The sequence below is a fragment of the Mixophyes fleayi genome, unplaced genomic scaffold, assembly GCF_038048845.1.
Source record: "Mixophyes fleayi isolate aMixFle1 unplaced genomic scaffold, aMixFle1.hap1 Scaffold_29, whole genome shotgun sequence".
NCBI classification, from domain to species: Eukaryota; Metazoa; Chordata; class Amphibia; order Anura; family Limnodynastidae; genus Mixophyes; species Mixophyes fleayi.
Genome location: NW_027446953.1, coordinates 795,501 through 867,589, shown reverse-complemented (window position 1 = coordinate 867,589; position 72,089 = coordinate 795,501).

Here is a 72,089-nt window from a genome sequence, read left to right as displayed (position 1 = left end):
TATAATAGTGGTTTTACTGCATCCTTCAATTCAACACTTTTCCCATTTATAAGTCAATTATGTCACTCTTTATTTGAAGTTCTACCTGGAAAAATACATTCGAAAAGAAATTTGGAAGAATTAGCTATACTGTCAAACTTCATTTTTACACCAGAAATTGAAACATTTGTTATGGAAAGAGAATGTATGATTATTACAGACATTTACCCTTGATAAGTAGGCTTATTTTTTCAATATTATAGGAAATCTTTAAAAACCCGGTAAAAAAGATTAGAAATGACAGAGAAATCGAAACAATCAAATATGTTGAGACATTGTACTCCAGAGATCATTTCAATTCTATCAGTGAGAAGGCATGGGGAATTAGCTCAAATGGTAGAGCGCTCGCTTTGCATGTAAGAAGTAGCGAGATCGATACTCACATTTTCCAAACAATCTTTTGTCTGTCCATTCAAGAACTTTTCTTTGATATTAAGACTGGTGACATTTACAATCAGGTTTATTGATTATACCAAAGGCCTTTAAAATCTCAGCTGGTAGGCAGATGACCACCGCAGCAAAATAACCAAGCCTAGGTTGAGGATTTGATATAGCTTTGAACATATCATTTATTTACTTTGAAAGTAGGGGAGAAAATCTCGATTAACATTGAACACTTTTCAGAGGTTTGATTTGTATGATATAATAGTGGTTTTACTGCATCCTTCAATTCAACACTTTTCCCATTTATAAGTCAATTATGTCACTCTTTATTTGAAGTTCTACCTGGAAAAATACATTCGAAAAGAAATTTGGAAGAATCAGCTATACTGTCAAACTTCATTTTTTCACCAGAAATTTAAACATTTGTTATGGAAAGAGAATGTATGATTATTACAGACATTTACCCTTGATAAGTAGGCTTATTTTTTCAATATTATAGAAAATCTTTAAAAACCCGGGAAAAAAGATTAGAAATGACAGAGAAATCGAAACAATCAAATATGTTGAGATATTGTACTCCAGAGATCATTTCAATTCTATCAGTGAGAAGGCATGGGGAATTAGCTCAAATGGTAGAGCGCTCGCTTTGCATGTGAGAGGTAGCGAGATCGATGCTTGCATTCTCCAAACAATCTTTTGTCTGTCCATTCAAGAACTTTTCTTTGATATTAAGACTGGTGACATTTACAATCAGGTTTATTGATTATACCAAAGGCCTTTAAAATCTCAGCTGGTAGGCAGATGACCACCGCAGCAAAATAACCAAGCCTAGGTTGAGGATTTGATATAGCTTTGAACATATCATTTATTTACTTTGAAAGTAAGGGAGAAAATCTCGATTAACATTGAACACTTTTCAGAGGTTTGATTTGTATGATATAATAGTGGTTTTACTGCATCCTTCAATTCAACACTTTTCCCATTTATAAGTCAATTATGTCACTCTTTATTTGAAGTTCTACCTGGAAAAATACATTCGAAAAGAAATTTGGAAGAATCAGCTATACTGTCAAACTTCATTTTTTCACCAGAAATTTAAACATTTGTTATGGAAAGAGAATGTATGATTATTACAGACATTTACCCTTGATAAGTAGGCTTATTTTTTCAATATTATAGAAAATCTTTAAAAACCCGGGAAAAAAGATTAGAAATGACAGAGAAATCGAAACAATCAAATATGTTGAGATATTGTACTCCAGAGATCATTTCAATTCTATCAGTGAGAAGGCATGGGGAATTAGCTCAAATGGTAGAGCGCTCGCTTTGCATGTGAGAGGTAGCGAGATCGATGCTTGCATTCTCCAAACAATCTTTTGTCTGTCCATTCAAGAACTTTCTTTGATATTAAGACTGGTGACATTTACAATCAGGTTTATTGATTATACCAAAGGCCTTTAAAATCTCAGCTGGTAGGCAGATGACCACCGCAGCAAAATAACCAAGCCTAGGTTGAGGATTTGATATAGCTTTGAACATATCATTTATTTACTTTGAAAGTAAGGGAGAAAATCTCGATTAACATTGAACACTTTTCAGAGGTTTGATTTGTATGATATAATAGTGGTTTTACTGCATCCTTCAATTCAACACTTTTCCCATTTATAAGTCAATTATGTCACTCTTTATTTGAAGTTCTACCTGGAAAAATACATTCGAAAAGAAATTTGGAAGAATCAGCTATACTGTCAAACTTCATTTTTTCACCAGAAATTGAAACATTTGTTATGGAAAGAGAATGTATGATTATTACAGACATTTACCCTTGATAAGTAGGCTTATTTTTTCAATATTATAGAAAATCTTTAAAAACCCGGGAAAAAAGATTAGAAATGACAGAGAAATCGAAACAATCAAATATGTTGAGATATTGTACTCCAGAGATCATTTCAATTCTATCAGTGAGAAGGCATGGGGAATTAGCTCAAATGGTAGAGCGCTCGCTTTGCATGTGAGAGGTAGCGAGATCGATGCTTGCATTCTCCAAACAATCTTTTGTCTGTCCATTCAAGAACTTTTCTTTGATATTAAGACTGGTGACATTTACAATCAGGTTTATTGATTATACCAAAGGCCTTTAAAATCTCAGCTGGTAGGCAGATGACCACCGCAGCAAAATAACCAAGCCTAGGTTGAGGATTTGATATAGCTTTGAACATATCATTTATTTACTTTGAAAGTAAGGGAGAAAATCTCGATTAACATTGAACACTTTTCAGAGGTTTGATTTGTATGATATAATAGTGGTTTTACTGCATCCTTCAATTCAACACTTTTCCCATTTATAAGTCAATTATGTCACTCTTTATTTGAAGTTCTACCTGGAAAAATACATTCGAAAAGAAATTTGGAAGAATCAGCTATACTGTCAAACTTCATTTTTTCACCAGAAATTGAAACATTTGTTATGGAAAGAGAATGTATGATTATTACAGACATTTACCCTTGATAAGTAGGCTTATTTTTTCAATATTATAGAAAATCTTTAAAAACCCGGGAAAAAAGATTAGAAATGACAGAGAAATCGAAACAATCAAATATGTTGAGATATTGTACTCCAGAGATCATTTCAATTCTATCAGTGAGAAGGCATGGGGAATTAGCTCAAATGGTAGAGCGCTCGCTTTGCATGTGAGAGGTAGCGAGATCGATGCTTGCATTCTCCAAACAATCTTTTGTCTGTCCATTCAAGAACTTTTCTTTGATATTAAGACTGGTGACATTTACAATCAGGTTTATTGATTATACCAAAGGCCTTTAAAATCTCAGCTGGTAGGCAGATGACCACCGCAGCAAAATAACCAAGCCTAGGTTGAGGATTTGATATAGCTTTGAACATATCATTTATTTACTTTGAAAGTAAGGGAGAAAATCTCGATTAACATTGAACACTTTTCAGAGGTTTGATTTGTATGATATAATAGTGGTTTTACTGCATCCTTCAATTCAACACTTTTCCCATTTATAAGTCAATTATGTCACTCTTTATTTGAAGTTCTACCTGGAAAAATACATTCGAAAAGAAATTTGGAAGAATTAGCTATACTGTCAAACTTCATTTTTACACCAGAAATTGAAACATTTGTTATGGAAAGAGAATGTATGATTATTACAGACATTTACCCTTGATAAGTAGGCTTATTTTTTCAATATTATAGGAAATCTTTAAAAACCCGGTAAAAAAGATTAGAAATGACAGAGAAATCGAAACAATCAAATATGTTGAGACATTGTACTCCAGAGATCATTTCAATTCTATTAGTGAGAAGGCATGGGGAATTAGCTCAAATGGTAGAGCGCTCGCTTTGCATGTAAGAAGTAGCGAGATCGATACTCACATTTTCCAAACAATCTTTTGTCTGTCCATTCAAGAACTTTTCTTTGATATTAAGACTGGTGACATTTACAATCAGGTTTATTGATTATACCAAAGGCCTTTAAAATCTCAGCTGGTAGGCAGATGACCACCGCAGCAAAATAACCAAGCCTAGGTTGAGGATTTGATATAGCTTTGAACATATCATTTATTTACTTTGAAAGTAGGGGAGAAAATCTCGATTAACATTGAACACTTTTCAGAGGTTTGATTTGTATGATATAATAGTGGTTTTACTGCATCCTTCAATTCAACACTTTTCCCATTTATAAGTCAATTATGTCACTCTTTATTTGAAGTTCTACCTGGAAAAATACATTCGAAAAGAAATTTGGAAGAATCAGCTATACTGTCAAACTTCATTTTTTCACCAGAAATTGAAACATTTGTTATGGAAAGAGAATGTATGATTATTACAGACATTTACCCTTGATAAGTAGGCTTATTTTTTCAATATTATAGAAAATCTTTAAAAACCCGGGAAAAAAGATTAGAAATGACAGAGAAATCGAAACAATCAAATATGTTGAGATATTGTACTCCAGAGATCATTTCAATTCTATCAGTGAGAAGGCATGGGGAATTAGCTCAAATGGTAGAGCGCTCGCTTTGCATGTGAGAGGTAGCGAGATCGATGCTTGCATTCTCCAAACAATCTTTTGTCTGTCCATTCAAGAACTTTTCTTTGATATTAAGACTGGTGACATTTACAATCAGGTTTATTGATTATACCAAAGGCCTTTAAAATCTCAGCTGGTAGGCAGATGACCACCGCAGCAAAATAACCAAGCCTAGGTTGAGGATTTGATATAGCTTTGAACATATCATTTATTTACTTTGAAAGTAAGGGAGAAAATCTCGATTAACATTGAACACTTTTCAGAGGTTTGATTTGTATGATATAATAGTGGTTTTACTGCATCCTTCAATTCAACACTTTTCCCATTTATAAGTCAATTATGTCACTCTTTATTTGAAGTTCTACCTGGAAAAATACATTCGAAAAGAAATTTGGAAGAATCAGCTATACTGTCAAACTTCATTTTTTCACCAGAAATTTAAACATTTGTTATGGAAAGAGAATGTATGATTATTACAGACATTTACCCTTGATAAGTAGGCTTATTTTTTCAATATTATAGAAAATCTTTAAAAACCCGGGAAAAAAGATTAGAAATGACAGAGAAATCGAAACAATCAAATATGTTGAGATATTGTACTCCAGAGATCATTTCAATTCTATCAGTGAGAAGGCATGGGGAATTAGCTCAAATGGTAGAGCGCTCGCTTTGCATGTGAGAGGTAGCGAGATCGATGCTTGCATTCTCCAAACAATCTTTTGTCTGTCCATTCAAGAACTTTTCTTTGATATTAAGACTGGTGACATTTACAATCAGGTTTATTGATTATACCAAAGGCCTTTAAAATCTCAGCTGGTAGGCAGATGACCACCGCAGCAAAATAACCAAGCCTAGGTTGAGGATTTGATATAGCTTTGAACATATCATTTATTTACTTTGAAAGTAAGGGAGAAAATCTCGATTAACATTGAACACTTTTCAGAGGTTTGATTTGTATGATATAATAGTGGTTTTACTGCATCCTTCAATTCAACACTTTTCCCATTTATAAGTCAATTATGTCACTCTTTATTTGAAGTTCTACCTGGAAAAATACATTCGAAAAGAAATTTGGAAGAATCAGCTATACTGTCAAACTTCATTTTTTCACCAGAAATTGAAACATTTGTTATGGAAAGAGAATGTATGATTATTACAGACATTTACCCTTGATAAGTAGGCTTATTTTTTCAATATTATAGAAAATCTTTAAAAACCCGGGAAAAAAGATTAGAAATGACAGAGAAATCGAAACAATCAAATATGTTGAGATATTGTACTCCAGAGATCATTTCAATTCTATCAGTGAGAAGGCATGGGGAATTAGCTCAAATGGTAGAGCGCTCGCTTTGCATGTGAGAGGTAGCGAGATCGATGCTTGCATTCTCCAAACAATCTTTTGTCTGTCCATTCAAGAACTTTTCTTTGATATTAAGACTGGTGACATTTACAATCAGGTTTATTGATTATACCAAAGGCCTTTAAAATCTCAGCTGGTAGGCAGATGACCACCGCAGCAAAATAACCAAGCCTAGGTTGAGGATTTGATATAGCTTTGAACATATCATTTATTTACTTTGAAAGTAAGGGAGAAAATCTCGATTAACATTGAACACTTTTCAGAGGTTTGATTTGTATGATATAATAGTGGTTTTACTGCATCCTTCAATTCAACACTTTTCCCATTTATAAGTCAATTATGTCACTCTTTATTTGAAGTTCTACCTGGAAAAATACATTCGAAAAGAAATTTGGAAGAATCAGCTATACTGTCAAACTTCATTTTTTCACCAGAAATTTAAACATTTGTTATGGAAAGAGAATGTATGATTATTACAGACATTTACCCTTGATAAGTAGGCTTATTTTTTCAATATTATAGAAAATCTTTAAAAACCCGGGAAAAAAGATTAGAAATGACAGAGAAATCGAAACAATCAAATATGTTGAGATATTGTACTCCAGAGATCATTTCAATTCTATCAGTGAGAAGGCATGGGGAATTAGCTCAAATGGTAGAGCGCTCACTTTGCATGTGAGAGGTAGCGAGATCGATGCTTGCATTCTCCAAACAATCTTTTGTCTGTCCATTCAAGAACTTTTCTTTGATATTAAGACTGGTGACATTTACAATCAGGTTTATTGATTATACCAAAGGCCTTTAAAATCTCAGCTGGTAGGCAGATGACCACCGCAGCAAAATAACCAAGCCTAGGTTGAGGATTTGATATAGCTTTGAACATATCATTTATTTACTTTGAAAGTAAGGGAGAAAATCTCGATTAACATTGAACACTTTTCAGAGGTTTGATTTGTATGATATAATAGTGGTTTTACTGCATCCTTCAATTCAACACTTTTCCCATTTATAAGTCAATTATGTCACTCTTTATTTGAAGTTCTACCTGGAAAAATACATTCGAAAAGAAATTTGGAAGAATCAGCTATACTGTCAAACTTCATTTTTTCACCAGAAATTTAAACATTTGTTATGGAAAGAGAATGTATGATTATTACAGACATTTACCCTTGATAAGTAGGCTTATTTTTTCAATATTATAGAAAATCTTGAAAAACCCGGGAAAAAAGATTAGAAATGACAGAGAAATCGAAACAATCAAATATGTTGAGATATTGTACTCCAGAGATCATTTCAATTCTATCAGTGAGAAGGCATGGGGAATTAGCTCAAATGGTAGAGCGCTCGCTTTGCATGTGAGAGGTAGCGAGATCGATGCTTGCATTCTCCAAACAATCTTTTGTCTGTCCATTCAAGAACTTTTCTTTGATATTAAGACTGGTGACATTTACAATCAGGTTTATTGATTATACCAAAGGCCTTTAAAATCTCAGCTGGTAGGCAGATGACCACCGCAGCAAAATAACCAAGCCTAGGTTGAGGATTTGATATAGCTTTGAACATATCATTTATTTACTTTGAAAGTAAGGGAGAAAATCTCGATTAACACTGAACACTTTTCAGAGGTTTGATTTGTATGATATAATAGTGGTTTTACTGCATCCTTCAATTCAACACTTTTCCCATTTATAAGTCAATTATGTCACTCTTTATTTGAAGTTCTACCTGGAAAAATACATTCGAAAAGAAATTTGGAAGAATCAGCTATACTGTCAAACTTCATTTTTTCACCAGAAATTTAAACATTTGTTATGGAAAGAGAATGTATGATTATTACAGACATTTACCCTTGATAAGTAGGCTTATTTTTTCAATATTATAGAAAATCTTTAAAAACCCGGGAAAAAAGATTAGAAATGACAGAGAAATCGAAACAATCAAATATGTTGAGATATTGTACTCCAGAGATCATTTCAATTCTATCAGTGAGAAGGCATGGGGAATTAGCTCAAATGGTAGAGCGCTCGCTTAGCATGTGAGAGGTAGTGAGATCGATGCTCGCATTCTCCAATCATTTTTGTCTTTCCATTCAAGAACTTTTCTTTGATATTAAGACTGGTGACATTTACAATCAGGTTTATTGATTATACCAAAGGCCTTTAAAATCTCAGCTGGTAGGCAGATGACCACCGCAGCAAAATAACCAAGCCTAGGTTGAGGATTTGATATAGCTTTGAACATATCATTTATTTACTTTGAAAGTAAGGGAGAAAATCTCGATTAACATTGAACACTTTTCAGAGGTTTGATTTGTATGATATAATAGTGGTTTTACTGCATCCTTCAATTCAACACTTTTCCCATTTATAAGTCAATTATGTCACTCTTTATTTGAAGTTCTACCTGGAAAAATACATTCGAAAAGAAATTTGGAAGAATTAGCTATACTGTCAAACTTCATTTTTACACCAGAAATTGAAACATTTGTTATGGAAAGAGAATGTATGATTATTACAGACATTTACCCTTGATAAGTAGGCTTATTTTTTCAATATTATAGGAAATCTTTAAAAACCCGGTAAAAAAGATTAGAAATGACAGAGAAATCGAAACAATCAAATATGTTGAGACATTGTACTCCAGAGATCATTTCAATTCTATTAGTGAGAAGGCATGGGGAATTAGCTCAAATGGTAGAGCGCTCGCTTTGCATGTAAGAAGTAGCGAGATCGATACTCACATTTTCCCAACAATCTTTTGTCTGTCCATTCAAGAACTTTTCTTTGATATTAAGACTGGTGACATTTACAATCAGGTTTATTGATTATACCAAAGGCCTTTAAAATCTCAGCTGGTAGGCAGATGACCACCGCAGCAAAATAACCAAGCCTAGGTTGAGGATTTGATATAGCTTTGAACATATCATTTATTTACTTTGAAAGTAGGGGAGAAAATCTCGATTAACATTGAACACTTTTCAGAGGTTTGATTTGTATGATATAATAGTGGTTTTACTGCATCCTTCAATTCAACACTTTTCCCATTTATAAGTCAATTATGTCACTCTTTATTTGAAGTTCTACCTGGAAAAATACATTCGAAAAGAAATTTGGAAGAATCAGCTATACTGTCAAACTTCATTTTTTCACCAGAAATTTAAACATTTGTTATGGAAAGAGAATGTATGATTATTACAGACATTTACCCTTGATAAGTAGGCTTATTTTTTCAATATTATAGGAAATCTTTAAAAACCCGGTAAAAAAGATTTGAAATGACAGAAAAATCGAAACAATCAAATATGTTGAGACATTGTACTCCAGAGATCATTTCAATTCTATTAGTGAGAAGGCATGGGGAATTAGCTCAAATGGTAGAGCGCTCACTTTGCATGTAAGAAGTAGCGAGATCGATACTCACATTTTCCAAACAATCTTTTGTCTGTCCATTCAAGAACTTTTCTTTGATATTAAGACTGGTGACATTTACAATCAGGTTTATTGATTATACCAAAGGCCTTTAAAATCTCAGCTGGTAGGCAGATGACCACCGCAGCAAAATAACCAAGCCTAGGTTGAGGATTTGATATAGCTTTGAACATATCATTTATTTACTTTGAAAGTAGGGGAGAAAATCTCGATTAACATTGAACACTTTTCAGAGGTTTGATTTGTATGATATAATAGTGGTTTTACTGCATCCTTCAATTCAACACTTTTCCCATTTATAAGTCAATTATGTCACTCTTTATTTGAAGTTCTACCTGGAAAAATACATTCGAAAAGAAATTTGGAAGAATCAGCTATACTGTCAAACTTCATTTTTTCACCAGAAATTTAAACATTTGTTATGGAAAGAGAATGTATGATTATTACAGACATTTACCCTTGATAAGTAGGCTTATTTTTTCAATATTATAGAAAATCTTTAAAAACCCGGGAAAAAAGATTAGAAATGACAGAGAAATCGAAACAATCAAATATGTTGAGATATTGTACTCCAGAGATCATTTCAATTCTATCAGTGAGAAGGCATGGGGAATTAGCTCAAATGGTAGAGCGCTCGCTTTGCATGTGAGAGGTAGCGAGATCGATGCTTGCATTCTCCAAACAATCTTTTGTCTGTCCATTCAAGAACTTTTCTTTGATATTAAGACTGGTGACATTTACAATCAGGTTTATTGATTATACCAAAGGCCTTTAAAATCTCAGCTGGTAGGCAGATGACCACCGCAGCAAAATAACCAAGCCTAGGTTGAGGATTTGATATAGCTTTGAACATATCATTTATTTACTTTGAAAGTAAGGGAGAAAATCTCGATTAACATTGAACACTTTTCAGAGGTTTGATTTGTATGATATAATAGTGGTTTTACTGCATCCTTCAATTCAACACTTTTCCCATTTATAAGTCAATTATGTCACTCTTTATTTGAAGTTCTACCTGGAAAAATACATTCGAAAAGAAATTTGGAAGAATCAGCTATACTGTCAAACTTCATTTTTTCACCAGAAATTTAAACATTTCTTATGGAAAGAGAATGTATGATTATTACAGACATTTACCCTTGATAAGTAGGCTTATTTTTTCAATATTATAGAAAATCTTTAAAAACCCGGGAAAAAAGATTAGAAATGACAGAGAAATCGAAACAATCAAATATGTTGAGATATTGTACTCCAGAGATCATTTCAATTCTATCAGTGAGAAGGCATGGGGAATTAGCTCAAATGGTAGAGCGCTCGCTTTGCATGTGAGAGGTAGCGAGATCGATGCTTGCATTCTCCAAACAATCTTTTGTCTGTCCATTCAAGAACTTTTCTTTGATATTAAGACTGGTGACATTTACAATCAGGTTTATTGATTATACCAAAGGCCTTTAAAATCTCAGCTGGTAGGCAGATGACCACCGCAGCAAAATAACCAAGCCTAGGTTGAGGATTTGATATAGCTTTGAACATATCATTTATTTACTTTGAAAGTAAGGGAGAAAATCTCGATTAACATTGAACACTTTTCAGAGGTTTGATTTGTATGATATAATAGTGGTTTTACTGCATCCTTCAATTCAACACTTTTCCCATTTATAAGTCAATTATGTCACTCTTTATTTGAAGTTCTACCTGGAAAAATACATTCGAAAAGAAATTTGGAAGAATCAGCTATACTGTCAAACTTCATTTTTTCACCAGAAATTTAAACATTTGTTATGGAAAGAGAATGTATGATTATTACAGACATTTACCCTTGATAAGTAGGCTTATTTTTTCAATATTATAGAAAATCTTTAAAAACCCGGGAAAAAAGATTAGAAATGACAGAGAAATCGAAACAATCAAATATGTTGAGATATTGTACTCCAGAGATCATTTCAATTCTATCAGTGAGAAGGCATGGGGAATTAGCTCAAATGGTAGAGTGCTCGCTTTGCATGTGAGAGGTAGCGAGATCGATGCTTGCATTCTCCAAACAATCTTTTGTCTGTCCATTCAAGAACTTTTCTTTGATATTAAGACTGGTGACATTTACAATCAGGTTTATTGATTATACCAAAGGCCTTTAAAATCTCAGCTGGTAGGCAGATGACCACCGCAGCAAAATAACCAAGCCTAGGTTGAGGATTTGATATAGCTTTGAACATATCATTTATTTACTTTGAAAGTAAGGGAGAAAATCTCGATTAACATTGAACACTTTTCAGAGGTTTGATTTGTATGATATAATAGTGGTTTTACTGCATCCTTCAATTCAACACTTTTCCCATTTATAAGTCAATTATGTCACTCTTTATTTGAAGTTCTACCTGGAAAAATACATTCGAAAAGAAATTTGGAAGAATCAGCTATACTGTCAAACTTCATTTTTTCACCAGAAATTTAAACATTTGTTATGGAAAGAGAATGTATGATTATTACAGACATTTACCCTTGATAAGTAGGCTTATTTTTTCAATATTATAGAAAATCTTTAAAAACCCGGGAAAAAAGATTAGAAATGACAGAGAAATCGAAACAATCAAATATGTTGAGATATTGTACTCCAGAGATCATTTCAATTCTATCAGTGAGAAGGCATGGGGAATTAGCTCAAATGGTAGAGCGCTCGCTTTCCATGTGAGAGGTAGCGAGATCGATGCTTGCATTCTCCAAACAATCTTTTGTCTGTCCATTCAAGAACTTTTCTTTGATATTAAGACTGGTGACATTTACAATCAGGTTTATTGATTATACCAAAGGCCTTTAAAATCTCAGCTGGTAGGCAGATGACCACCGCAGCAAAATAACCAAGCCTAGGTTGAGGATTTGATATAGCTTTGAACATATCATTTATTTACTTTGAAAGTAAGGGAGAAAATCTCGATTAACATTGAACACTTTTCAGAGGTTTGATTTGTATGATATAATAGTGGTTTTACTGCATCCTTCAATTCAACACTTTTCCCATTTATAAGTCAATTATGTCACTCTTTATTTGAAGTTCTACCTGGAAAAATACATTCGAAAAGAAATTTGGAAGAATCAGCTATACTGTCAAACTTCATTTTTTCACCAGAAATTTAAACATTTGTTATGGAAAGAGAATGTATGATTATTACAGACATTTACCCTTGATAAGTAGGCTTATTTTTTCAATATTATAGAAAATCTTTAAAAACCCGGGAAAAAAGATTAGAAATGACAGAGAAATCGAAACAATCAAATATGTTGAGATATTGTACTCCAGAGATCATTTCAATTCTATCAGTGAGAAGGCATGGGGAATTAGCTGAAATGGTAGAGCGCTCGCTTTGCATGTGAGAGGTAGCAAGATCGATGCTTGCATTCTCCAAACAATCTTTTGTCTGTCCATTCAAGAACTTTTCTTTGATATTAAGACTGGTGACATTTACAATCAGGTTTATTGATTATACCAAAGGCCTTTAAAATCTCAGCTGGTAGGCAGATGACCACCGCAGCAAAATAACCAAGCCTAGGTTGAGGATTTGATATAGCTTTGAACATATCATTTATTTACTTTGAAAGTAAGGGAGAAAATCTCGATTAACATTGAACACTTTTCAGAGGTTTGATTTGTATGATATAATAGTGGTTTTACTGCATCCTTCAATTCAACACTTTTCCCATTTATAAGTCAATTATGTCACTCTTTATTTGAAGTTCTACCTGGAAAAATACATTCGAAAAGAAATTTGGAAGAATCAGCTATACTGTCAAACTTCATTTTTTCACCAGAAATTTAAACATTTGTTATGGAAAGAGAATGTATGATTATTACAGACATTTACCCTTGATAAGTAGGCTTATTTTTTCAATATTATAGAAAATCTTTAAAAACCCGGGAAAAAAGATTAGAAATGACAGAGAAATCGAAACAATCAAATATGTTGAGATATTGTACTCCAGAGATCATTTCAATTCTATCAGTGAGAAGGCATGGGGAATTAGCTCAAATGGTAGAGCGCTCGCTTTGCATGTGAGAGGTAGCTAGATCGATGCTTGCATTCTCCAAACAATCTTTTGTCTGTCCATTCAAGAACTTTTCTTTGATATTAAGACTGGTGACATTTACAATCAGGTTTATTGATTATACCAAAGGCCTTTAAAATCTCAGCTGGTAGGCAGATGACCACCGCAGCAAAATAACCAAGCCTAGGTTGAGGATTTGATATAGCTTTGAACATATCATTTATTTACTTTGAAAGTAAGGGAGAAAATCTCGATTAACATTGAACACTTTTCAGAGGTTTGATTTGTATGATATAATAGTGGTTTTACTGCATCCTTCAATTCAACACTTTTCCCATTTATAAGTCAATTATGTCACTCTTTATTTGAAGTTCTACCTGGAAAAATACATTCGAAAAGAAATTTGGAAGAATCAGCTATACTGTCAAACTTCATTTTTTCACCAGAAATTGAAACATTTGTTATGGAAAGAGAATGTATGATTATTACAGACATTTACCCTTGATAAGTAGGCTTATTTTTTCAATATTATAGAAAATCTTTAAAAACCCGGGAAAAAAGATTAGAAATGACAGAGAAATCGAAACAATCAAATATGTTGAGATATTGTACTCCAGAGATCATTTCAATTCTATTAGTGAGAAGGCATGGGGAATTAGCTCAAATGGTAGAGCGCTCGCTTTGCATGTGAGAGGTAGCGAGATCGATGCTTGCATTCTCCAAACAATCTTTTGTCTGTCCATTCAAGAACTTTTCTTTGATATTAAGACTGGTGACATTTACAATCAGGTTTATTGATTATACCAAAGGCCTTTAAAATCTCAGCTGGTAGGCAGATGACCACCGCAGCAAAATAACCAAGCCTAGGTTGAGGATTTGATATAGCTTTGAACATATCATTTATTTACTTTGAAAGTAAGGGAGAAAATCTCGATTAACATTGAACACTTTTCAGAGGTTTGATTTGTATGATATAATAGTGGTTTTACTGCATCCTTCAATTCAACACTTTTCCCATTTATAAGTCAATTATGTCACTCTTTATTTGAAGTTCTACCTGGAAAAATACATTCGAAAAGAAATTTGGAAGAATCAGCTATACTGTCAAACTTCATTTTTTCACCAGAAATTTAAACATTTCTTATGGAAAGAGAATGTATGATTATTACAGACATTTACCCTTGATAAGTAGGCTTATTTTTTCAATATTATAGAAAATCTTTAAAAACCCGGGAAAAAAGATTAGAAATGACAGAGAAATCGAAACAATCAAATATGTTGAGATATTGTACTCCAGAGATCATTTCAATTCTATCAGTGAGAAGGCATGGGGAATTAGCTCAAATGGTAGAGCGCTCGCTTTGCATGTGAGAGGTAGCGAGATCGATGCTTGCATTCTCCAAACAATCTTTTGTCTGTCCATTCAAGAACTTTTCTTTGATATTAAGACTGGTGACATTTACAATCAGGTTTATTGATTATACCAAAGGCCTTTAAAATCTCAGCTGGTAGGCAGATGACCACCGCAGCAAAATAACCAAGCCTAGGTTGAGGATTTGATATAGCTTTGAACATATCATTTATTTACTTTGAAAGTAAGGGAGAAAATCTCGATTAACATTGAACACTTTTCAGAGGTTTGATTTGTATGATATAATAGTGGTTTTACTGCATCCTTCAATTCAACACTTTTCCCATTTATAAGTCAATTATGTCACTCTTTATTTGAAGTTCTACCTGGAAAAATACATTCGAAAAGAAATTTGGAAGAATCAGCTATACTGTCAAACTTCATTTTTTCACCAGAAATTGAAACATTTGTTATGGAAAGAGAATGTATGATTATTACAGACATTTACCCTTGATAAGTAGGCTTATTTTTTCAATATTATAGAAAATCTTTAAAAACCCGGGAAAAAAGATTAGAAATGACAGAGAAATCGAAACAATCAAATATGTTGAGATATTGTACTCCAGAGATCATTTCAATTCTATCAGTGAGAAGGCATGGGGAATTAGCTCAAATGGTAGAGCGCTCGCTTTGCATGTGAGAGGTAGCGAGATCGATGCTTGCATTCTCCAAACAATCTTTTGTCTGTCCATTCAAGAACTTTTCTTTGATATTAAGACTGGTGACATTTACAATCAGGTTTATTGATTATACCAAAGGCCTTTAAAATCTCAGCTGGTAGGCAGATGACCACCGCAGCAAAATAACCAAGCCTAGGTTGAGGATTTGATATAGCTTTGAACATATCATTTATTTACTTTGAAAGTAAGGGAGAAAATCTCGATTAACATTGAACACTTTTCAGAGGTTTGATTTGTATGATATAATAGTGGTTTTACTGCATCCTTCAATTCAACACTTTTCCCATTTATAAGTCAATTATGTCACTCTTTATTTGAAGTTCTACCTGGAAAAATACATTCGAAAAGAAATTTGGAAGAATCAGCTATACTGTCAAACTTCATTTTTTCACCAGAAATTTAAACATTTGTTATGGAAAGAGAATGTATGATTATTACAGACATTTACCCTTGATAAGTAGGCTTATTTTTTCAATATTATAGAAAATCTTTAAAAACCCGGGAAAAAAGATTAGAAATGACAGAGAAATCGAAACAATCAAATATGTTGAGATATTGTACTCCAGAGATCATTTCAATTCTATCAGTGAGAAGGCATGGGGAATTAGCTCAAATGGTAGAGCGCTCGCTTTGCATGTGAGAGGTAGCGAGATCGATGCTTGCATTCTCCAAACAATCTTTTGTCTGTCCATTCAAGAACTTTTCTTTGATATTAAGACTGGTGACATTTACAATCAGGTTTATTGATTATACCAAAGGCCTTTAAAATCTCAGCTGGTAGGCAGATGACCACCGCAGCAAAATAACCAAGCCTAGGTTGAGGATTTGATATAGCTTTGAACATATCATTTATTTACTTTGAAAGTAAGGGAGAAAATCTCGATTAACATTGAACACTTTTCAGAGGTTTGATTTGTATGATATAATAGTGGTTTTACTGCATCCTTCAATTCAACACTTTTCCCATTTATAAGTCAATTATGTCACTCTTTATTTGAAGTTCTACCTGGAAAAATACATTCGAAAAGAAATTTGGAAGAATCAGCTATACTGTCAAACTTCATTTTTTCACCAGAAATTTAAACATTTGTTATGGAAAGAGAATGTATGATTATTACAGACATTTACCCTTGATAAGTAGGCTTATTTTTTCAATATTATAGAAAATCTTTAAAAACCCAGGAAAAAAGATTAGAAATGACAGAGAAATCGAAACAATCAAATATGTTGAGATATTGTACTCCAGAGATCATTTCAATTCTATCAGTGAGAAGGCATGGGGAATTAGCTGAAATGGTAGAGCGCTCGCTTTGCATGTGAGAGGTAGCAAGATCGATGCTTGCATTCTCCAAACAATCTTTTGTCTGTCCATTCAAGAACTTTTCTTTGATATTAAGACTGGTGACATTTACAATCAGGTTTATTGATTATACCAAAGGCCTTTAAAATCTCAGCTGGTAGGCAGATGACCACCGCAGCAAAATAACCAAGCCTAGGTTGAGGATTTGATATAGCTTTGAACATATCATTTATTTACTTTGAAAGTAAGGAAGAAAATCTCGATTAACATTGAACACTTTTCAGAGGTTTGATTTGTATGATATAATAGTGGTTTTACTGCATCCTTCAATTCAACACTTTTCCCATTTATAAGTCAATTATGTCACTCTTTATTTGAAGTTCTACCTGGAAAAATACATTCGAAAAGAAATTTGGAAGAATCAGCTATACTGTCAAACTTCATTTTTTCACCAGAAATTTAAACATTTGTTATGGAAAGAGAATGTATGATTATTACAGACATTTACCCTTGATAAGTAGGCTTATTTTTTCAATATTATAGAAAATCTTTAAAAACCCGGGAAAAAAGATTAGAAATGACAGAGAAATCGAAACAATCAAATATGTTGAGATATTGTACTCCAGAGATCATTTCAATTCTATCAGTGAGAAGGCATGGGGAATTAGCTCAAATGGTAGAGCGCTCGCTTTGCATGTGAGAGGTAGCGAGATCGATGCTTGCATTCTCCAAACAATCTTTTGTCTGTCCATTCAAGAACTTTTCTTTGATATTAAGACTGGTGACATTTACAATCAGGTTTATTGATTATACCAAAGGCCTTTAAAATCTCAGCTGGTAGGCAGATGACCACCGCAGCAAAATAACCAAGCCTAGGTTGAGGATTTGATATAGCTTTGAACATATCATTTATTTACTTTGAAAGTAAGGGAGAAAATCTCGATTAACATTGAACACTTTTCAGAGGTTTGATTTGTATGATATAATAGTGGTTTTACTGCATCCTTCAATTCAACACTTTTCCCATTTATAAGTCAATTATGTCACTCTTTATTTGAAGTTCTACCTGGAAAAATACATTCGAAAAGAAATTTGGAAGAATCAGCTATACTGTCAAACTTCATTTTTTCACCAGAAATTGAAACATTTGTTATGGAAAGAGAATGTATGATTATTACAGACATTTACCCTTGATAAGTAGGCTTATTTTTTCAATATTATAGAAAATCTTTAAAAACCCGGGAAAAAAGATTAGAAATGACAGAGAAATCGAAACAATCAAATATGTTGAGATATTGTACTCCAGAGATCATTTCAATTCTATCAGTGAGAAGGCATGGGGAATTAGCTCAAATGGTAGAGCGCTCGCTTTGCATGTGAGAGGTAGCTAGATCGATGCTTGCATTCTCCAAACAATCTTTTGTCTGTCCATTCAAGAACTTTTCTTTGATATTAAGACTGGTGACATTTACAATCAGGTTTATTGATTATACCAAAGGCCTTTAAAATCTCAGCTGGTAGGCAGATGACCACCGCAGCAAAATAACCAAGCCTAGGTTGAGGATTTGATATAGCTTTGAACATATCATTTATTTACTTTGAAAGTAAGGGAGAAAATCTCGATTAACATTGAACACTTTTCAGAGGTTTGATTTGTATGATATAATAGTGGTTTTACTGCATCCTTCAATTCAACACTTTTCCCATTTATAAGTCAATTATGTCACTCTTTATTTGAAGTTCTACCTGGAAAAATACATTCGAAAAGAAATTTGGAAGAATCAGCTATACTGTCAAACTTCATTTTTTCACCAGAAATTTAAACATTTGTTATGGAAAGAGAATGTATGATTATTACAGACATTTACCCTTGATAAGTAGGCTTATTTTTTCAATATTATAGAAAATCTTTAAAAACCCGGGAAAAAAGATTAGAAATGACAGAGAAATCGAAACAATCAAATATGTTGAGATATTGTACTCCAGAGATCATTTCAATTCTATCAGTGAGAAGGCATGGGGAATTAGCTCAAATGGTAGAGCGCTCGCTTTGCATGTGAGAGGTAGCGAGATCGATGCTTGCATTCTCCAAACAATCTTTTGTCTGTCCATTCAAGAACTTTTCTTTGATATTAAGACTGGTGACATTTACAATCAGGTTTATTGATTATACCAAAGGCCTTTAAAATCTCAGCTGGTAGGCAGATGACCACCGCAGCAAAATAACCAAGCCTAGGTTGAGGATTTGATATAGCTTTGAACATATCATTTATTTACTTTGAAAGTAAGGGAGAAAATCTCGATTAACATTGAACACTTTTCAGAGGTTTGATTTGTATGATATAATAGTGGTTTTACTGCATCCTTCAATTCAACACTTTTCCCATTTATAAGTCAATTATGTCACTCTTTATTTGAAGTTCTACCTGGAAAAATACATTCGAAAAGAAATTTGGAAGAATCAGCTATACTGTCAAACTTCATTTTTTCACCAGAAATTTAAACATTTGTTATGGAAAGAGAATGTATGATTATTACAGACATTTACCCTTGATAAGTAGGCTTATTTTTTCAATATTATAGAAAATCTTTAAAAACCCGGGAAAAAAGATTAGAAATGACAGAGAAATCGAAACAATCAAATATGTTGAGATATTGTACTCCAGAGATCATTTCAATTCTATCAGTGAGAAGGCATGGGGAATTAGCTCAAATGGTAGAGCGCTCGCTTTGCATGTGAGAGGTAGCAAGATCGATGCTTGCATTCTCCAAACAATCTTTTGTCTGTCCATTCAAGAACTTTTCTTTGATATTAAGACTGGTGACATTTACAATCAGGTTTATTGATTATACCAAAGGCCTTTAAAATCTCAGCTGGTAGGCAGATGACCACCGCAGCAAAATAACCAAGCCTAGGTTGAGGATTTGATATAGCTTTGAACATATCATTTATTTACTTTGAAAGTAAGGGAGAAAATCTCGATTAACATTGAACACTTTTCAGAGGTTTGATTTGTATGATATAATAGTGGTTTTACTGCATCCTTCAATTCAACACTTTTCCCATTTATAAGTCAATTATGTCACTCTTTATTTGAAGTTCTACCTGGAAAAATACATTCGAAAAGAAATTTGGAAGAATCAGCTATACTGTCAAACTTCATTTTTTCACCAGAAATTTAAACATTTGTTATGGAAAGAGAATGTATGATTATTACAGACATTTACCCTTGATAAGTAGGCTTATTTTTTCAATATTATAGAAAATCTTTAAAAACCCGGGAAAAAAGATTAGAAATGACAGAGAAATCGAAACAATCAAATATGTTGAGATATTGTACTCCAGAGATCATTTCAATTCTATCAGTGAGAAGGCATGGGGAATTAGCTCAAATGGTAGAGCGCTCGCTTTGCATGTGAGAGGTAGCGAGATCGATGCTTGCATTCTCCAAACAATCTTTTGTCTGTCCATTCAAGAACTTTTCTTTGATATTAAGACTGGTGACATTTACAATCAGGTTTATTGATTATACCAAAGGCCTTTAAAATCTCAGCTGGTAGGCAGATGACCACCGCAGCAAAATAACCAAGCCTAGGTTGAGGATTTGATATAGCTTTGAACATATCATTTATTTACTTTGAAAGTAAGGGAGAAAATCTCGATTAACATTGAACACTTTTCAGAGGTTTGATTTGTATGATATAATAGTGGTTTTACTGCATCCTTCAATTCAACACTTTTCCCATTTATAAGTCAATTATGTCACTCTTTATTTGAAGTTCTACCTGGAAAAATACATTCGAAAAGAAATTTGGAAGAATCAGCTATACTGTCAAACTTCATTTTTTCACCAGAAATTTAAACATTTGTTATGGAAAGAGAATGTATGATTATTACAGACATTTACCCTTGATAAGTAGGCTTATTTTTTCAATATTATAGAAAATCTTTAAAAACCCGGGAAAAAAGATTAGAAATGACAGAGAAATCGAAACAATCAAATATGTTGAGATATTGTACTCCAGAGATCATTTCAATTCTATCAGTGAGAAGGCATGGGGAATTAGCTCAAATGGTAGAGCGCTCGCTTAGCCTGTGAGAGGTAGTGAGATCGATGCTCGCATTCTCCAATCATTTTTGTCTTTCCATTCAAGAACTTTTCTTTGATATTAAGACTGGTGACATTTACAATCAGGTTTATTGATTATACCAAAGGCCTTTAAAATCTCAGCTGGTAGGCAGATGACCACCGCAGCAAAATAACCAAGCCTAGGTTGAGGATTTGATATAGCTTTGAACATATCATTTATTTACTTTGAAAGTAAGGGAGAAAATCTCGATTAACATTGAACACTTTTCAGAGGTTTGATTTGTATGATATAATAGTGGTTTTACTGCATCCTTCAATTCAACACTTTTCCCATTTATAAGTCAATTATGTCACTCTTTATTTGAAGTTCTACCTGGAAAAATACATTCGAAAAGAAATTTGGAAGAATTAGCTATACTGTCAAACTTCATTTTTACACCAGAAATTTAAACATTTGTTATGGAAAGAGAATGTATGATTATTACAGACATTTACCCTTGATAAGTAGGCTTATTTTTTCAATATTATAGAAAATCTTTAAAAACCCGGGAAAAAAGATTAGAAATGACAGAGAAATCGAAACAATCAAATATGTTGAGATATTGTACTCCAGAGATCATTTCAATTCTATCAGTGAGAAGGCATGGGGAATTAGCTCAAATGGTAGAGCGCTCGCTTTGCATGTGAGAGGTAGCGAGATCGATGCTTGCATTCTCCAAACAATCTTTTGTCTGTCCATTCAAGAACTTTTCTTTGATATTAAGACTGGTGACATTTACAATCAGGTTTATTGATTATACCAAAGGCCTTTAAAATCTCAGCTGGTAGGCAGATGACCACCGCAGCAAAATAACCAAGCCTAGGTTGAGGATTTGATATAGCTTTGAACATATCATTTATTTACTTTGAAAGTAAGGGAGAAAATCTCGATTAACATTGAACACTTTTCAGAGGTTTGATTTGTATGATATAATAGTGGTTTTACTGCATCCTTCAATTCAACACTTTTCCCATTTATAAGTCAATTATGTCACTCTTTATTTGAAGTTCTACCTGGAAAAATACATTCGAAAAGAAATTTGGAAGAATCAGCTATACTGTCAAACTTCATTTTTTCACCAGAAATTTAAACATTTGTTATGGAAAGAGAATGTATGATTATTACAGACATTTACCCTTGATAAGTAGGCTTATTTTTTCAATATTATAGAAAATCTTTAAAAACCCGGGAAAAAAGATTAGAAATGACAGAGAAATCGAAACAATCAAATATGTTGAGATATTGTACTCCAGAGATCATTTCAATTCTATCAGTGAGAAGGCATGGGGAATTAGCTCAAATGGTAGAGCGCTCGCTTAGCCTGTGAGAGGTAGTGAGATCGATGCTCGCATTCTCCAATCATTTTTGTCTTTCCATTCAAGAACTTTTCTTTGATATTAAGACTGGTGACATTTACAATCAGGTTTATTGATTATACCAAAGGCCTTTAAAATCTCAGCTGGTAGGCAGATGACCACCGCAGCAAAATAACCAAGCCTAGGTTGAGGATTTGATATAGCTTTGAACATATCATTTATTTACTTTGAAAGTAAGGGAGAAAATCTCGATTAACATTGAACACTTTTCAGAGGTTTGATTTGTATGATATAATAGTGGTTTTACTGCATCCTTCAATTCAACACTTTTCCCATTTATAAGTCAATTATGTCACTCTTTATTTGAAGTTCTACCTGGAAAAATACATTCGAAAAGAAATTTGGAAGAATCAGCTATACTGTCAAACTTCATTTTTTCACCAGAAATTTAAACATTTGTTATGGAAAGAGAATGTATGATTATTACAGACATTTACCCTTGATAAGTAGGCTTATTTTTTCAATATTATAGAAAATCTTTAAAAACCCGGGAAAAAAGATTAGAAATGACAGAGAAATCGAAACAATCAAATATGTTGAGATATTGTACTCCAGAGATCATTTCAATTCTATCAGTGAGAAGGCATGGGGAATTAGCTCAAATGGTAGAGCGCTCGCTTAGCCTGTGAGAGGTAGTGAGATCGATGCTCGCATTCTCCAATCATTTTTGTCTTTCCATTCAAGAACTTTTCTTTGATATTAAGACTGGTGACATTTACAATCAGGTTTATTGATTATACCAAAGGCCTTTAAAATCTCAGCTGGTAGGCAGATGACCACCGCAGCAAAATAACCAAGCCTAGGTTGAGGATTTGATATAGCTTTGAACATATCATTTATTTACTTTGAAAGTAAGGGAGAAAATCTCGATTAACATTGAACACTTTTCAGAGGTTTGATTTGTATGATATAATAGTGGTTTTACTGCATCCTTCAATTCAACACTTTTCCCATTTATAAGTCAATTATGTCACTCTTTATTTGAAGTTCTACCTGGAAAAATACATTCGAAAAGAAATTTGGAAGAATTAGCTATACTGTCAAACTTCATTTTTACACCAGAAATTTAAACATTTGTTATGGAAAGAGAATGTATGATTATTACAGACATTTACCCTTGATAAGTAGGCTTATTTTTTCAATATTATAGAAAATCTTTAAAAACCCGGGAAAAAAGATTAGAAATGACAGAGAAATCGAAACAATCAAATATGTTGAGATATTGTACTCCAGAGATCATTTCAATTCTATCAGTGAGAAGGCATGGGGAATTAGCTCAAATGGTAGAGCGCTCGCTTTGCATGTGAGAGGTAGCGAGATCGATGCTTGCATTCTCCAAACAATCTTTTGTCTGTCCATTCAAGAACTTTTCTTTGATATTAAGACTGGTGACATTTACAATCAGGTTTATTGATTATACCAAAGGCCTTTAAAATCTCAGCTGGTAGGCAGATGACCACCGCAGCAAAATAACCAAGCCTAGGTTGAGGATTTGATATAGCTTTGAACATATCATTTATTTACTTTGAAAGTAAGGGAGAAAATCTCGATTAACATTGAACACTTTTCAGAGGTTTGATTTGTATGATATAATAGTGGTTTTACTGCATCCTTCAATTCAACACTTTTCCCATTTATAAGTCAATTATGTCACTCTTTATTTGAAGTTCTACCTGGAAAAATACATTCGAAAAGAAATTTGGAAGAATCAGCTATACTGTCAAACTTCATTTTTTCACCAGAAATTTAAACATTTGTTATGGAAAGAGAATGTATGATTATTACAGACATTTACCCTTGATAAGTAGGCTTATTTTTTCAATATTATAGAAAATCTTTAAAAACCCGGGAAAAAAGATTAGAAATGACAGAGAAATCGAAACAATCAAATATGTTGAGATATTGTACTCCAGAGATCATTTCAATTCTATCAGTGAGAAGGCATGGGGAATTAGCTCAAATGGTAGAGCGCTCGCTTTGCATGTGAGAGGTAGCGAGATCGATGCTTGCATTCTCCAAACAATCTTTTGTCTGTCCATTCAAGAACTTTTCTTTGATATTAAGACTGGTGACATTTACAATCAGGTTTATTGATTATACCAAAGGCCTTTAAAATCTCAGCTGGTAGGCAGATGACCACCGCAGCAAAATAACCAAGCCTAGGTTGAGGATTTGATATAGCTTTGAACATATCATTTATTTACTTTGAAAGTAAGGGAGAAAATCTCGATTAACATTGAACACTTTTCAGAGGTTTGATTTGTATGATATAATAGTGGTTTTACTGCATCCTTCAATTCAACACTTTTCCCATTTATAAGTCAATTATGTCACTCTTTATTTGAAGTTCTACCTGGAAAAATACATTCGAAAAGAAATTTGGAAGAATCAGCTATACTGTCAAACTTCATTTTTTCACCAGAAATTTAAACATTTGTTATGGAAAGAGAATGTATGATTATTACAGACATTTACCCTTGATAAGTAGGCTTATTTTTTCAATATTATAGAAAATCTTTAAAAACCCGGGAAAAAAGATTAGAAATGACAGAGAAATCGAAACAATCAAATATGTTGAGATATTGTACTCCAGAGATCATTTCAATTCTATTAGTGAGAAGGCATGGGGAATTAGCTCAAATGGTAGAGCGCTCGCTTAGCCTGTGAGAGGTAGTGAGATCGATGCTCGCATTCTCCAATCATTTTTGTCTTTCCATTCAAGAACTTTTCTTTGATATTAAGACTGGTGACATTTACAATCAGGTTTATTGATTATACCAAAGGCCTTTAAAATCTCAGCTGGTAGGCAGATGACCACCGCAGCAAAATAACCAAGCCTAGGTTGAGGATTTGATATAGCTTTGAACATATCATTTATTTACTTTGAAAGTAAGGGAGAAAATCTCGATTAACATTGAACACTTTTCAGAGGTTTGATTTGTATGATATAATAGTGGTTTTACTGCATCCTTCAATTCAACACTTTTCCCATTTATAAGTCAATTATGTCACTCTTTATTTGAAGTTCTACCTGGAAAAATACATTCGAAAAGAAATTTGGAAGAATTAGCTATACTGTCAAACTTCATTTTTACACCAGAAATTGAAACATTTGTTATGGAAAGAGAATGTATGATTATTGCAGACATTTACCCTTGATAAGTAGGCTTATTTTTTCAATATTATAGGAAATCTTTAAAAACCCGGTAAAAAAGATTAGAAATGACAGAGAAATCGAAACAATCAAATATGTTGAGACATTGTACTCCAGAGATCATTTCAATTCTATTAGTGAGAAGGCATGGGGAATTAGCTCAAATGGTAGAGCGCTCGCTTTGCATGTAAGAAGTAGCGAGATCGATACTCACATTTTCCAAACAATCTTTTGTCTGTCCATTCAAGAACTTTTCTTTGATATTAAGACTGGTGACATTTACAATCAGGTTTATTGATTATACCAAAGGCCTTTAAAATCTCAGCTGGTAGGCAGATGACCACCGCAGCAAAATAACCAAGCCTAGGTTGAGGATTTGATATAGCTTTGAACATATCATTTATTTACTTTGAAAGTAGGGGAGAAAATCTCGATTAACATTGAACACTTTTCAGAGGTTTGATTTGTATGATATAATAGTGGTTTTACTGCATCCTTCAATTCAACACTTTTCCCATTTATAAGTCAATTATGTCACTCTTTATTTGAAGTTCTACCTGGAAAAATACATTCGAAAAGAAATTTGGAAGAATCAGCTATACTGTCAAACTTCATTTTTTCACCAGAAATTGAAACATTTGTTATGGAAAGAGAATGTATGATTATTACAGACATTTACCCTTGATAAGTAGGCTTATTTTTTCAATATTATAGAAAATCTTTAAAAACCCGGGAAAAAAGATTAGAAATGACAGAGAAATCGAAACAATCAAATATGTTGAGATATTGTACTCCAGAGATCATTTCAATTCTATCAGTGAGAAGGCATGGGGAATTAGCTCAAATGGTAGAGCGCTCGCTTAGCCTGTGAGAGGTAGTGAGATCGATGCTCGCATTCTCCAATCATTTTTGTCTTTCCATTCAAGAACTTTTCTTTGATATTAAGACTGGTGACATTTACAATCAGGTTTATTGATTATACCAAAGGCCTTTAAAATCTCAGCTGGTAGGCAGATGACCACCGCAGCAAAATAACCAAGCCTAGGTTGAGGATTTGATATAGCTTTGAACATATCATTTATTTACTTTGAAAGTAAGGGAGAAAATCTCGATTAACATTGAACACTTTTCAGAGGTTTGATTTGTATGATATAATAGTGGTTTTACTGCATCCTTCAATTCAACACTTTTCCCATTTATAAGTCAATTATGTCACTCTTTATTTGAAGTTCTACCTGGAAAAATACATTCGAAAAGAAATTTGGAAGAATCAGCTATACTGTCAAACTTCATTTTTTCACCAGAAATTTAAACATTTGTTATGGAAAGAGAATGTATGATTATTACAGACATTTACCCTTGATAAGTAGGCTTATTTTTTCAATATTATAGAAAATCTTTAAAAACCCGGGAAAAAAGATTAGAAATGACAGAGAAATCGAAACAATCAAATATGTTGAGATATTGTACTCCAGAGATCATTTCAATTCTATCAGTGAGAAGGCATGGGGAATTAGCTCAAATGGTAGAGCGCTCGCTTTGCATGTGAGAGGTAGCGAGATCGATGCTTGCATTCTCCAAACAATCTTTTGTCTGTCCATTCAAGAACTTTTCTTTGATATTAAGACTGGTGACATTTACAATCAGGTTTATTGATTATACCAAAGGCCTTTAAAATCTCAGCTGGTAGGCAGATGACCACCGCAGCAAAATAACCAAGCCTAGGTTGAGGATTTGATATAGCTTTGAACATATCATTTATTTACTTTGAAAGTAAGGGAGAAAATCTCGATTAACATTGAACACTTTTCAGAGGTTTGATTTGTATGATATAATAGTGGTTTTACTGCATCCTTCAATTCAACACTTTTCCCATTTATAAGTCAATTATGTCACTCTTTATTTGAAGTTCTACCTGGAAAAATACATTCGAAAAGAAATTTGGAAGAATCAGCTATACTGTCAAACTTCATTTTTTCACCAGAAATTTAAACATTTGTTATGGAAAGAGAATGTATGATTATTACAGACATTTACCCTTGATAAGTAGGCTTATTTTTTCAATATTATAGAAAATCTTTAAAAACCCGGGAAAAAAGATTAGAAATGACAGAGAAATCGAAACAATCAAATATGTTGAGATATTGTACTCCAGAGATCATTTCAATTCTATCAGTGAGAAGGCATGGGGAATTAGCTCAAATGGTAGAGCGCTCGCTTTGCATGTGAGAAGTAGCGAGATCAATGCTTGCATTCTCCAAACAATCTTTTGTCTGTCCATTCAAGAACTTTTCTTTGATATTAAGACTGGTGACATTTACAATCAGGTTTATTGATTATACCAAAGGCCTTTAAAATCTCAGCTGGTAGGCAGATGACCACCGCAGCAAAATAACCAAGCCTAGGTTGAGGATTTGATATAGCTTTGAACATATCATTTATTTACTTTGAAAGTAAGGGAGAAAATCTCAATTAACATTGAACACTTTTCAGAGGTTTGATTTGTATGATATAATAGTGGTTTTACTGCATCCTTCAATTCAACACTTTTCCCATTTATAAGTCAATTATGTCACTCTTTATTTGAAGTTCTACCTGGAAAAATACATTCGAAAAGAAATTTGGAAGAATCAGCTATACTGTCAAACTTCATTTTTTCACCAGAAATTTAAACATTTGTTATGGAAAGAGAATGTATGATTATTACAGACATTTACCCTTGATAAGTAGGCTTATTTTTTCAATATTATAGAAAATCTTTAAAAACCCGGGAAAAAAGATTAGAAATGACAGAGAAATCGAAACAATCAAATATGTTGAGATATTGTACTCCAGAGATCATTTCAATTCTATCAGTGAGAAGGCATGGGGAATTAGCTCAAATGGTAGAGCGCTCGCTTTGCATGTGAGAGGTAGCGAGATCGATGCTTGCATTCTCCAAACAATCTTTTGTCTGTCCATTCAAGAACTTTTCTTTGATATTAAGACTGGTGACATTTACAATCAGGTTTATTGATTATACCAAAGGCCTTTAAAATCTCAGCTGGTAGGCAGATGACCACCGCAGCAAAATAACCAAGCCTAGGTTGAGGATTTGATATAGCTTTGAACATATCATTTATTTACTTTGAAAGTAAGGGAGAAAATCTCGATTAACATTGAACACTTTTCAGAGGTTTGATTTGTATGATATAATAGTGGTTTTACTGCATCCTTCAATTCAACACTTTTCCCATTTATAAGTCAATTATGTCACTCTTTATTTGAAGTTCTACCTGGAAAAATACATTCGAAAAGAAATTTGGAAGAATCAGCTATACTGTCAAACTTCATTTTTTCACCAGAAATTTAAACATTTGTTATGGAAAGAGAATGTATGATTATTACAGACATTTACCCTTGATAAGTAGGCTTATTTTTTCAATATTATAGAAAATCTTTAAAAACCCGGGAAAAAAGATTAGAAATGACAGAGAAATCGAAACAATCAAATATGTTGAGATATTGTACTCCAGAGATCATTTCAATTCTATCAGTGAGAAGGCATGGGGAATTAGCTCAAATGGTAGAGCGCTCACTTTGCATGTGAGAGGTAGCGAGATCGATGCTTGCATTCTCCAAACAATCTTTTGTCTGTCCATTCAAGAACTTTTCTTTGATATTAAGACTGGTGACATTTACAATCAGGTTTATTGATTATACCAAAGGCCTTTAAAATCTCAGCTGGTAGGCAGATGACCACCGCAGCAAAATAACCAAGCCTAGGTTGAGGATTTGATATAGCTTTGAACATATCATTTATTTACTTTGAAAGTAAGGGAGAAAATCTCGATTAACATTGAACACTTTTCAGAGGTTTGATTTGTATGATATAATAGTGGTTTTACTGCATCCTTCAATTCAACACTTTTCCCATTTATAAGTCAATTATGTCACTCTTTATTTGAAGTTCTACCTGGAAAAATACATTCGAAAAGAAATTTGGAAGAATCAGCTATACTGTCAAACTTCATTTTTTCACCAGAAATTTAAACATTTGTTATGGAAAGAGAATGTATGATTATTACAGACATTTACCCTTGATAAGTAGGCTTATTTTTTCAATATTATAGAAAATCTTTAAAAACCCGGGAAAAAAGATTAGAAATGACAGAGAAATCGAAACAATCAAATATGTTGAGATATTGTACTCCAGAGATCATTTCAATTCTATCAGTGAGAAGGCATGGGGAATTAGCTCAAATGGTAGAGCGCTCGCTTTGCATGTGAGAGGTAGCGAGATCGATGCTTGCATTCTCCAAACAATCTTTTGTCTGTCCATTCAAGAACTTTTCTTTGATATTAAGACTGGTGACATTTACAATCAGGTTTATTGATTATACCAAAGGCCTTTAAAATCTCAGCTGGTAGGCAGATGACCACCGCAGCAAAATAACCAAGCCTAGGTTGAGGATTTGATATAGCTTTGAACATATCATTTATTTACTTTGAAAGTAAGGGAGAAAATCTCGATTAACATTGAACACTTTTCAGAGGTTTGATTTGTATGATATAATAGTGGTTTTACTGCATCCTTCAATTCAACACTTTTCCCATTTATAAGTCAATTATGTCACTCTTTATTTGAAGTTCTACCTGGAAAAATACATTCGAAAAGAAATTTGGAAGAATCAGCTATACTGTCAAACTTCATTTTTTCACCAGAAATTTAAACATTTGTTATGGAAAGAGAATGTATGATTATTACAGACATTTACCCTTGATAAGTAGGCTTATTTTTTCAATATTATAGAAAATCTTTAAAAACCCGGGAAAAAAGATTAGAAATGACAGAGAAATCGAAACAATCAAATATGTTGAGATATTGTACTCCAGAGATCATTGCAATTCTATCAGTGAGAAGGCATGGGGAATTAGCTCAAATGGTAGAGCGCTCGCTTAGCATGTGAGAGGTAGTGAGATCGATGCTTGCATTCTCCAATCATTTTTGTCTTTCCATTCAAGAACTTTTCTTTGATATTAAGACTGGTGACATTTACAATCAGGTTTATTGATTATACCAAAGGCCTTTAAAATCTCAGCTGGTAGGCAGATGACCACCGCAGCAAAATAACCAAGCCTAGGTTGAGGATTTGATATAGCTTTGAACATATCATTTATTTACTTTGAAAGTAAGGGAGAAAATCTCGATTAACATTGAACACTTTTCAGAGGTTTGATTTGTATGATATAATAGTGGTTTTACTGCATCCTTCAATTCAACACTTTTCCCATTTATAAGTCAATTATGTCACTCTTTATTTGAAGTTCTACCTGGAAAAATACATTCGAAAAGAAATTTGGAAGAATCAGCTATACTGTCAAACTTCATTTTTTCACCAGAAATTTAAACATTTGTTATGGAAAGAGAATGTATGATTATTACAGACATTTACCCTTGATAAGTAGGCTTATTTTTTCAATATTATAGAAAATCTTTAAAAACCCGGGAAAAAAGATTAGAAATGACAGAGAAATCGAAACAATCAAATATGTTGAGATATTGTACTCCAGAGATCATTTCAATTCTATCAGTGAGAAGGCATGGGGAATTAGCTCAAATGGTAGAGCACTCGCTTTGCATGTGAGAGGTAGCGAGATCGATGCTTGCATTCTCCAAACAATCTTTTGTCTGTCCATTCAAGAACTTTTCTTTGATATTAAGACTGGTGACATTTACAATCAGGTTTATTGATTATACCAAAGGCCTTTAAAATCTCAGCTGGTAGGCAGATGACCACCGCAGCAAAATAACCAAGCCTAGGTTGAGGATTTGATATAGCTTTGAACATATCATTTATTTACTTTGAAAGTAGGGGAGAAAATCTCGATTAACATTGAACACTTTTCAGAGGTTTGATTTGTATGATATAATAGTGGTTTTACTGCATCCTTCAATTCAACACTTTTCCCATTTATAAGTCAATTATGTCACTCTTTATTTGAAGTTCTACCTGGAAAAATACATTCGAAAAGAAATTTGGAAGAATCAGCTATACTGTCAAACTTCATTTTTTCACCAGAAATTGAAACATTTGTTATGGAAAGAGAATGTATGATTATTACAGACATTTACCCTTGATAAGTAGGCTTATTTTTTCAATATTATAGAAAATCTTTAAAAACCCGGGAAAAAAGATTAGAAATGACAGAGAAATCGAAACAATCAAATATGTTGAGATATTGTACTCCAGAGATCATTTCAATTCTATCAGTGAGAAGGCATGGGGAATTAGCTCAAATGGTAGAGCGCTCGCTTTGCATGTGAGAGGTAGCGAGATCGATGCTTGCATTCTCCAAACAATCTTTTGTCTGTCCATTCAAGAACTTTTCTTTGATATTAAGACTGGTGACATTTACAATCAGGTTTATTGATTATACCAAAGGCCTTTAAAATCTCAGCTGGTAGGCAGATGACCACCGCAGCAAAATAACCAAGCCTAGGTTGAGGATTTGATATAGCTTTGAACATATCATTTATTTACTTTGAAAGTAAGGGAGAAAATCTCGATTAACATTGAACACTTTTCAGAGGTTTGATTTGTATGATATAATAGTGGTTTTACTGCATCCTTCAATTCAACACTTTTCCCATTTATAAGTCAATTATGTCACTCTTTATTTGAAGTTCTACCTGGAAAAATACATTCGAAAAGAAATTTGGAAGAATCAGCTATACTGTCAAACTTCATTTTTTCACCAGAAATTGAAACATTTGTTATGGAAAGAGAATGTATGATTATTACAGACATTTACCCTTGATAAGTAGGCTTATTTTTTCAATATTATAGAAAATCTTTAAAAACCCGGGAAAAAAGATTAGAAATGACAGAGAAATCGAAACAATCAAATATGTTGAGATATTGTACTCCAGAGATCATTTCAATTCTATCAGTGAGAAGGCATGGGGAATTAGCTCAAATGGTAGAGCGCTCGCTTTGCATGTGAGAGGTAGCGAGATCGATGCTTGCATTCTCCAAACAATCTTTTGTCTGTCCATTCAAGAACTTTTCTTTGATATTAAGACTGGTGACATTTACAATCAGGTTTATTGATTATACCAAAGGCCTTTAAAATCTCAGCTGGTAGGCAGATGACCACCGCAGCAAAATAACCAAGCCTAGGTTGAGGATTTGATATAGCTTTGAACATATCATTTATTTACTTTGAAAGTAAGGGAGAAAATCTCGATTAACATTGAACACTTTTCAGAGGTTTGATTTGTATGATATAATAGTGGTTTTACTGCATCCTTCAATTCAACACTTTTCCCATTTATAAGTCAATTATGTCACTCTTTATTTGAAGTTCTACCTGGAAAAATACATTCGAAAAGAAATTTGGAAGAATCAGCTATACTGTCAAACTTCATTTTTTCACCAGAAATTTAAACATTTGTTATGGAAAGAGAATGTATGATTATTACAGACATTTACCCTTGATAAGTAGGCTTATTTTTTCAATATTATAGAAAATCTTTAAAAACCCGGGAAAAAAGATTAGAAATGACAGAGAAATCGAAACAATCAAATATGTTGAGATATTGTACTCCAGAGATCATTTCAATTCTATCAGTGAGAAGGCATGGGGAATTAGCTCAAATGGTAGAGCGCTCGCTTTGCATGTGAGAAGTAGCGAGATCGATGCTTGCATTCTCCAAACAATCTTTTGTCTGTCCATTCAAGAACTTTTCTTTGATATTAAGACTGGTGACATTTACAATCAGGTTTATTGATTATACCAAAGGCCTTTAAAATCTCAGCTGGTAGGCAGATGACCACCGCAGCAAAATAACCAAGCCTAGGTTGAGGATTTGATATAGCTTTGAACATATCATTTATTTACTTTGAAAGTAAGGGAGAAAATCTCGATTAACATTGAACACTTTTCAGAGGTTTGATTTGTATGATATAATAGTGGTTTTACTGCATCCTTCAATTCAACACTTTTCCCATTTATAAGTCAATTATGTCACTCTTTATTTGAAGTTCTACCTGGAAAAATACATTCGAAAAGAAATTTGGAAGAATCAGCTATACTGTCAAACTTCATTTTTTCACCAGAAATTTAAACATTTGTTATGGAAAGAGAATGTATGATTATTACAGACATTTACCCTTGATAAGTAGGCTTATTTTTTCAATATTATAGAAAATCTTTAAAAACCCGGGAAAAAAGATTAGAAATGACAGAGAAATCGAAACAATCAAATATGTTGAGATATTGTACTCCAGAGATCATTTCAATTCTATCAGTGAGAAGGCATGGGGAATTAGCTCAAATGGTAGAGCGCTCGCTTTGCATGTGAGAGGTAGCGAGATCGATGCTTGCATTCTCCAAACAATCTTTTGTCTGTCCATTCAAGAACTTTTCTTTGATATTAAGACTGGTGACATTTACAATCAGGTTTATTGATTATACCAAAGGCCTTTAAAATCTCAGCTGGTAGGCAGATGACCACCGCAGCAAAATAACCAAGCCTAGGTTGAGGATTTGATATAGCTTTGAACATATCATTTATTTACTTTGAAAGTAAGGGAGAAAATCTCGATTAACATTGAACACTTTTCAGAGGTTTGATTTGTATGATATAATAGTGGTTTTACTGCATCCTTCAATTCAACACTTTTCCCATTTATAAGTCAATTATGTCACTCTTTATTTGAAGTTCTACCTGGAAAAATACATTCGAAAAGAAATTTGGAAGAATCAGCTATACTGTCAAACTTCATTTTATCACCAGAAATTTAAACATTTGTTATGGAAAGAGAATGTATGATTATTACAGACATTTACCCTTGATAAGTAGGCTTATTTTTTCAATATTATAGAAAATCTTTAAAAACCCGGGAAAAAAGATTAGAAATGACAGAGAAATCGAAACAATCAAATATGTTGAGATATTGTACTCCAGAGATCATTTCAATTCTATCAGTGAGAAGGCATGGGGAATTAGCTCAAATGGTAGAGCGCTCGCTTTGCATGTGAGAAGTAGCGAGATCGATGCTTGCATTCTCCAAACAATCTTTTGTCTGTCCATTCAAGAACTTTTCTTTGATATTAAGACTGGTGACATTTACAATCAGGTTTATTGATTATACCAAAGGCCTTTAAAATCTCAGCTGGTAGGCAGATGACCACCGCAGCAAAATAACCAAGCCTAGGTTGAGGATTTGATATAGCTTTGAACATATCATTTATTTACTTTGAAAGTAAGGGAGAAAATCTCGATTAACATTGAACACTTTTCAGAGGTTTGATTTGTATGATATAATAGTGGTTTTACTGCATCCTTCAATTCAACACTTTTCCCATTTATAAGTCAATTATGTCACTCTTTATTTGAAGTTCTACCTGGAAAAATACATTCGAAAAGAAATTTGGAAGAATCAGCTATACTGTCAAACTTCATTTTTTCACCAGAAATTGAAACATTTGTTATGGAAAGAGAATGTATGATTATTACAGACATTTACCCTTGATAAGTAGGCTTATTTTTTCAATATTATAGAAAATCTTTAAAAACCCGGGAAAAAAGATTAGAAATGACAGAGAAATCGAAACAATCAAATATGTTGAGATATTGTACTCCAGAGATCATTTCAATTCTATCAGTGAGAAGGCATGGGGAATTAGCTCAAATGGTAGAGCGCTCGCTTTGCATGTGAGAGGTAGCGAGATCGATGCTTGCATTCTCCAAACAATCTTTTGTCTGTCCATTCAAGAACTTTTCTTTGATATTAAGACTGGTGACATTTACAATCAGGTTTATTGATTATACCAAAGGCCTTTAAAATCTCAGCTGGTAGGCAGATGACCACCGCAGCAAAATAACCAAGCCTAGGTTGAGGATTTGATATAGCTTTGAACATATCATTTATTTACTTTGAAAGTAAGGGAGAAAATCTCGATTAACATTGAACACTTTTCAGAGGTTTGATTTGTATGATATAATAGTGGTTTTACTGCATCCTTCAATTCAACACTTTTCCCATTTATAAGTCAATTATGTCACTCTTTATTTGAAGTTCTACCTGGAAAAATACATTCGAAAAGAAATTTGGAAGAATCAGCTATACTGTCAAACTTCATTTTTTCACCAGAAATTTAAACATTTGTTATGGAAAGAGAATGTATGATTATTACAGACATTTACCCTTGATAAGTAGGCTTATTTTTTCAATATTATAGAAAATCTTTAAAAACCCGGGAAAAAAGATTAGAAATGACAGAGAAATCGAAACAATCAAATATGTTGAGATATTGTACTCCAGAGATCATTTCAATTCTATCAGTGAGAAGGCATGGGGAATTAGCTCAAATGGTAGAGCGCTCGCTTTGCATGTGAGAGGTAGCGAGATCGATGCTTGCATTCTCCAAACAATCTTTTGTCTGTCCATTCAAGAACTTTTCTTTGATATTAAGACTGGTGACATTTACAATCAGGTTTATTGATTATACCAAAGGCCTTTAAAATCTCAGCTGGTAGGCAGATGACCACCGCAGCAAAATAACCAAGCCTAGGTTGAGGATTTGATATAGCTTTGAACATATCATTTATTTACTTTGAAAGTAAGGGAGAAAATCTCGATTAACATTGAACACTTTTCAGAGGTTTGATTTGTATGATATAATAGTGGTTTTACTGCATCCTTCAATTCAACACTTTTCCCATTTATAAGTCAATTATGTCACTCTTTATTTGAAGTTCTACCTGGAAAAATACATTCGAAAAGAAATTTGGAAGAATCAGCTATACTGTCAAACTTCATTTTATCACCAGAAATTTAAACATTTGTTATGGAAAGAGAATGTATGATTATTACAGACATTTACCCTTGATAAGTAGGCTTATTTTTTCAATATTATAGAAAATCTTTAAAAACCCGGGAAAAAAGATTAGAAATGACAGAGAAATCGAAACAATCAAATATGTTGAGATATTGTACTCCAGAGATCATTTCAATTCTATCAGTGAGAAGGCATGGGGAATTAGCTCAAATGGTAGAGCGCTCGCTTTGCATGTGAGAGGTAGCGAGATCGATGCTTGCATTCTCCAAACAATCTTTTGTCTGTCCATTCAAGAACTTTTCTTTGATATTAAGACTGGTGACATTTACAATCAGGTTTATTGATTATACCAAAGGCCTTTAAAATCTCAGCTGGTAGGCAGATGACCACCGCAGCAAAATAACCAAGCCTAGGTTGAGGATTTGATATAGCTTTGAACATATCATTTATTTACTTTGAAAGTAAGGGAGAAAATCTCGATTAACATTGAACACTTTTCAGAGGTTTGATTTGTATGATATAATAGTGGTTTTACTGCATCCTTCAATTCAACACTTTTCCCATTTATAAGTCAATTATGTCACTCTTTATTTGAAGTTCTACCTGGAAAAATACATTCGAAAAGAAATTTGGAAGAATCAGCTATACTGTCAAACTTCATTTTTTCACCAGAAATTTAAACATTTGTTATGGAAAGATAATGTATGATTATTACAGACATTTACCCTTGATAAGTAGGCTTATTTTTTCAATATTATAGAAAATCTTTAAAAACCCGGGAAAAAAGATTAGAAATGACAGAGAAATCGAAACAATCAAATATGTTGAGATATTGTACTCCAGAGATCATTTCAATTCTATCAGTGAGAAGGCATGGGGAATTAGCTCAAATGGTAGAGCGCTCGCTTTGCATGTGAGAGGTAGCGAGATCGATGCTTGCATTCTCCAAACAATCTTTTGTCTGTCCATTCAAGAACTTTTCTTTGATATTAAGACTGGTGACATTTACAATCAGGTTTATTGATTATACCAAAGGCCTTTAAAATCTCAGCTGGTAGGCAGATGACCACCGCAGCAAAATAACCAAGCCTAGGTTGAGGATTTGATATAGCTTTGAACATATCATTTATTTACTTTGAAAGTAAGGGAGAAAATCTCGATTAACATTGAACACTTTTCAGAGGTTTGATTTGTATGATATAATAGTGGTTTTACTGCATCCTTCAATTCAACACTTTTCCCATTTATAAGTCAATTATGTCACTCTTTATTTGAAGTTCTACCTGGAAAAATACATTTGAAAAGAAATTTGGAAGAATCAGCTATACTGTCAAACTTCATTTTTTCACCAGAAATTTAAACATTTGTTATGGAAAGAGAATGTATGATTATTACAGACATTTACCCTTGATAAGTAGGCTTATTTTTTCAATATTATAGAAAATCTTTAAAAACCCGGGAAAAAAGATTAGAAATGACAGAGAAATCGAAACAATCAAATATGTTGAGATATTGTACTCCAGAGATCATTGCAATTCTATCAGTGAGAAGGCATGGGGAATTAGCTCAAATGGTAGAGCGCTCGCTTAGCATGTGAGAGGTAGTGAGATCGATGCTTGCATTCTCCAATCATTTTTGTCTTTCCATTCAAGAACTTTTCTTTGATATTAAGACTGGTGACATTTACAATCAGGTTTATTGATTATACCAAAGGCCTTTAAAATCTCAGCTGGTAGGCAGATGACCACCGCAGCAAAATAACCAAGCCTAGGTTGAGGATTTGATATAGCTTTGAACATATCATTTATTTACTTTGAAAGTAGGGGAGAAAATCTCGATTAACATTGAACACTTTTCAGAGGTTTGATTTGTATGATATAATAGTGGTTTTACTGCATCCTTCAATTCAACACTTTTCCCATTTATAAGTCAATTATGTCACTCTTTATTTGAAGTTCTACCTGGAAAAATACATTCGAAAAGAAATTTGGAAGAATCAGCTATACTGTCAAACTTCATTTTTTCACCAGAAATTGAAACATTTGTTATGGAAAGAGAATGTATGATTATTACAGACATTTACCCTTGATAAGTAGGCTTATTTTTTCAATATTATAGAAAATCTTTAAAAACCCGGGAAAAAAGATTAGAAATGACAGAGAAATCGAAACAATCAAATATGTTGAGATATTGTACTCCAGAGATCATTTCAATTCTATCAGTGAGAAGGCATGGGGAATTAGCTCAAATGGTAGAGCGCTCGCTTTGCATGTGAGAGGTAGCGAGATCGATGCTTGCATTCTCCAAACAATCTTTTGTCTGTCCATTCAAGAACTTTTCTTTGATATTAAGACTGGTGACATTTACAATCAGGTTTATTGATTATACCAAAGGCCTTTAAAATCTCAGCTGGTAGGCAGATGACCACCGCAGCAAAATAACCAAGCCTAGGTTGAGGATTTGATATAGCTTTGAACATATCATTTATTTACTTTGAAAGTAAGGGAGAAAATCTCGATTAACATTGAACACTTTTCAGAGGTTTGATTTGTATGATATAATAGTGGTTTTACTGCATCCTTCAATTCAACACTTTTCCCATTTATAAGTCAATTATGTCACTCTTTATTTGAAGTTCTACCTGGAAAAATACATTCGAAAAGAAATTTGGAAGAATCAGCTATACTGTCAAACTTCATTTTTTCACCAGAAATTTAAACATTTGTTATGGAAAGAGAATGTATGATTATTACAGACATTTACCCTTGATAAGTAGGCTTATTTTTTCAATATTATAGAAAATCTTTAAAAACCCGGGAAAAAAGATTAGAAATGACAGAGAAATCGAAACAATCAAATATGTTGAGATATTGTACTCCAGAGATCATTTCAATTCTATCAGTGAGAAGGCATGGGGAATTAGCTCAAATGGTAGAGCGCTCGCTTTGCATGTGAGAGGTAGCGAGATCGATGCTTGCATTCTCCAAACAATCTTTTGTCTGTCCATTCAAGAACTTTTCTTTGATATTAAGACTGGTGACATTTACAATCAGGTTTATTGATTATACCAAAGGCCTTTAAAATCTCAGCTGGTAGGCAGATGACCACCGCAGCAAAATAACCAAGCCTAGGTTGAGGATTTGATATAGCTTTGAACATATCATTTATTTACTTTGAAAGTAAGGGAGAAAATCTCGATTAACATTGAACACTTTTCAGAGGTTTGATTTGTATGATATAATAGTGGTTTTACTGCATCCTTCAATTCAACACTTTTCCTATTTATAAGTCAATTATGTCACTCTTTATTTGAAGTTCTACCTGGAAAAATACATTCGAAAAGAAATTTGGAAGAATCAGCTATACTGTCAAACTTCATTTTTTCACCAGAAATTTAAACATTTGTTATGGAAAGAGAATGTATGATTATTACAGACATTTACCCTTGATAAGTAGGCTTATTTTTTCAATATTATAGAAAATCTTTAAAAACCCGGGAAAAAAGATTAGAAATGACAGAGAAATCGAAACAATCAAATATGTTGAGATATTGTACTCCAGAGATCATTTCAATTCTATCAGTGAGAAGGCATGGGGAATTAGCTCAAATGGTAGAGCGCTCGCTTTGCATGTGAGAGGTAGCGAGATCGATGCTTGCATTCTCCAAACAATCTTTTGTCTGTCCATTCAAGAACTTTTCTTTGATATTAAGACTGGTGACATTTACAATCAGGTTTATTGATTATACCAAAGGCCTTTAAAATCTCAGCTGGTAGGCAGATGACCACCGCAGCAAAATAACCAAGCCTAGGTTGAGGATTTGATATAGCTTTGAACATATCATTTATTTACTTTGAAAGTAAGGGAGAAAATCTCGATTAACATTGAACACTTTTCAGAGGTTTGATTTGTATGATATAATAGTGGTTTTACTGCATCCTTCAATTCAACACTTTTCCCATTTATAAGTCAATTATGTCACTCTTTATTTGAAGTTCTACCTGGAAAAATACATTCGAAAAGAAATTTGGAAGAATCAGCTATACTGTCAAACTTCATTTTTTCACCAGAAATTGAAACATTTGTTATGGAAAGAGAATGTATGATTATTACAGACATTTACCCTTGATAAGTAGGCTTATTTTTTCAATATTATAGAAAATCTTTCAAAACCCGGGAAAAAAGATTAGAAATGACAGAGAAATCGAAACAATCAAATATGTTGAGATATTGTACTCCAGAGATCATTTCAATTCTATCAGTGAGAAGGCATGGGGAATTAGCTCAAATGGTAGAGCGCTCGCTTTGCATGTGAGAGGTAGCGAGATCGATGCTTGCATTCTCCAAACAATCTTTTGTCTGTCCATTCAAGAACTTTTCTTTGATATTAAGACTGGTGACATTTACAATCAGGTTTATTGATTATACCAAAGGCCTTTAAAATCTCAGCTGGTAGGCAGATGACCACCGCAGCAAAATAACCAAGCCTAGGTTGAGGATTTGATATAGCTTTGAACATATCATTTATTTACTTTGAAAGTAAGGGAGAAAATCTCGATTAACATTGAACACTTTTCAGAGGTTTGATTTGTATGATATAATAGTGGTTTTACTGCATCCTTCAATTCAACACTTTTCCCATTTATAAGTCAATTATGTCACTCTTTATTTGAAGTTCTACCTGGAAAAATACATTCGAAAAGAAATTTGGAAGAATCAGCTATACTGTCAAACTTCATTTTTTCACCAGAAATTGAAACATTTGTTATGGAAAGAGAATGTATGATTATTACAGACATTTACCCTTGATAAGTAGGCTTATTTTTTCAATATTATAGAAAATCTTTCAAAACTCGGGAAAAAAGATTAGAAATGACAGAGAAATCGAAACAATCAAATATGTTGAGATATTGTACTCCAGAGATCATTTCAATTCTATCAGTGAGAAGGCATGGGGAATTAGCTCAAATGGTAGAGCGCTCGCTTTGCATGTGAGAGGTAGCGAGATCGATGCTTGCATTCTCCAAACAATCTTTTGTCTGTCCATTCAAGAACTTTTCTTTGATATTAAGACTGGTGACATTTACAATCAGGTTTATTGATTATACCAAAGGCCTTTAAAATCTCAGCTGGTAGGCAGATGACCACCGCAGCAAAATAACCAAGCCTAGGTTGAGGATTTGATATAGCTTTGAACATATCATTTATTTACTTTGAAAGTAAGGGAGAAAATCTCGATTAACATTGAACACTTTTCAGAGGTTTGATTTGTATGATATAATAGTGGTTTTACTGCATCCTTCAATTCAACACTTTTCCCATTTATAAGTCAATTATGTCACTCTTTATTTGAAGTTCTACCTGGAAAAATACATTCGAAAAGAAATTTGGAAGAATCAGCTATACTGTCAAACTTCATTTTTTCACCAGAAATTTAAACATTTGTTATGGAAAGAGAATGTATGATTATTACAGACATTTACCCTTGATAAGTAGGCTTATTTTTTCAATATTATAGAAAATCTTTAAAAACCCGGGAAAAAAGATTAGAAATGACAGAGAAATCGAAACAATCAAATATGTTGAGATATTGTACTCCAGAGATCATTTCAATTCTATCAGTGAGAAGGCATGGGGAATTAGCTCAAATGGTAGAGCGCTCGCTTTGCATGTGAGAGGTAGCGAGATCGATGCTTGCATTCTCCAAACAATCTTTTGTCTGTCCATTCAAGAACTTTTCTTTGATATTAAGACTGGTGACATTTACAATCAGGTTTATTGATTATACCAAAGGCCTTTAAAATCTCAGCTGGTAGGCAGATGACCACCGCAGCAAAATAACCAAGCCTAGGTTGAGGATTTGATATAGCTTTGAACATATCATTTATTTACTTTGAAAGTAAGGGAGAAAATCTCGATTAACATTGAACACTTTTCAGAGGTTTGATTTGTATGATATAATAGTGGTTTTACTGCATCCTTCAATTCAACACTTTTCCCATTTATAAGTCAATTATGTCACTCTTTATTTGAAGTTCTACCTGGAAAAATACATTCGAAAAGAAATTTGGAAGAATCAGCTATACTGTCAAACTTCATTTTTTCACCAGAAATTTAAACATTTGTTATGGAAAGAGAATGTATGATTATTACAGACATTTACCCTTGATAAGTAGGCTTATTTTTTCAATATTATAGAAAATCTTTAAAAACCCGGGAAAAAAGATTAGAAATGACAGAGAAATCGAAACAATCAAATATGTTGAGATATTGTACTCCAGAGATCATTTCAATTCTATCAGTGAGAAGGCATGGGGAATTAGCTCAAATGGTAGAGCGCTCGCTTTGCATGTGAGAGGTAGCGAGATCGATGCTTGCATTCTCCAAACAATCTTTTGTCTGTCCATTCAAGAACTTTTCTTTGATATTAAGACTGGTGACATTTACAATCAGGTTTATTGATTATACCAAAGGCCTTTAAAATCTCAGCTGGTAGGCAGATGACCACCGCAGCAAAATAACCAAGCCTAGGTTGAGGATTTGATATAGCTTTGAACATATCATTTATTTACTTTGAAAGTAAGGGAGAAAATCTCGATTAACATTGAACACTTTTCAGAGGTTTGATTTGTATGATATAATAGTGGTTTTACTGCATCCTTCAATTCAACACTTTTCCCATTTATAAGTCAATTATGTCACTCTTTATTTGAAGTTCTACCTGGAAAAATACATTCGAAAAGAAATTTGGAAGAATCAGCTATACTGTCAAACTTCATTTTTTCACCAGAAATTTAAACATTTGTTATGGAAAGAGAATGTATGATTATTACAGACATTTACCCTTGATAAGTAGGCTTATTTTTTCAATATTATAGAAAATCTTTAAAAACCCGGGAAAAAAGATTAGAAATGACAGAGAAATCGAAACAATCAAATATGTTGAGATATTGTACTCCAGAGATCATTTCAATTCTATCAGTGAGAAGGCATGGGGAATTAGCTCAAATGGTAGAGCGCTCGCTTTGCATGTGAGAGGTAGCGAGATCGATGCTTGCATTCTCCAAACAATCTTTTGTCTGTCCATTCAAGAACTTTTCTTTGATATTAAGACTGGTGACATTTACAATCAGGTTTATTGATTATACCAAAGGTCTTTAAAATCTCAGCTGGTAGGCAGATGACCACCGCAGCAAAATAACCAAGCCTAGGTTGAGGATTTGATATAGCTTTGAACATATCATTTATTTACTTTGAAAGTAAGGGAGAAAATCTCGATTAACATTGAACACTTTTCAGAGGTTTGATTTGTATGATATAATAGTGGTTTTACTGCATCCTTCAATTCAACACTTTTCCCATTTATAAGTCAATTATGTCACTCTTTATTTGAAGTTCTACCTGGAAAAATACATTCGAAAAGAAATTTGGAAGAATCAGCTATACTGTCAAACTTCATTTTTTCACCAGAAATTTAAACATTTGTTATGGAAAGAGAATGTATGATTATTACAGACATTTACCCTTGATAAGTAGGCTTATTTTTTCAATATTATAGAAAATCTTTAAAAACCCGGGAAAAAAGATTAGAAATGACAGAGAAATCGAAACAATCAAATATGTTGAGATATTGTACTCCAGAGATCATTTCAATTCTATCAGTGAGAAGGCATGGGGAATTAGCTCAAATGGTAGAGCGCTCGCTTTGCATGTGAGAGGTAGCGAGATCGATGCTTGCATTCTCCAAACAATCTTTTGTCTGTCCATTCAAGAACTTTTCTTTGATATTAAGACTGGTGACATTTACAATCAGGTTTATTGATTATACCAAAGGTCTTTAAAATCTCAGCTGGTAGGCAGATGACCACCGCAGCAAAATAACCAAGCCTAGGTTGAGGATTTGATATAGCTTTGAACATATCATTTATTTACTTTGAAAGTAAGGGAGAAAATCTCGATTAACATTGAACACTTTTCAGAGGTTTGATTTGTATGATATAATAGTGGTTTTACTGCATCCTTCAATTCAACACTTTTCCCATTTATAAGTCAATTATGTCACTCTTTATTTGAAGTTCTACCTGGAAAAATACATTCGAAAAGAAATTTGGAAGAATCAGCTATACTGTCAAACTTCATTTTTTCACCAGAAATTTAAACATTTGTTATGGAAAGAGAATGTATGATTATTACAGACATTTACCCTTGATAAGTAGGCTTATTTTTTCAATATTATAGAAAATCTTTCAAAACCCGGGAAAAAAGATTAGAAATGACAGAGAAATCGAAACAATCAAATATGTTGAGATATTGTACTCCAGAGATCATTTCAATTCTATCAGTGAGAAGGCATGGGGAATTAGCTCAAATGGTAGAGCGCTCGCTTTGCATGTGAGAGGTAGCGAGATCGATGCTTGCATTCTCCAAACAATCTTTTGTCTGTCCATTCAAGAACTTTTCTTTGATATTAAGACTGGTGACATTTACAATCAGGTTTATTGATTATACCAAAGGCCTTTAAAATCTCAGCTGGTAGGCAGATGACCACCGCAGCAAAATAACCAAGCCTAGGTTGAGGATTTGATATAGCTTTGAACATATCATTTATTTACTTTGAAAGTAAGGGAGAAAATCTCGATTAACATTGAACACTTTTCAGAGGTTTGATTTGTATGATATAATAGTGGTTTTACTGCATCCTTCAATTCAACACTTTTCCCATTTATAAGTCAATTATGTCACTCTTTATTTGAAGTTCTACCTGGAAAAATACATTCGAAAAGAAATTTGGAAGAATCAGCTATACTGTCAAACTTCATTTTTTCACCAGAAATTGAAACATTTGTTATGGAAAGAGAATGTATGATTATTACAGACATTTACCCTTGATAAGTAGGCTTATTTTTTCAATATTATAGAAAATCTTTCAAAACCCGGGAAAAAAGATTAGAAATGACAGAGAAATCGAAACAATCAAATATGTTGAGATATTGTACTCCAGAGATCATTTCAATTCTATCAGTGAGAAGGCATGGGGAATTAGCTCAAATGGTAGAGCGCTCGCTTTGCATGTGAGAGGTAGCGAGATCGATGCTTGCATTCTCCAAACAATCTTTTGTCTGTCCATTCAAGAACTTTTCTTTGATATTAAGACTGGTGACATTTACAATCAGGTTTATTGATTATACCAAAGGCCTTTAAAATCTCAGCTGGTAGGCAGATGACCACCGCAGCAAAATAACCAAGCCTAGGTTGAGGATTTGATATAGCTTTGAACATATCATTTATTTACTTTGAAAGTAAGGGAGAAAATCTCGATTAACATTGAACACTTTTCAGAGGTTTGATTTGTATGATATAATAGTGGTTTTACTGCATCCTTCAATTCAACACTTTTCCCATTTATAAGTCAATTATGTCACTCTTTATTTGAAGTTCTACCTGGAAAAATACATTCGAAAAGAAATTTGGAAGAATCAGCTATACTGTCAAACTTCATTTTTTCACCAGAAATTTAAACATTTGTTATGGAAAGAGAATGTATGATTATTACAGACATTTACCCTTGATAAGTAGGCTTATTTTTTCAATATTATAGAAAATCTTTAAAAACCCGGGAAAAAAGATTAGAAATGACAGAGAAATCGAAACAATCAAATATGTTGAGATATTGTACTCCAGAGATCATTTCAATTCTATCAGTGAGAAGGCATGGGGAATTAGCTCAAATGGTAGAGCGCTCGCTTTGCATGTGAGAGGTAGCGAGATCGATGCTTGCATTCTCCAAACAATCTTTTGTCTGTCCATTCAAGAACTTTTCTTTGATATTAAGACTGGTGACATTTACAATCAGGTTTATTGATTATACCAAAGGCCTTTAAAATCTCAGCTGGTAGGCAGATGACCACCGCAGCAAAATAACCAAGCCTAGGTTGAGGATTTGATATAGCTTTGAACATATCATTTATTTACTTTGAAAGTAAGGGAGAAAATCTCGATTAACATTGAACACTTTTCAGAGGTTTGATTTGTATGATATAATAGTGGTTTTACTGCATCCTTCAATTCAACACTTTTCCCATTTATAAGTCAATTATGTCACTCTTTATTTGAAGTTCTACCTGGAAAAATACATTCGAAAAGAAATTTGGAAGAATCAGCTATACTGTCAAACTTCATTTTTTCACCAGAAATTTAAACATTTGTTATGGAAAGAGAATGTATGATTATTACAGACATTTACCCTTGATAAGTAGGCTTATTTTTTCAATATTATAGAAAATCTTTAAAAACCCGGGAAAAAAGATTAGAAATGACAGAGAAATCGAAACAATCAAATATGTTGAGATATTGTACTCCAGAGATCATTTCAATTCTATCAGTGAGAAGGCATGGGGAATTAGCTCAAATGGTAGAGCGCTCGCTTTGCATGTGAGAGGTAGCGAGATCGATGCTTGCATTCTCCAAACAATCTTTTGTCTGTCCATTCAAGAACTTTTCTTTGATATTAAGACTGGTGACATTTACAATCAGGTTTATTGATTATACCAAAGGCCTTTAAAATCTCAGCTGGTAGGCAGATGACCACCGCAGCAAAATAACCAAGCCTAGGTTGAGGATTTGATATAGCTTTGAACATATCATTTATTTACTTTGAAAGTAAGGGAGAAAATCTCGATTAACATTGAACACTTTTCAGAGGTTTGATTTGTATGATATAATAGTGGTTTTACTGCATCCTTCAATTCAACACTTTTCCCATTTATAAGTCAATTATGTCACTCTTTATTTGAAGTTCTACCTGGAAAAATACATTCGAAAAGAAATTTGGAAGAATCAGCTATACTGTCAAACTTCATTTTTTCACCAGAAATTTAAACATTTGTTATGGAAAGAGAATGTATGATTATTACAGACATTTACCCTTGATAAGTAGGCTTATTTTTTCAATATTATAGAAAATCTTTAAAAACCCGGGAAAAAAGATTAGAAATGACAGAGAAATCGAAACAATCAAATATGTTGAGATATTGTACTCCAGAGATCATTTCAATTCTATCAGTGAGAAGGCATGGGGAATTAGCTCAAATGGTAGAGCGCTCGCTTTGCATGTGAGAGGTAGCGAGATCGATGCTTGCATTCTCCAAACAATCTTTTGTCTGTCCATTCAAGAACTTTTCTTTGATATTAAGACTGGTGACATTTACAATCAGGTTTATTGATTATACCAAAGGCCTTTAAAATCTCAGCTGGTAGGCAGATGACCACCGCAGCAAAATAACCAAGCCTAGGTTGAGGATTTGATATAGCTTTGAACATATCATTTATTTACTTTGAAAGTAAGGGAGAAAATCTCGATTAACATTGAACACTTTTCAGAGGTTTGATTTGTATGATATAATAGTGGTTTTACTGCATCCTTCAATTCAACACTTTTCCCATTTATAAGTCAATTATGTCACTCTTTATTTGAAGTTCTACCTGGAAAAATACATTCGAAAAGAAATTTGGAAGAATCAGCTATACTGTCAAACTTCATTTTTTCACCAGAAATTTAAACATTTGTTATGGAAAGAGAATGTATGATTATTACAGACATTTACCCTTGATAAGTAGGCTTATTTTTTCAATATTATAGAAAATCTTTAAAAACCCGGGAAAAAAGATTAGAAATGACAGAGAAATCGAAACAATCAAATATGTTGAGATATTGTACTCCAGAGATCATTTCAATTCTATCAGTGAGAAGGCATGGGGAATTAGCTCAAATGGTAGAGCGCTCGCTTTGCATGTGAGAGGTAGCAAGATCGATGCTTGCATTCTCCAAACAATCTTTTGTCTGTCCATTCAAGAACTTTTCTTTGATATTAAGACTGGTGACATTTACAATCAGGTTTATTGATTATACCAAAGGCCTTTAAAATCTCAGCTGGTAGGCAGATGACCACCGCAGCAAAATAACCAAGCCTAGGTTGAGGATTTGATATAGCTTTGAACATATCATTTATTTACTTTGAAAGTAAGGGAGAAAATCTCGATTAACATTGAACACTTTTCAGAGGTTTGATTTGTATGATATAATAGTGGTTTTACTGCATCCTTCAATTCAACACTTTTCCCATTTATAAGTCAATTATGTCACTCTTTATTTGAAGTTCTACCTGGAAAAATACATTCGAAAAGAAATTTGGAAGAATCAGCTATACTGTCAAACTTCATTTTTTCACCAGAAATTTAAACATTTGTTATGGAAAGAGAATGTATGATTATTACAGACATTTACCCTTGATAAGTAGGCTTATTTTTTCAATATTATAGAAAATCTTTAAAAACCCGGGAAAAAAGATTAGAAATGACAGAGAAATCGAAACAATCAAATATGTTGAGATATTGTACTCCAGAGATCATTTCAATTCTATCAGTGAGAAGGCATGGGGAATTAGCTCAAATGGTAGAGCGCTCGCTTTGCATGTGAGAGGTAGCGAGATCGATGCTTGCATTCTCCAAACAATCTTTTGTCTGTCCATTCAAGAACTTTTCTTTGATATTAAGACTGGTGACATTTACAATCAGGTTTATTGATTATACCAAAGGCCTTTAAAATCTCAGCTGGTAGGCAGATGACCACCGCAGCAAAATAACCAAGCCTAGGTTGAGGATTTGATATAGCTTTGAACATATCATTTATTTACTTTGAAAGTAAGGGAGAAAATCTCGATTAACATTGAACACTTTTCAGAGGTTTGATTTGTATGATATAATAGTGGTTTTACTGCATCCTTCAATTCAACACTTTTCCCATTTATAAGTCAATTATGTCACTCTTTATTTGAAGTTCTACCTGGAAAAATACATTCGAAAAGAAATTTGGAAGAATCAGCTATACTGTCAAACTTCATTTTTTCACCAGAAATTTAAACATTTGTTATGGAAAGAGAATGTATGATTATTACAGACATTTACCCTTGATAAGTAGGCTTATTTTTTCAATATTATAGAAAATCTTTAAAAACCCGGGAAAAAAGATTAGAAATGACAGAGAAATCGAAACAATCAAATATGTTGAGATATTGTACTCCAGAGATCATTTCAATTCTATCAGTGAGAAGGCATGGGGAATTAGCTCAAATGGTAGAGCGCTCGCTTTGCATGTGAGAGGTAGCGAGATCGATGCTTGCATTCTCCAAACAATCTTTTGTCTGTCCATTCAAGAACTTTTCTTTGATATTAAGACTGGTGACATTTACAATCAGGTTTATTGATTATACCAAAGGCCTTTAAAATCTCAGCTGGTAGGCAGATGACCACCGCAGCAAAATAACCAAGCCTAGGTTGAGGATTTGATATAGCTTTGAACATATCATTTATTTACTTTGAAAGTAAGGGAGAAAATCTCGATTAACATTGAACACTTTTCAGAGGTTTGATTTGTATGATATAATAGTGGTTTTACTGCATCCTTCAATTCAACACTTTTCCCATTTATAAGTCAATTATGTCACTCTTTATTTGAAGTTCTACCTGGAAAAATACATTCGAAAAGAAATTTGGAAGAATCAGCTATACTGTCAAACTTCATTTTTTCACCAGAAATTGAAACATTTGTTATGGAAAGAGAATGTATGATTATTACAGACATTTACCCTTGATAAGTAGGCTTATTTTTTCAATATTATAGAAAATCTTTCAAAACCCGGGAAAAAAGATTAGAAATGACAGAGAAATCGAAACAATCAAATATGTTGAGATATTGTACTCCAGAGATCATTTCAATTCTATCAGTGAGAAGGCATGGGGAATTAGCTCAAATGGTAGAGCGCTCGCTTTGCATGTGAGAGGTAGCGAGATCGATGCTTGCATTCTCCAAACAATCTTTTGTCTGTCCATTCAAGAACTTTTCTTTGATATTAAGACTGGTGACATTTACAATCAGGTTTATTGATTATACCAAAGGCCTTTAAAATCTCAGCTGGTAGGCAGATGACCACCGCAGCAAAATAACCAAGCCTAGGTTGAGGATTTGATATAGCTTTGAACATATCATTTATTTACTTTGAAAGTAGGGGAGAAAATCTCGATTAACATTGAACACTTTTCAGAGGTTTGATTTGTATGATATAATAGTGGTTTTACTGCATCCTTCAATTCAACACTTTTCCCATTTATAAGTCAATTATGTCACTCTTTATTTGAAGTTCTACCTGGAAAAATACATTCGAAAAGAAATTTGGAAGAATCAGCTATACTGTCAAACTTCATTTTTTCACCAGAAATTGAAACATTTGTTATGGAAAGAGAATGTATGATTATTACAGACATTTACCCTTGATAAGTAGGCTTATTTTTTCAATATTATAGAAAATCTTTCAAAACCCGGGAAAAAAGATTAGAAATGACAGAGAAATCGAAACAATCAAATATGTTGAGATATTGTACTCCAGAGATCATTTCATTTCTATCAGTGAGAAGGCATGGGGAATTAGCTCAAATGGTAGAGCGCTCACTTTGCATGTGAGAGGTAGCGAGATCGATGCTTGCATTCTCCAAACAATCTTTTGTCTGTCCATTCAAGAACTTTTCTTTGATATTAAGACTGGTGACATTTACAATCAGGTTTATTGATTATACCAAAGGCCTTTAAAATCTCAGCTGGTAGGCAGATGACCACCGCAGCAAAATAACCAAGCCTAGGTTGAGGATTTGATATAGCTTTGAACATATCATTTATTTACTTTGAAAGTAGGGGAGAAAATCTCGATTAACATTGAACACTTTTCAGAGGTTTGATTTGTATGATATAATAGTGGTTTTACTGCATCCTTCAATTCAACACTTTTCCCATTTATAAGTCAATTATGTCACTCTTTATTTGAAGTTCTACCTGGAAAAATACATTCGAAAAGAAATTTGGAAGAATCAGCTATACTGTCAAACTTCATTTTTTCACCAGAAATTGAAACATTTGTTATGGAAAGAGAATGTATGATTATTACAGACATTTACCCTTGATAAGTAGGCTTATTTTTTCAATATTATAGAAAATCTTTCAAAACCCGGGAAAAAAGATTAGAAATGACAGAGAAATCGAAACAATCAAATATGTTGAGATATTGTACTCCAGAGATCATTTCAATTCTATCAGTGAGAAGGCATGGGGAATTAGCTCAAATGGTAGAGCGCTCGCTTTGCATGTGAGAGGTAGCGAGATCGATGCTTGCATTCTCCAAACAATCTTTTGTCTGTCCATTCAAGAACTTTTCTTTGATATTAAGACTGGTGACATTTACAATCAGGTTTATTGATTATACCAAAGGCCTTTAAAATCTCAGCTGGTAGGCAGATGACCACCGCAGCAAAATAACCAAGCCTAGGTTGAGGATTTGATATAGCTTTGAACATATCATTTATTTACTTTGAAAGTAAGGGAGAAAATCTCGATTAACATTGAACACTTTTCAGAGGTTTGATTTGTATGATATAATAGTGGTTTTACTGCATCCTTCAATTCAACACTTTTCCCATTTATAAGTCAATTATGTCACTCTTTATTTGAAGTTCTACCTGGAAAAATACATTCGAAAAGAAATTTGGAAGAATCAGCTATACTGTCAAACTTCATTTTTTCACCAGAAATTTAAACATTTGTTATGGAAAGAGAATGTATGATTATTACAGACATTTACCCTTGATAAGTAGGCTTATTTTTTCAATATTATAGAAAATCTTTAAAAACCCGGGAAAAAAGATTAGAAATGACAGAGAAATCGAAACAATCAAATATGTTGAGATATTGTACTCCAGAGATCATTTCAATTCTATCAGTGAGAAGGCATGGGGAATTAGCTCAAATGGTAGAGCGCTCGCTTTGCATGTAAGAAGTAGCGAGATCGATACTTGCATTTTCCAAACAATCTTTTGTCTGTCCATTCAAGAACTTTTCTTTGATATTAAGACTGGTGACATTTACAATCAGGTTTATTGATTATACCAAAGGCCTTTAAAATCTCAGCTGGTAGGCAGATGACCACCGCAGCAAAATAACCAAGCCTAGGTTGAGGATTTGATATAGCTTTGAACATATCATTTATTTACTTTGAAAGTAGGGGAGAAAATCTCGATTAACATTGAACACTTTTCAGAGGTTTGATTTGTATGATATAATAGTGGTTTTACTGCATCCTTCAATTCAACACTTTTCCCATTTATAAGTCAATTATGTCACTCTTTATTTGAAGTTCTACCTGGAAAAATACATTCGAAAAGAAATTTGGAAGAATCAGCTATACTGTCAAACTTCATTTTTACACCAGAAATTGAAACATTTGTTATGGAAAGAGAATGTATGATTATTACAGACATTTACCCTTGATAAGTAGGCTTATTTTTTCAATATTATAGGAAATCTTTAAAAACCCGGTAAAAAAGATTAGAAATGACAGAGAAATCGAAACAATCAAATATGTTGAGACATTGTACTCCAGAGATCATTTCAATTCTATTAGTGAGAAGGCATGGGGAATTAGCTCAAATGGTAGAGCGCTCGCTTTGCATGTAAGAAGTAGCGAGATCGATACTCACATTTTCCAAACAATCTTTTGTCTGTCCATTCAAGAACTTTTCTTTGATATTAAGACTGGTGACATTTACAATCAGGTTTATTGATTATACCAAAGGCCTTTAAAATCTCAGCTGGTAGGCAGATGACCACCGCAGCAAAATAACCAAGCCTAGGTTGAGGATTTGATATAGCTTTGAACATATCATTTATTTACTTTGAAAGTAGGGGAGAAAATCTCGATTAACATTGAACACTTTTCAGAGGTTTGATTTGTATGATATAATAGTGGTTTTACTGCATCCTTCAATTCAACACTTTTCCCATTTATAAGTCAATTATGTCACTCTTTATTTGAAGTTCTACCTGGAAAAATACATTCGAAAAGAAATTTGGAAGAATCAGCTATACTGTCAAACTTCATTTTTTCACCAGAAATTGAAACATTTGTTATGGAAAGAGAATGTATGATTATTACAGACATTTACCCTTGATAAGTAGGCTTATTTTTTCAATATTATAGAAAATCTTTCAAAACCCGGGAAAAAAGATTAGAAATGACAGAGAAATCGAAACAATCAAATATGTTGAGATATTGTACTCCAGAGATCATTTCAATTCTATCAGTGAGAAGGCATGGGGAATTAGCTCAAATGGTAGAGCGCTCGCTTTGCATGTGAGAGGTAGCGAGATCGATGCTTGCATTCTCCAAACAATCTTTTGTCTGTCCATTCAAGAACTTTTCTTTGATATTAAGACTGGTGACATTTACAATCAGGTTTATTGATTATACCAAAGGCCTTTAAAATCTCAGCTGGTAGGCAGATGACCACCGCAGCAAAATAACCAAGCCTAGGTTGAGGATTTGATATAGCTTTGAACATATCATTTATTTACTTTGAAAGTAAGGGAGAAAATCTCGATTAACATTGAACACTTTTCAGAGGTTTGATTTGTATGATATAATAGTGGTTTTACTGCATCCTTCAATTCAACACTTTTCCCATTTATAAGTCAATTATGTCACTCTTTATTTGAAGTTCTACCTGGAAAAATACATTCGAAAAGAAATTTGGAAGAATCAGCTATACTGTCAAACTTCATTTTTTCACCAGAAATTTAAACATTTGTTATGGAAAGAGAATGTATGATTATTACAGACATTTACCCTTGATAAGTAGGCTTATTTTTTCAATATTATAGAAAATCTTTAAAAACCCGGGAAAAAAGATTAGAAATGACAGAGAAATCGAAACAATCAAATATGTTGAGATATTGTACTCCAGAGATCATTTCAATTCTATCAGTGAGAAGGCATGGGGAATTAGCTCAAATGGTAGAGCGCTCGCTTTGCATGTGAGAGGTAGCGAGATCGATGCTTGCATTCTCCAAACAATCTTTTGTCTGTCCATTCAAGAACTTTTCTTTGATATTAAGACTGGTGACATTTACAATCAGGTTTATTGATTATACCAAAGGCCTTTAAAATCTCAGCTGGTAGGCAGATGACCACCGCAGCAAAATAACCAAGCCTAGGTTGAGGATTTGATATAGCTTTGAACATATCATTTATTTACTTTGAAAGTAAGGGAGAAAATCTCGATTAACATTGAACACTTTTCAGAGGTTTGATTTGTATGATATAATAGTGGTTTTACTGCATCCTTCAATTCAACACTTTTCCCATTTATAAGTCAATTATGTCACTCTTTATTTGAAGTTCTACCTGGAAAAATACATTCGAAAAGAAATTTGGAAGAATCAGCTATACTGTCAAACTTCATTTTTACACCAGAAATTGAAACATTTGTTATGGAAAGAGAATGTATGATTATTACAGACATTTACCCTTGATAAGTAGGCTTATTTTTTCAATATTATAGGAAATCTTTAAAAACCCGGTAAAAAAGATTAGAAATGACAGAGAAATCGAAACAATCAAATATGTTGAGACATTGTACTCCAGAGATCATTTCAATTCTATTAGTGAGAAGGCATGGGGAATTAGCTCAAATGGTAGAGCGCTCACTTTGCATGTAAGAAGTAGCGAGATCGATACTCACATTTTCCAAACAATCTTTTGTCTGTCCATTCAAGAACTTTTCTTTGATATTAAGACTGGTGACATTTACAATCAGGTTTATTGATTATACCAAAGGCCTTTAAAATCTCAGCTGGTAGGCAGATGACCACCGCAGCAAAATAACCATGCCTAGGTTGAGGATTTGATATAGCTTTGAACATATCATTTATTTACTTTGAAAGTAGGGGAGAAAATCTCGATTAACATTGAACACTTTTCAGAGGTTTGATTTGTATGATATAATAGTGGTTTTACTGCATCCTTCAATTCAACACTTTTCCCATTTATAAGTCAATTATGTCACTCTTTATTTGAAGTTCTACCTGGAAAAATACATTCGAAAAGAAATTTGGAAGAATCAGCTATACTGTTAAACTTCATTTTTTCACCAGAAATTGAAACATTTGTTATGGAAAGAGAATGTATGATTATTACAGACATTTACCCTTGATAAGTAGGCTTATTTTTTCAATATTATAGAAAATCTTTCAAAACCCGGGAAAAAAGATTAGAAATGACAGAGAAATCGAAACAATCAAATATGTTGAGATATTGTACTCCAGAGATCATTTCAATTCTATCAGTGAGAAGGCATGGGGAATTAGCTCAAATGGTAGAGCGCTCGCTTTGCATGTGAGAGGTAGCGAGATCGATGCTTGCATTCTCCAAACAATCTTTTGTCTGTCCATTCAAGAACTTTTCTTTGATATTAAGACTGGTGACATTTACAATCAGGTTTATTGATTATACCAAAGGCCTTTAAAATCTCAGCTGGTAGGCAGATGACCACCGCAGCAAAATAACCAAGCCTAGGTTGAGGATTTGATATAGCTTTGAACATATCATTTATTTACTTTGAAAGTAAGGGAGAAAATCTCGATTAACATTGAACACTTTTCAGAGGTTTGATTTGTATGATATAATAGTGGTTTTACTGCATCCTTCAATTCAACACTTTTCCCATTTATAAGTCAATTATGTCACTCTTTATTTGAAGTTCTACCTGGAAAAATACATTCGAAAAGAAATTTGGAAGAATCAGCTATACTGTCAAACTTCATTTTTTCACCAGAAATTGAAACATTTGTTATGGAAAGAGAATGTATGATTATTACAGACATTTACCCTTGATAAGTAGGCTTATTTTTTCAATATTATAGAAAATCTTTAAAAACCCGGGAAAAAAGATTAGAAATGACAGAGAAATCGAAACAATCAAATATGTTGAGATATTGTACTCCAGAGATCATTTCAATTCTATCAGTGAGAAGGCATGGGGAATTAGCTCAAATGGTAGAGCGCTCGCTTTGCATGTGAGAGGTAGCGAGATCGATGCTTGCATTCTCCAAACAATCTTTTGTCTGTTCATTCAAGAACTTTTCTTTGATATTAAGACTGGTGACATTTACAATCAGGTTTATTGATTATACCAAAGGCCTTTAAAATCTCAGCTGGTAGGCAGATGACCACCGCAGCAAAATAACCAAGCCTAGGTTGAGGATTTGATATAGCTTTGAACATATCATTTATTTACTTTGAAAGTAAGGGAGAAAATCTCGATTAACATTGAACACTTTTCAGAGGTTTGATTTGTATGATATAATAGTGGTTTTACTGCATCCTTCAATTCAACACTTTTCCCATTTATAAGTCAATTATGTCACTCTTTATTTGAAGTTCTACCTGGAAAAATACATTCGAAAAGAAATTTGGAAGAATCAGCTATACTGTCAAACTTCATTTTTACACCAGAAATTGAAACATTTGTTATGGAAAGAGAATGTATGATTATTACAGACATTTACCCTTGATAAGTAGGCTTATTTTTTCAATATTATAGGAAATCTTTAAAAACCCGGTAAAAAAGATTAGAAATGACAGAGAAATCGAAACAATCAAATATGTTGAGACATTGTACTCCAGAGATCATTTCAATTCTATTAGTGAGAAGGCATGGGGAATTAGCTCAAATGGTAGAGCGCTCGCTTTGCATGTAAGAAGTAGCGAGATCGATACTCACATTTTCCAAACAATCTTTTGTCTGTCCATTCAAGAACTTTTCTTTGATATTAAGACTGGTGACATTTACAATCAGGTTTATTGATTATACCAAAGGCCTTTAAAATCTCAGCTGGTAGGCAGATGACCACCGCAGCAAAATAACCAAGCCTAGGTTGAGGATTTGATATAGCTTTGAACATATCATTTATTTATTTGAAAGTAGGGGAGAAAATCTCGATTAACATTGAACACTTTTCAGAGGTTTGATTTGTATGATATAATAGTGGTTTTACTGCATCCTTCAATTCAACACTTTTCCCATTTATAAGTCAATTATGTCACTCTTTATTTGAAGTTCTACCTGGAAAAATACATTCGAAAAGAAATTTGGAAGAATCAGCTATACTGTCAAACTTCATTTTTTCACCAGAAATTGAAACATTTGTTATGGAAAGAGAATGTATGATTATTACAGACATTTACCCTTGATAAGTAGGCTTATTTTTTCAATATTATAGAAAATCTTTCAAAACCCGGGAAAAAAGATTAGAAATGACAGAGAAATCGAAACAATCAAATATGTTGAGATATTGTACTCCAGAGATCATTTCAATTCTATCAGTGAGAAGGCATGGGGAATTAGCTCAAATGGTAGAGCGCTCGCTTTGCATGTGAGAGGTAGCGAGATCGATGCTTGCATTCTCCAAACAATCTTTTGTCTGTCCATTCAAGAACTTTTCTTTGATATTAAGACTGGTGACATTTACAATCAGGTTTATTGATTATACCAAAGGCCTTTAAAATCTCAGCTGGTAGGCAGATGACCACCGCAGCAAAATAACCAAGCCTAGGTTGAGGATTTGATATAGCTTTGAACATATCATTTATTTACTTTGAAAGTAAGGGAGAAAATCTCGATTAACATTGAACACTTTTCAGAGGTTTGATTTGTATGATATAATAGTGGTTTTACTGCATCCTTCAATTCAACACTTTTCCCATTTATAAGTCAATTATGTCACTCTTTATTTGAAGTTCTACCTGGAAAAATACATTCGAAAAGAAATTTGGAAGAATCAGCTATACTGTCAAACTTCATTTTTTCACCAGAAATTGAAACATTTGTTATGGAAAGAGAATGTATGATTATTACAGACATTTACCCTTGATAAGTAGGCTTATTTTTTCAATATTATAGAAAATCTTTAAAAACCCGGGAAAAAAGATTAGAAATGACAGAGAAATCGAAACAATCAAATATGTTGAGATATTGTACTCCAGAGATCATTTCAATTCTATCAGTGTGAAGGCATGGGGAATTAGCTCAAATGGTAGAGCGCTCGCTTTGCATGTGAGAGGTAGCGAGATCGATGCTTGCATTCTCCAAACAATCTTTTGTCTGTCCATTCAAGAACTTTTCTTTGATATTAAGACTGGTGACATTTACAATCAGGTTTATTGATTATACCAAAGGCCTTTAAAATCTCAGCTGGTAGGCAGATGACCACCGCAGCAAAATAACCAAGCCTAGGTTGAGGATTTGATATAGCTTTGAACATATCATTTATTTACTTTGAAAGTAAGGGAGAAAATCTCGATTAACATTGAACACTTTTCAGAGGTTTGATTTGTATGATATAATAGTGGTTTTACTGCATCCTTCAATTCAACACTTTTCCCATTTATAAGTCAATTATGTCACTCTTTATTTGAAGTTCTACCTGGAAAAATACATTCGAAAAGAAATTTGGAAGAATCAGCTATACTGTCAAACTTCATTTTTTCACCAGAAATTGAAACATTTGTTATGGAAAGAGAATGTATGATTATTACAGACATTTACCCTTGATAAGTAGGCTTATTTTTTCAATATTATAGAAAATCTTTCAAAACCCGGGAAAAAAGATTAGAAATGACAGAGAAATCGAAACAATCAAATATGTTGAGATATTGTACTCCAGAGATCATTTCAATTCTATCAGTGAGAAGGCATGGGGAATTAGCTCAAATGGTAGAGCGCTCGCTTTGCATGTGAGAGGTAGCGAGATCGATGCTTGCATTCTCCAAACAATCTTTTGTCTGTCCATTCAAGAACTTTTCTTTGATATTAAGACTGGTGACATTTACAATCAGGTTTATTGATTATACCAAAGGCCTTTAAAATCTCAGCTGGTAGGCAGATGACCACCGCAGCAAAATAACCAAGCCTAGGTTGAGGATTTGATATAGCTTTGAACATATCATTTATTTACTTTGAAAGTAAGGGAGAAAATCTCGATTAACATTGAACACTTTTCAGAGGTTTGATTTGTATGATATAATAGTGGTTTTACTGCATCCTTCAATTCAACACTTTTCCCATTTATAAGTCAATTATGTCACTCTTTATTTGAAGTTCTACCTGGAAAAATACATTCGAAAAGAAATTTGGAAGAATCAGCTATACTGTCAAACTTCATTTTTTCACCAGAAATTTAAACATTTGTTATGGAAAGAGAATGTATGATTATTACAGACATTTACCCTTGATAAGTAGGCTTATTTTTTCAATATTATAGAAAATCTTTAAAAACCCGGGAAAAAAGATTAGAAATGACAGAGAAATCGAAACAATCAAATATGTTGAGATATTGTACTCCAGAGATCATTTCAATTCTATCAGTGAGAAGGCATGGGGAATTAGCTCAAATGGTAGAGCGCTCGCTTTGCATGTGAGAGGTAGCGAGATCGATGCTTGCATTCTCCAAACAATCTTTTGTCTGTCCATTCAAGAACTTTTCTTTGATATTAAGACTGGTGACATTTACAATCAGGTTTATTGATTATACCAAAGGCCTTTAAAATCTCAGCTGGTAGGCAGATGACCACCGCAGCAAAATAACCAAGCCTAGGTTGAGGATTTGATATAGCTTTGAACATATCATTTATTTACTTTGAAAGTAAGGGAGAAAATCTCGATTAACATTGAACACTTTTCAGAGGTTTGATTTGTATGATATAATAGTGGTTTTACTGCATCCTTCAATTCAACACTTTTCCCATTTATAAGTCAATTATGTCACTCTTTATTTGAAGTTCTACCTGGAAAAATACATTCGAAAAGAAATTTGGAAGAATCAGCTATACTGTCAAACTTCATTTTTACACCAGAAATTGAAACATTTGTTATGGAAAGAGAATGTATGATTATTACAGACATTTACCCTTGATAAGTAGGCTTATTTTTTCAATATTATAGGAAATCTTTAAAAACCCGGTAAAAAAGATTAGAAATGACAGAGAAATCGAAACAATCAAATATGTTGAGACATTGTACTCCAGAGATCATTTCAATTCTATTAGTGAGAAGGCATGGGGAATTAGCTCAAATGGTAGAGCGCTCGCTTTGCATGTAAGAAGTAGCGAGATCGATACTCACATTTTCCAAACAATCTTTTGTCTGTCCATTCAAGAACTTTTCTTTGATATTAAGACTGGTGACATTTACAATCAGGTTTATTGATTATACCAAAGGCCTTTAAAATCTCAGCTGGTAGGCAGATGACCACCGCAGCAAAATAACCAAGCCTAGGTTGAGGATTTGATATAGCTTTGAACATATCATTTATTTACTTTGAAAGTAGGGGAGAAAATCTCGATTAACATTGAACACTTTTCAGAGGTTTGATTTGTATGATATAATAGTGGTTTTACTGCATCCTTCAATTCAACACTTTTCCCATTTATAAGTCAATTATGTCACTCTTTATTTGAAGTTCTACCTGGAAAAATACATTCGAAAAGAAATTTGGAAGAATCAGCTATACTGTCAAACTTCATTTTTTCACCAGAAATTGAAACATTTGTTATGGAAAGAGAATGTATGATTATTACAGACATTTACCCTTGATAAGTAGGCTTATTTTTTCAATATTATAGAAAATCTTTCAAAACCCGGGAAAAAAGATTAGAAATGACAGAGAAATCGAAACAATCAAATATGTTGAGATATTGTACTCCAGAGATCATTTCAATTCTATCAGTGAGAAGGCATGGGGAATTAGCTCAAATGGTAGAGCGCTCGCTTTGCATGTGAAAGGTAGCGAGATCGATGCTTGCATTCTCCAAACAATCTTTTGTCTGTCCATTCAAGAACTTTTCTTTGATATTAAGACTGGTGACATTTACAATCAGGTTTATTGATTATACCAAAGGCCTTTAAAATCTCAGCTGGTAGGCAGATGACCACCGCAGCAAAATAACCAAGCCTAGGTTGAGGATTTGATATAGCTTTGAACATATCATTTATTTACTTTGAAAGTAAGGGAGAAAATCTCGATTAACATTGAACACTTTTCAGAGGTTTGATTTGTATGATATAATAGTGGTTTTACTGCATCCTTCAATTCAACACTTTTCCCATTTATAAGTCAATTATGTCACTCTTTATTTGAAGTTCTACCTGGAAAAATACATTCGAAAAGAAATTTGGAAGAATCAGCTATACTGTCAAACTTCATTTTTTCACCAGAAATTTAAACATTTGTTATGGAAAGAGAATGTATGATTATTACAGACATTTACCCTTGATAAGTAGGCTTATTTTTTCAATATTATAGAAAATCTTTAAAAACCCGGGAAAAAAGATTAGAAATGACAGAGAAATCGAAACAATCAAATATGTTGAGATATTGTACTCCAGAGATCATTTCAATTCTATCAGTGAGAAGGCATGGGGAATTAGCTCAAATGGTAGAGCGCTCGCTTTGCATGTGAGAGGTAGCGAGATCGATGCTTGCATTCTCCAAACAATCTTTTGTCTGTCCATTCAAGAACTTTTCTTTGATATTAAGACTGGTGACATTTACAATCAGGTTTATTGATTATACCAAAGGCCTTTAAAATCTCAGCTGGTAGGCAGATGACCACCGCAGCAAAATAACCAAGCCTAGGTTGAGGATTTGATATAGCTTTGAACATATCATTTATTTACTTTGAAAGTAAGGGAGAAAATCTCGATTAACATTGAACACTTTTCAGAGGTTTGATTTGTATGATATAATAGTGGTTTTACTGCATCCTTCAATTCAACACTTTTCCCATTTATAAGTCAATTATGTCACTCTTTATTTGAAGTTCTACCTGGAAAAATACATTCGAAAAGAAATTTGGAAGAATCAGCTATACTGTCAAACTTCATTTTTTCACCAGAAATTTAAACATTTGTTATGGAAAGAGAATGTATGATTATTACAGACATTTACCCTTGATAAGTAGGCTTATTTTTTCAATATTATAGAAAATCTTTAAAAACCCGGGAAAAAAGATTAGAAATGACAGAGAAATCGAAACAATCAAATATGTTGAGATATTGTACTCCAGAGATCATTTCAATTCTATCAGTGAGAAGGCATGGGGAATTAGCTCAAATGGTAGAGCGCTCGCTTTGCATGTGAGAGGTAGCGAGATCGATGCTTGCATTCTCCAAACAATCTTTTGTCTGTCCATTCAAGAACTTTTCTTTGATATTAAGACTGGTGACATTTACAATCAGGTTTATTGATTATACCAAAGGCCTTTAAAATCTCAGCTGGTAGGCAGATGACCACCGCAGCAAAATAACCAAGCCTAGGTTGAGGATTTGATATAGCTTTGAACATATCATTTATTTACTTTGAAAGTAAGGGAGAAAATCTCGATTAACATTGAACACTTTTCAGAGGTTTGATTTGTATGATATAATAGTGGTTTTACTGCATCCTTCAATTCAACACTTTTCCCATTTATAAGTCAATTATGTCACTCTTTATTTGAAGTTCTACCTGGAAAAATACATTCGAAAAGAAATTTGGAAGAATCAGCTATACTGTCAAACTTCATTTTTTCACCAGAAATTTAAACATTTGTTATGGAAAGAGAATGTATGATTATTACAGACATTTACCCTTGATAAGTAGGCTTATTTTTTCAATATTATAGAAAATCTTTAAAAACCCGGGAAAAAAGATTAGAAATGACAGAGAAATCGAAACAATCAAATATGTTGAGATATTGTACTCCAGAGATCATTTCAATTCTATCAGTGAGAAGGCATGGGGAATTAGCTCAAATGGTAGAGCGCTCGCTTTGCATGTGAGAGGTAGCGAGATCGATGCTTGCATTCTCCAAACAATCTTTTGTCTGTCCATTCAAGAACTTTTCTTTGATATTAAGACTGGTGACATTTACAATCAGGTTTATTGATTATACCAAAGGCCTTTAAAATCTCAGCTGGTAGGCAGATGACCACCGCAGCAAAATAACCAAGCCTAGGTTGAGGATTTGATATAGATTTGAACATATCATTTATTTACTTTGAAAGTAAGGGAGAAAATCTCGATTAACATTGAACACTTTTCAGAGGTTTGATTTGTATGATATAATAGTGGTTTTACTGCATCCTTCAATTCAACACTTTTCCCATTTATAAGTCAATTATGTCACTCTTTATTTGAAGTTCTACCTGGAAAAATACATTCGAAAAGAAATTTGGAAGAATTAGCTATACTGTCAAACTTCATTTTTACACCAGAAATTGAAACATTTGTTATGGAAAGAGAATGTATGATTATTACAGACATTTACCCTCGCTCCCCTGTGGGGGGGTGGAAATAAATCTGCGATGTTACAGCGCTACAGTGTGTCTTTGCGACTGTTCCGGAGGCAGTCTGCGGCTAATTGAATATGCCCCTAAATGTTTCCATTTTTACTCCTTAGATTTATGTCTGTAATGAGAATGAGGAGATATTGGGACTTTATTACATCAGTTCAAGTATGCCTAGATATTGCTTTCTCGCAGAAAGGCAAATGGAAAGCACAACCTAATTATCATTGTAAGTATAGGGGCGAGACCCGATTACCAGGACATTATAGTAAAGTGTTTTACAGGGAGCAGTAGGCTGTGTGGTCTCCTTCAAATCAATAAACATCCCGATAAATTCTCCCTTTCCTTCCTTTTATCTCATTTAAGTAATTTTGTCCTGTATAATGAAATCTCATTTCTGCAGTTCAGGGCTAGTCCACACCTAACAAATAATACCCTTGATCTGACTGCGCTCCCCTTTGGATGGTATAATCTTTTGCACCCGTTATAAGCAGCCACCCTGGGCTGCACACCGGTCACATCACAGTAGAGTATTTACACTGCAATTTTGCACTTTTGTGATTTGTAAATAACCCTTAATATCTCCAAGAAGCATTTATAGTGGCTAAACCCTTGAAATAATAATAACATGTAATGGAGGCTGCATTTTTTCAGCTGATTCAGCATTTATGAGAAACGTTCAGTGATTTCACTATTCCTAGTGAACGGATTGTTGGGGCTTTTTACTGTGCGATGTCACTTCCAATACATTTCTAAGGTATTGACAGGCTGCATTCTCTTGAATATTGTTTCAGACTACAAAATAGAATTGACCACTCACTGTGTGTAGGAGTGTACTTTTACTAAAATGTATTTTTCATAATCTTGGTATGTTTTCCTGTTTTTCGTAATGTTTATGTCCTGCGGTTAGCATCAGTACTGAACATGTGAGAATTTCTACCAGTGACTTTGGCACCGCTAGAATGGAGGTCAATAACAGCTGTGGTTATATTACATCTCTGCCAGCTGCTGCCAATTGTAGTTAAACAGCTGGAGAGCAGTGGGTTGCCTCGTCTTTCTATAGGGCCTGAAATCATCCATACAGTGGCCTTCTGTGCTTACTCCCTTTGCTGTCAGCAGGCTTTTGCAGAAATGCTCCAGAGTTTAAAAAACATGCAGCAAATACAAAATGCGGATTATGTTCTCCAGATTCCTCAAGTACCCTCATTGCAAGCATTGACTCAACTCTCAAGCGTTCAGTCCCAATGCTATCAACAAAATATAGACATATATGAAACACACAAGCTTACCAAGGGAGGTTAAAAATACACAGGTCTATTTACTAACCCAGTGATTTTTTTTCCTTGTCACTGTATTGGTTTCTGGTGTCTTGATAAATTCAGCTTTAACCCTTTGTCTATGCTAGCCAGGTCTGTTTCTGGTATCATCTGGTTTACCAGATCTATAATAGTTCTCTCTTCAGGGTTGGTAACATGGCTAGCAATGTATTACTGTTTTCTGTAGATGAAAATTGTAATTGGAATGTAAGTGAATAGAATTTGATAGTTTTAAAGTGAAGGCAGTAGAACAAGTGGCGGTATGGCATACCACCGTATACACCTTCCACTACTGACTGTTAGTGGACACCCTTAAGTATTCTATAGCCTGTTCCCAATCGACTTCTGAAGTGGTCAAATATGTGCCTAATCTGCAACAGATTTGGCTGATTCCTGCTTTTAAATATGGGTGGAGTGGTTTACTGGATTCAGAGTTGAAACATTTTCATGTTCTACTGCCTGTTATAAAGTAATCCTGAAAATGCACGCTACAGCCATATTTTATAAGTTTGACTGGTATTAAATACAACCTCAACAAGAAGTAAAGTGATTTTGAGGTGAGTGACTTGCTGTAGATGTCAGTGTACTTGGAGGATGTTTTTTCATTTTTTCTGCAGTACTTTGATTACTTGGAATATAAGTCTTGCAGATGAGGTGCTTGCTGTAATGCTTTCTATAATTATGTTTTTTTTTACTAATTGCAGCATAGAAATGAATACATAGAATGTTCAGTATGGTAAAACGGGTATAGTTTCCTCAGTACAGCGGGAAAGGAAATAACAAATGTGCACAGCATTGTTGGTCAGGAGGTCAAAGAGTTAATTTTGTGTAAAGGGTGATAATAGATGACCATAGGGAGGTTAAGAGAGTGGTTGAGGAATTTTAAAAGCTTTCCTGAAGAGGTGGGTTTTCAGAGGATGCTTAAAGGTTTGAAGACTAGAGGAAAGTATTATTGTGCAAGGAAGGGAATTCCATAAAATGGGTGCAGCCTGAAAAAAGTTCTGTAGCCTAGAATGGGAGCATGTAATGAGAGTGGATGAGCAACATGGATCTTGTGCAGAATGGAGATGTCTAGTTGGGAGATATTTTGAGATAAGTGAGGAGATGTTTGGTTGTAAGTATTTTATATTGCATTAGTTGAAAAACAGGCAACCAATGTAGAGACTGACAGAGTGGCTCAGCAGAGGAAGAACGATTTGCAAGGAAAATCAGTCTAGCTGCTGCGCGCATAGATTGAAGACATGAGAGTCCAAATCAGGGAAGACCAGTAAGGAGGGAATTGCAATAGTTAATGTGGGAGATGATGAGTACATGAATTGAGTTTTTGCAGTGTCTTGTGGGAGATTTTTGCGAATGTTTTTCCAGAATGTTACATATGTAACATGATTTACATCTAGAGTTTATGCAGGAACAAAGAACCGTTCTGAGTCAAGTATCACACCTAGACATCAAGCTCGCAGAGTGGGATTTATGGCCATGTTGTCAACAGAAATAGAAAGGACAGGTAGGCAACTTCTGTTGGCGGGTCGGAATATAATTTACTTTGTTAAGATTGCGTTTGAGTTGGCAAGAAGACATCCAAGATGACATGGCAGAAAAACAGTCAGTAACGTGGGCCAACACAGATGGTGAGAGATTAGGAGAGGATAGATAAATTTGGGTGTCATCTGCTTAGAGATGATACTGAAATCCAAAGGATTTTATTAGTTTTCCAAGAAAAGTGGTGATCTTTACTCTATGAAATAGAAATCAGCTTGTTGGAGCTCAGCCACTTTCTTCCCCCACTTGACTGGCACCAAAATCCATCTGGCCGTGGGGATTGGACCTCCCCGTGTAGGACATCTGGCAAGCAAGATAAATGTAGTGGAGTTATGTTCAATAAGAAAAAGCCTTACGGTAAATTTAACTACAAGACCATGAAGGACATCTAGAAGTTCTAATTGCACTAGGACCTTAATTGTATCTCAGCACATTCTTGTTGTCCTTACCCATGCAAATGCAGAATTATAATTTCTGGTGTCTGGTGAGAAGACTTGAGTGTTACTGGAAGCTTCCCCTGTGCAACATAGATGGAGCTGGACCAATCCTACCTCCAAATAGGTGACCAGAGAGAGCAGAGAGGCAGAGATCACTGCACAATGTTGGTCACATGTAGCACGCCCTATCAAACCAAGCATCACTTCATCATCATCATCATCATCACCATTTATTTATATAGCGCCACTAATTCCGCAACGCAGTACAGAGAACTCACTCACATCATTCCCTGCCCCATTGGAGCTTACAGTCTAAATTCCCTAGCACACATAGACAGACAAGGGTCAATTTGATAGCAGCCAATTAACCTACCAGTATGTTTTTGGGGTTTGGGAGGAAAAAGGATTACCCGGAGGAAACCCAAGCAAACACGGGGAGAACAGACAAACTCCACACAGATAAGGCCATGGTCGGGAATTGAACTCATGACCCTAGTGCTGTAAGGCAGAAGTGCTAACCACTTAGCCACCTTGTGTATGATCATCTATGTTATTAATTGCTATAAATCATATTATTGATTATTGTGGTACGGTCTAGGTGTGTTGCATAATAAATATTTATATCAACCTTACAGGGGCCCTTGTATAACCTAGTCTGACATTGGTTCCTTTAGCGAAACCTAATTTTATATCACTTTTGTTACACTGTGAATTTACTGCAGAAAAACGAGTAAATTTGAGCAGTAATACAGTAGTTAATTTTCTGCCCAGCTATACGCCTCTTCTACTAGCAATGTTAACAATAACTGGCAAGCGAGCTCCCATCTAATGTACGTGAAACACTGGAAAATTACATGTAAATGGGTCAAGTAATTATATACCATCCTTTCTTAATGTCTCTGTAGCAGCACAGTTTTGGTTTGAAAAAAATATTTTTTTGGGTGCCAAGGGCACTGACACAGAACTTTTAGCAGAAGATGTTATCAATTTATTGATATAATGAAGACAGATGTTTTAGTATAATTAATTCGCTATTTTACAAGTTGCATTAGAAAGGAATAAAGTTACAAGGTGATTTTTTTTTTCCCTCTACACGTTCATCTGCGGTATTAAGCCATGTATCCATCATGGCTAAAAATTTTGTTCATACCTGTCATTTTCCTTTTAATGAGCTGTTTGGGGCAGTCAGCAAACTTCAAATGCTGTAGTTCAAAGCGAGCGTGTATTATCTGCATTATTCATTACTCAAATTGTAGTATACACGAGTTAAATATGAAATTGTTCCTGAGCAAGATATAAACGTGTCTGCTGTAAAAATCATGAATTATGTAACTTGATTTCTCTTTCTCTCTCCCTCAAGCCTCAGCCTCATGGTTTGTCGCAGGCAACATTATATATATATATATATATATATATATATATATATATATATATATTTATTTATTTAAACATATATATATTTATTAGGGGCTTTTTGCATGCCATATGTACACTTATATTGTTACCAGGTGCTCCTGAATTTAAATCATTTATCTCTTTTTGTACAGTCAATTTTTATCCTAATTAGAAGTCGTTTAGGATAAAAATTGATCCATGACTCATGAGTACTTTTCTCCCATTTTTCATTAAGAGAACAGAAAATATATGTAACAGATGAAAAATGGGAGAAAAGTATATATTAGACCAAATTCATGGAGCGCTTATAGAGGCCCAGTGTTCTCTCTTCCTGCTGACATATTAGTAAATACTTAAGGTGAGATTCAATTACATGCGATGGGGGCCAGAGTATTAGGCTCATACCTGAACTCCAGGATACTAATACCTGCTTCCTGTTCCCTCTATACCTGATTGAATCAGCTTGTTCGTGGACCTCCCTTTGGAACCTGATTTTGGCATTGTATTACCTCGGTTTCCCTGACTCCTGTGGCTCCTGATTCAGTACTTCTTGTCTCGCTGGTTACGAACTTGGCCTGTCTGATTTCCTGCTGTTCACGCCCAACCTCACTGGTGACTGTTTGGAAGAACCGCGACCTGCACATCCCTTGCAACCAAGTCTGCAAAAGATGTGCAGATTTTGATTCCATCTCTTCATTTGAACCCAAACTCATCATCCACGAGTATTGTAGCACTCACTCGCTCTTCAGTCAAGACACTACCGGTTGGTTGCTCCAACCTTGCCAAGGCCCTGACACGTTACAAGAACTCTGCTGACCTTCAGCAAAGATGTTTTCCTGTTCTTTATGTGGATGACAGGGTATGGCTTGCCACTTATAATTTAAAATGGCAGGTTCCTTCTATGAAGCTTGCACCATGCTTCATCGGATCTCCCAGGTTATCATCGCTGTATCTTACAAGCACCAACGCCCTCCATCTCTCAAGATCCAAAACACATTCCAAACAAAGGTTTCCCTTCTAAAGCTTTTGGTTCTCAACAAATTCTTTAAGGAACCATCCGGTCCTGCTCCTATTCAGACGATTTCTCGGGAGGAATTTGAGGCCAAGCGTACTCTACTATCTCGTATCTGAAGAAGGAGGACGCAATATCTGGACCATTAGAAGGGTTACGGCCCGGAAGAGAGGTCCTGGGTCCGCCTTCTATCCAGATTTAAGCAGAGTTTAACCTCCTCTGCAGCAATAGGAGACTGGATACGATCAGGCACCGTCCCTGTAGTTCTATTGTTCCCAGGAATGGCCGCCGAACTTCTCTCAGCTGCAAGAGAAGTTCGGCTTAGCAACGGAACGCAGCCTTCCTGTCCTCAGCCACTTCTGTGTGCATGCCCAGTCGCAACCCCATTGCCTAGCAGCGGGGACGCTTTTCAGTTTTATTGGCGGCCAGTGCTTTCACTGACCTCCATAATTCACCTATCAAGAGCTGTTTCCTCTCCTCAGCTCCAACCAGGTGCTCCCTGCCTCCATATAAACCAGCCTCTGGCACCCTTGAGCATTAGGCTCACACCTGAACTCCAGCATACCTGTACCTGCTTTCTGTAATCTATATACCTGTTTGACTTGGCTTGGACTCTGATTCTGGCATTGTATCGCTCCTCTGGTATTACTTGGCTTCCTTGACTACTGTTTTGGCTCCTGATTCGGTACTTCTTGACTTGCTGGTTACGACCCTGGCCTGTTTGACTTCCCGCTGTTCACTGCTATCTCGCTGGTGACTGTCTTGGAGAACTGCAACCTGTGCATCTCTTGCAGCCAAGTCCATACTCCCTTGCAGGGATCCCTGGTGAATACCAGCAATGTGTTAGACTCCATGCCTCCTTGTACAGTAGCGCTAACACTGGCATATATAGCCTCCATTTCTCTCTCTCTTGCTGTGACAAAACCTATCCCTTGTTTTTAATTATTTTAATCCAAAGTCTATCTACTTTAGGCAGTGTCCCATTTGAATCCTTGCTCACAGGTTTTGGAAAATAATTATTTGTTGTATGGATCCCAAGCACAAGATTAAGAGTTAGTTTATCCAGTCTTAGAGTTCCAACTGGAGGGAGGCTGGCACTATCACACTTACAGATGTATTATTTAGTCCCTAAGTTGGTAAAGGTTTGATGTTAGGTGATCCCAAAGATGATAATCCACCTACTTTTCTGGAAGCCGCTATAACTGGATCATATGAATAATGTGCCTTCTGCATATGAGAGGTCCCACTGCCTTTCAGATAATCGAGACCTCTATGAAGGCTAAACTGAGAGCACAAAGTTTCCTTATTTTGTTGCTGCAATGGGCGCCCTCGGCTTCTATATGAGGCAACCTTTCTTACTGCATTCTACATCAGATTTGGAACCCTTATTTTGGACTGTGAGATGGTAAAGAAAATAGTTGTTGCACTCTATGAAGGCCAAATTAAATTATTTAGACAGTGTAAGGCACAGTTACAAGTATTTCATTCTGAGCTAAATGTCTACCATCACCAGATACAGCATGCTGCAAGAGGCCAATTTGGAGAGGGAATGGTGAATATAACATATACTGATTTAGAATTGGTAGCTCTGGGGCTAAAAGCAATATGTATGCGCCCTCATTGAGGAAGTAGAATAAGGAGATAAGAAATATATAAATATAATAAACGCAAATGGTGTAAAAAAATGTTTTAAAAACTTTGAATGCAAGCATCAGAGTTGCACTCTCAGCACTGGGGTCATGAGTTTGATTCCTGACCATGGCCTTATCTGTGAGGAGTTTGTATGCTCTCCCTGAGTTTGCACAGGTTTCCTCTGGGTGCTCCTGTTTCCTCCCACACTCCAAAAACATACTAGTAGGTTTATTGGCTGCTATTTTATTGACCTTAGTCTTTCTCAGTCTGTGTATGTGTATGTTAGGGAGTTAAGGCTGTAAACTCCAATGGAGCAGGGACTGATGTGAGTGAGTTCTGTGAGTGAGTTCTTGTGCAGCGATACAGAATTAGTGACGCTATATAAATAGCTGATGATGTTTTACACCTGCCCTATAGCAGATATAAAGGAAAGGATCTGCGTTAACACACCTTTATTGCACATGGGCTACATTAGTCCACCAGTTCTGCCTCTCAAGATGGTTGTGCACAGAGAAGACTAATCTCACACAAGGGGCCCTCAACTGTCTGTCTTCCACTGCTTACAACTATCTCTGGGAATACTTAAAGGTAAAAAAAAATAAAAAAATATATATATTGTTATGGATTGAAAAATACAATTCAGAGACAATTCGCAATATACTTAAATTTACGTTATACTCCCATGCACACATTTTCCATTCTAGATAGAGATCATACAATAGGGAGATTAATAGTTATTATTCTTTCCTCCACCTTGTGCACTTTTGACAGTTTTCATACATCTTCCATTGGAAACTAAACTAAGAGCTGACATGCTCTATTGTATATTAAAAATGTTTGTACTGTATAGATCAAATGCAATCTATTATTAATTCATGAATTCTGAAGCTTGTCCAAAATGAAATATACTGCTCGGAACAGAATTTGATTTTACTTTCTCTAAATAATCTCATGAACCGCAAAGATAATTCCTTAATATTGTATAGTGTAACTGTATACATGTACCAATAAGTCATTTCAAGTGCCTTCACTGTGTGAGTGATGTGCATGGATGTATACAATTAGATTAATAAAGCAGACATTTCAAGGAAGAAGATGTTCTGTTATATATATTAAATATTGGGTACAAGCCATTCATTTGTAAAGGGTAAGTGTTAAAGCAATTTTGAAAGTGGGCTTAATAAGATTGACCTAAGTTTATTCGTGCAGGGAAATATTCAGTTTTACAACACAGTGTATCACAAAAGAGGAACATTTTAAAAGGTCTTCAAGGATTAAAATAGAATTGGCATAAAATAAAATATACAATT